The 72089-nt window shown below is 39.3% G+C and overlaps 2 protein-coding genes and 1 pseudogene across 2 annotated transcripts; 1 reads left to right on the forward strand and 2 right to left on the reverse strand.

Moving 5' to 3' along the window:
• Nucleotides 1–30085: 30085 nt before the first annotated feature.
• Nucleotides 30086–32728, reverse strand: LOC130736820 (uncharacterized). The gene has a single exon (XM_057588602.1). The coding sequence runs from the start codon at nucleotides 32726–32728 to the stop codon at nucleotides 30086–30088; it is 2643 nt and encodes an 880-aa protein (XP_057444585.1).
• Nucleotides 32440–33244, reverse strand: LOC130735544 (uncharacterized; annotated as a pseudogene).
• A 21203-nt stretch (nucleotides 33245–54447) lies between these two features.
• Nucleotides 54448–55586, forward strand: LOC130736821 (uncharacterized). Its single transcript, XM_057588603.1, has 4 exons — nucleotides 54448–54470; nucleotides 54582–54660; nucleotides 54741–54842; nucleotides 55063–55586. Exons 1-4 carry the CDS (start codon nucleotides 54448–54450, stop codon nucleotides 55264–55266), a joined length of 408 nt encoding a protein of 135 aa, XP_057444586.1. The 3' UTR covers nucleotides 55267–55586.
• The last annotated feature ends 16503 nt before the right edge of the window (nucleotides 55587–72089 follow it).

A 72089-nucleotide genomic window follows, 5' to 3' on the forward strand; every position in this document is an offset into this window, starting at 1 on the left:
ATTGGTGGAGTTGAAGTCTCAACTTGAGGATCTTCTGTCGAAAGGATTCATCCGACCAAGCGTTTCACCTTGGGGAGCACCCGTCTTATTGGTGAAGAAGAAGGATGGGAAATCTAGACTTTGTGTCGACTATCGACAACTGAACAAAGTAACCGTCAAGAATAGGTATCCGCTACCCAGAATTGATGATTTGATGGATCAACTACGAGGAGCTGCGATATTCTCAAAGATAGACCTGAAGTCGGGTTACCATCAAATTAGAGTAAAGACTGAGGATATCCAGAAGACGGCATTCCGGACTCGTTATGGACACTATGAGTATCTAGTGATGCCATTTGGGGTGACAAACGCACCTGCTATCTTCATGGATTACATGAACAGGACATTCCATCCGTTCTTGGATCGATTCGTCGTGGTGTTTATCGACGACATTCTGATCTACTCAAAGAACGCTGAAGATCATGAAGGGCACTTGCGTCAGGTTTTACAAGTGTTGAGAGAGACAAAGTTGTACGCCAACCCTTCTAAGTGTGAATTTTGGCTCGAAGAGGTAAAATTCTTGGGCCATGTGATCTCTAAAGAAGGTATAGCTGTGGATCCAGCAAAGGTAGAGACGGTGTTGTCATGGGAACGGCCAAAGACCGTGACTGAGATCAGGAGTTTTGTCGGTTTGGCGGGGTACTATCGTCGCTTCATTGAGAATTTCGCCAAGATCGTTGGACCCTTGACTCAACTTACGAGAAAGGATCAACCTTTTGCATGGACCGAAGCGTGCGAAACTAGCTTTCAGACAATGAAGGAACGTTTGACGACGTCACCTGTACTCGTCTTACCGCAACCAGAGGAACCGTATGAAGTGTACTGTGATGCTTCGCATCAAGGTTTGGGATGTGTGCTGATGCAGCATCGGAAAGTGGTGGCTTATGCTTCACGACAACTGAAGACTCATGAGAAGAACTATCCGACTCATGACTTGGAACTTGCTGCCATTGTGTTTTCGTTGAAGATCTGGAGACATCACTTATATGGATGCAATTTCACCATATTTAGCGATCACAAGAGCTTGAAGTACTTGTTTGACCAGAAGGAGTTGAACATGAGACAACGACGTTGGATGGAGTTTCTCAAGGATTACGATTTTACCTTACAGTACCATCCTGGAAAAGCTAATGTTGTTGCTGATGCATTGAGCAGGAAAATGCATATCTCGTCAATGATGGTGAAGGAGCTACAACTGCTGGAACAATTCCGAGATTTGAGTTTGGACGTAAGAGTATCCGAGGGAGAACTGAGGTTCGGGATGATCAGGATTACCAATGGATTGATGGAAGAAATCCGAGACCAACAGTTACAAGATGAATTTTTACTCGGAAAAAGGAATTTGGTAATTCAGGGTAAGGACCCGGAATTCAAGGTAGGAAGTGACAATATCCTACGATGTAAGGGTAGAGTTTGCGTACCCAACAACCCTGACCTAAGGAGGTTGATACTGGACGAAGGTCACAAAAGTAAGCTGAGTATTCACCCTGGAATGAAAAAGATGCACCAGGACTTGAAGGTGAATTTTTGGTGGCCAGGAATGAAAAGACAAGTGGCAGAATACGTAGCTGCATGTTTGACCTGTCAAAAGGCGAAGGTGGAACATCAGAAATCTGCGGGTATGCTACAAAGCTTGGATGTACCTCAATGGAAATGGGATAGCATATCGATGGATTTTGTCGTGGCATTACCAAGAACTCAAAGAGGATATGACTCGATTTGGGTAATCGTGGATCGACTGACTAAGTCGGCTCATTTCATACCTGTGAGAACTACGTACAACGTGGATAAGCTATCAGAGATTTATATATCTGAGATTGTGCGACTTCATGGAGTGCCAACAAGTATCGTTTCCGATAGAGACCCGAAGTTTACTTCACATCTGTGGGGAGCTCTTCATGAGGCTTTGGGAACGAGGCTGAGATTAAGCTCTGCTTATCATCCACAGACTGATGGGCAAACTGAGAGAACTATCCAAACATTGGAGGATTTGCTACGAGCTTGCGTGTTAGACAATAAGGGCAGTTGGGACACCCTATTGCCACTGATTGAATTCACATATAACAACAGTTTCCATACGACCATAGGTATGGCACCGTATGAGGCATTGTATGGCCGCAAGTGTAGAACACCTTTATGTTGGTATCAGGATGGAGAGAATTTGTTAGTAGGACCGGAACTTCTGCAACAGACAACTGAGAAGATTAAACAGATCAGGGAAAAGATGAAGGCTTCTCAGAGTAGACAGAAGAGCTATGCAGATCAAAGGCGCAGAACCCTGGAATTCGAAGAAGGAGATCATGTGTTCCTGCGAGTTACCCAGACTACAGGAGTTGGTCGAGCAATCAAGTCAAGAAAGCTGACGCCAAAGTTCATTGGACCTTATCAGATTACTCGTCGTGTAGGACCGGTAGCTTACCAGATCGCACTACCGCCTTTTCTATCAAACGTTCACGATGTATTCCATGTGTCACAACTGCGGAAGTATATTGCTGATCCGACGCACGTCATCGAGCTGGATGACATTGAGTTGAAGGATAACTTGTCTTTCGAGACACCGCCAATCAGCATTGGTGACACAAGGGTAAAGCAGTTGAGGGGTAAAGAGATCGAGTTAGTGAAGGTTATTTGGAACAAGGACACCGGCGATGCAACGTGGGAGCTGAAGGAAAAGATCAAGGAACAGTATCCAGAACTTTTTACTGACCCTTAAGTTTCGAGGTCGAAACTTTCTTTTTGGAGGGTAGTAATGTAAGGCCCAAGTTTTAACGTTTTGGATAAGTGAATAAAATAAATAAGTTATTTGATTAAGATAAATTTGGGAAGGAAAGAGGTTCAGGAAAAGTCCAAGAATGTATCGAAAAACCGAAAGAGTTATAGCACGACTAACATACGCTTAATCCTAGGTCAAAGGTATTAGTGAATAGTTAATTTACGTTTTAGGACACGATGGAAACTAATTCCAAAAATCCTCAGAGAAATGTTAGAACTTCTCTTTTCCGTCCTTAAACAACCATTTCGATGCGAAATCCTGGAAAGTACGAACGTCAAATTTCAATTCTCGGAAGTTTGCCGAAACGGAATCCCTGATAGTTCGAAAAACCTAAGATCGACAGACGATGAAGACTTTTTCTATCCGGAAACTCAAAAGAAGATTCCACCCGCGTTCTCCTACTTCTCTCATCATTCCTAATCTTTCTTCAGAAGGAAGTTTTCTCATCCGACGATCACTGCAAAAAGTAGTTTTTCGGGATAAACCGACTTACACCGACTTATGCCGATTTTGGATCTTTTGGTTTAATTCCAAGAATCCTATTTTGAGTTCTGGAATTCTATCGCCAGAACCTATCTTAGAATGCGCAGAGGAACGCGCAGGAAAAATCGGAATCGCAAAAAAATCATTTTTCCGTTTTTTCCAAAACCTATAAATAGTTGAAAAATTAGATTTTTTTTCACAAAACCCATTTTCCCCACCCCTCCAAAACCGCGAGTTCCTAGAGAGAGAGAGAGATCCGGATCTTCGTCGTTTCTTGCCCGTTTGCTCCACCGTTCGTCACTAATCGAAGACCTCGAGGTAGGTAATCTATACTCTCCTTCGAATCGTCGTTTCTGTCCATTTCTCCTGCGACTTTCTGAGTTCAAAATTTTGAGGTTTTTGAAAAACTGTTCAAATCAGCTGATTTCAGCGTCTAAACTTCTTCCCTGCATGCTCCTGAGCGTGTTCTGCGGATTAGATTTTGTCAAATGTCGACGAAATGCCGCCGGGATCAATTTCTACCCTAAATACCCATTTTTCGCCAAAGTCGCAACCTTTACGCTCTAATCTATCGACTTGGCTTAGTGCTAGTAGGATTTGTCGTCATAAACGTCGTTGTGGACGTCCCCATCCAATTTGTTTTTCAAAAATCCAATTTTGAAATTCTGAGCTAAAAATAATGACCAAACTACCCCTATATCAGTTTTCGATCCGAAAATTTTTCCGAGCCTAGAACCGTCTTAGTTACGGCTTATGTTAACCTAGGAACCAAGTTTGATCGAAGAAAAATCGACCCTCCCAATTAAGGAAAGTGGCCGAGAGCTATATCAAGGGGGGAGGAGAATCCGATTTTTCGAAAACTTGTCTTAACGCGTTAGATTGTCGTACCACGGAGGTAGTAGTGTACTGTGTAACCCTAGGACTTTTTGATTGCTGAGTTTCTGACTCTTGGTGTTGATTTCTGTGATTTTTGCTTAAGGTTCGTTTGAGGAGATTCCAAGAAACCAAGGAGAAGAGCTTGAAGAACATTTGGAGGAGGAAGCTGGAAGACCCACCGGTGAGGGCTACTCTCTGAATTACTAGATAATGCTTTAGGTGTCGATGAAATTCGACTTGATTTATGTGTTATGCACCTAATTGCTAAATGTCTGAAATGATTTCTGAGGCTTCGGCCGAACTTGTTGAGTACTTGATGCCATGATATTGTGTGCTAAATGATTCACATGCTATGTGCTACATGGTTAACTTAGGATGTGTTGGAATATGCTGTTTATGTCTTTTGGTTGAGCTGTTTCAATGATGCTATTACACTTGTACCTGAGATTCTGAAAAGTGAGGATTGCGGGCAGGTCATGCCGAATTTTTATGAGATTTTGAGAGAGTTTTAAAAAGGACGAACGGAGTTCGGACCTTGTCATGCTCCAATGGATCGAGACCTTCTCAGGGAATTACTTGGGTTTATGGGAACATTGAACTCATAGGGAATACGATAAGACTAAAAAGAGCTATTTTTATAAAGAAATTCATAAGATATTAAACAACCTCTAAACCTTTAAATAAAGATAACAATCTCGGATGCAAGCTTTGGATTGAAGTTTAGTTTTGGAAAGTGAGAAGTGTCGTCGGATCCAAGTGTTGGGAAGATTTCGAGTTTTGGGTATGTTGATACTCATTCGCTCTGGGAGCAGTTTGTTTAGCCATCCAAGGGATGAGCCGAGAAGCTTCACGGAGGTGTGAGACCTTGTGAATGCGTGATACTCCACTGAGGCGTGAGACCTTGTGGAAAGCATGGATCTTCACTGAGGCGTGAGACCTCGTGAACAGCATGATACTTCATTGAAGCGTGAGACTTCGTGCAAGTGTGTAAATTCACTGAGGCGTGAGACCTTGTGAAAGCATAAAACTTCACTGAAGCGTGAGACTTTGTGAATGTGTGAGACTCCACAGAAGCGTGAGACTTCGTGAGAGCATTGATGACTCGAAGAGTTGTCGTGAGTGGTTGCACTCTTTTGTTTATGATTAATTGTATTTTGTCGCAGAATCGACATTTACCTTAGGGTATTCTTTTAGAGACTTTAAGTTAATCTAGAACACGTGGCGACGTGTCGGGTGAGGTCGGAGACGTTGTTTGGCTAATCACTTGCATTCATGCACTCATTTTGAGGTTAATACACGGCGTGATACCGGACCTCGGTGGATTCCAAAATGGTCATAAGACCCGGATTTCCATATTTAGGACACTACGGTGGTCCTCAGTAGCAGACGGAATGGCAGACCTACGGGTTCACTGCTGATCTGACTACTTTTGTGTGGTGTAAGAGACACGCGAGCAGGAAGGTACCCACCGTGGCTGGTGTTAGGGCCGTCTCGTTGATGTCCATCCTTCTTCCGGAATGCATTTTGTTACCCAGCATTGCATTTCATGCAACATACATGCTAACTTAGTTGCTGAGTGTGATTGGTAACTGTTTATCCTATTTTTGAGGCATGCTACTTGTTTTTATGGCTCTTTATATTTATTGTGATACATGCAACCCTAGGAAGCTATCCCAAAACTTATAAGCCTGAGAGGCTAGTATTTATTATCCTATAATTATATCTGACTTTATTAATTATATAATTCTTTGGAGTTGACCCTCGCGTCTGCTGTGTGTGTTTGGGCGGACTACGCCATTTGTCAGATGAGTATGGGGGATTGGTTTACCATGGTCAGCCCGTCAGGGGGGACCAGGTACGAGATGCTTGACCAAGACGACCCAGGTGCATGGGTGGTCGATCCCGAGGGCCACCGTGCGACCTACACCGGTCGGATCATGGAGGACCGTGTCGATCGATTCGGACGCTTGACGGAGGGAGTGATGAGGAGGCACATAGTGAGCTTCAACCTGCCTCCAGGAGTACACTGTGGACCCGGCTTGGGAGTACCTCCACCGCCACCATCTCCTTCAGATGATGAGGACCCTTCTGAGGAGTTGCCAGTAGGTGGGGCTTCGACGGAGTCTAGTCCGTCTACTGCTGCTGCTGTCGTTGCGGATCTCGTTCCGGGCCCCGAGCCCGAGAGTCCAGTGCGGGAGCGCATTAGGGTGGACAGAGAGGGCAGTGTTGAGTACGTCGACCTAGTCGTCCTGGATGCAGATTCGGATGACGACCGCGCTAGCGTGTAGGATCGAGTGCTAGTGTGGGCTCCTCGGGTAGGGATAGTGTAGGAGTAGTGTCGATGCTCTGACCGTCATGTTTCCGTTTTTTTGGACAGGGTAGTTTTCCTACCGGTAGCTTTTGTGTGGTTTTCCCATGGAGATCACAGAGAGCTGGTTGGATTTAGGGGGTCTTTTCTTAGGCCGCTGGGCCAACTTGCTCTCAGTTTTTGTAGGTTAGTGTTGCGGACACAGTATCTTTACCTTGGACTGTACATATTGCCTTCGGGCGTTACTCTTTTCTGTCACCCGTCACTGGAGGTTACTCGTGACGTGGTAGTATCTAACGAGGCATGTATATATAGTTGTATAGTAGTTCCTTTTATCTTTTGTTGGGGAGTCTTATTGCTTTCTGTCTTTAGTTATATTGTCGAAAAAAAATAATTCACGTTTTTCCGCTTAAAGTATTTTCTTTTGGTTACTAAAGTGACGCCACCGAAATCGGGGTGTTACAGCAGCCACACCACCACCGTCATTGCTCTCCCCATGGTTGAGCACGCAAGCTGCCACCATGAAGCCACCTTGTTTCTCTGCTTCGTGAACCACCAACCATCACCACAAGCTTTCTTCTCCATGGCCACAAACGTGAACGCCACGACCACCACCTCATCACCATCACGCGAGCCACACCGCCACGCACCTCCTTCCACGCGAGTCACCACCTCCTCTGGTTCAAGGTCGCAAGCAACAGCCACCAACCGAGAGCACCATGGCGAGCTCCATGAACAAGAACAGAGGAAGCAGGACGTGAAAACAGAGCATAACGACGCGCCGACGTCGCAAACTTCGACCTTCGATTCCAGTGCCCTCAGACTCCCGTTCACAGCGAGGTTAGTACCGTTGGAACCCTTGCGACGTCCACAACAAAACCCATGTTCCGGATCGTTTCGTCGACCGCCGCCGCTGCCGCCTTCGGGAGCTTTTTCCGGTCAAATCCGGCGACCAATGTAAAAACAGAGTGCACCACGACGATCCTTGCCGCGAGGAGAACAATAGCCCTCAATCAATTTCAGTTTTGGACAACTTTTGTCGGTGAGCTCCGCCGACCTACAATTTGGCTTTCTGAGCAAACCGTCGACTTTTTTGGGAAACGGACAACGCCTTTGAGTTCCTGGCCTTGAAAGGATGAAGAAGCACTATCCCTTTGGTGTCTCTAGCGAAAGTTCCTCTGTCAACCACGCGAACCACAACTTTCTCCGGCGACTCTTCGCCGACAAGCTTTCAGAATTTGGATTTCGGTACGAATAACGGAAGCGCTTGGCGACGAAGCAAAAGGAAAAAAAGGCAGGCTCTAACCTGATGTTATGCATTTTTAATGACGAGGTTTGGGAAATGTTAGGCAGGCTCTAACCTGAGGTCTAAGCCATTGCCATTTTAGGATCGAGACCTTCTCGGGAATTATTTGGGTTTATTGAGATCTTTCGACTTATAGAGTTTTGAAACAAAAGGAACCAAAACTTGATTTGAAAATGTAATTCATAATACACTAATCAAAGATAGAACACTTTTAAATAATGATGATAATTTCTTGGAAAAGGCTTAGGATCTGAAACGAGTTTGGAAAACGGGAAGTGTCGGGGATCCTAGTGTTTTGACTAGGGTAGTCACTGAGTGTAGATGTCCCTCCTGATTTGTTAAGTGTTGGTTCGATCATCAAGAAGATGAGTCGTTGTGACGAGAAGTCACTGAATGCGAGCAACATTCTCTCTAATCGTTAAGCAGTTGTTTGGCCATCGAGATGGTGAGCCAGGGTAACTTGAAAGGTCACTCAGTGCGAGATGCATTCTTTTGCTCGTTGAGCAGTTTGGTTGGCCATCGAGACGGTGAGCCAGAGTGACTAGGAAAGTTACCAAGTGCGACTAACACTTCCTTGTTTACCTTAGGGTATTGTAGAGACAATGTACTCTAGCTAGACACGCGTACCTTGGTGAGGACGTTTCGTTGTTTGGCTAACCATATTGCATTCATGCATACATTTCTTGGAAAGTGTGCGGCTTTCCGAAGGACGATCTCAGATCGGACTTCATGGAAGCGAGATTCTTCACAGGAGCGAGATGCTTCATAAAAGCGAGATGCTTTAGCGGAGCGAGATGCTTGGCTCGTCCCATCCATCGAATGGTGACATTTTATCCGGATCATCTTTTGAGCATGACATTGCATTGGCACGCCATGCACCTAAATATATTTGTTGATGTGTCGAAGATCCAATTGTTATTTGTGATTTGATGTTGATAAACATCGTTATGTATCTTGATGATTGAGTTATTATTAGAGATGTGATAACATGTTATGTATATACCTTAGAGTATGCAACACAAAACTTATACGTATATATACAACATATACATATATACCCCTTATACTTCAAATATTGCTTGTAATATCTATTGTATTCTGTCAGTTGACCCTAGCGCCTTGACTTTGTTTGTATGTCTGTGTTTGGGCGGTCGGCCTGCTGCCAGACGTTCGACAGCTGGTTCGTGATGATTCGTCACTCGGGGAGGGCCAGGAGCGTAATGACCATTACTGAAGTTTCGACGTGGACCCGGACTGAATGCATGACTAGATGAGGGTCGATGATGGAAGTATAGGGTATGGGTGTTTAGAGCCTACTAAGGTTGGGTGTTAGTGTCATAGTTCTGATTGTCATTTCTCTTTTTGGGGCAGGGTAGGTCCCCGCCTATTAGCTTTTTGTGTGGTTCTCTTCCATGAGGATCACAGGGAGTTTGTCGGACGTAAGAGGTCTTTTGGAAGCCATTCTGGGCTAACTTACTTTCTTGGAGGACTGTATTTATAAAACTTGTGACTCTGGCTATCGGTCGCACTTGTTTGCCTGCGGGCACTACCTTCAGTTACTTGATGTTACTTTCCGTCACTTGAGGACACTCGTGACGATGTTTTTGGTTGCAGCAAGGGCTGTGCTTATATTGTATATTAGTCGTTATTAATCGCGTCTTGGGTGGTGTCTCTATCTTTAAAGTATCTTTATTTAAAAAAGGAAACAAACGAAAAAAAAAAAAAAAAAACTGTCTTTCCACTTTATTTTATTTTTGAGTTACTAAAGTGACACCCGGAAATCGGGGCGTTACATCAGTTCTCCTAACTGCATTGAAGTCCCTTGCAATACACCAGGGAAAATCAGCTCATCTCTGTTTCAGCTCTAGCAGCTCACCCCACAGGCTTCTTTTTTCAGCCAAGCCACATGGTGAGTACACATTAACAATGACACAATCCCTCCCTCTCCACGAACCTCGAAGTCCAATAAATCCTTCGCCAATAGAGTAATCCGCAAGGTTAAATACACTATTTTTCCAAATACAAAGTAAACCGCCAGCTCTATTCACAGCTGGCTCAGCCTTCCAACTTATATCAGTATCTCCCCAAATTGCTTCACAGATATACCTATTAGCAGTACCAAATTTAGTTTCCTGCAAAAGAAGCATTTCAGTGTCTTCCTCCTGGATCAATCTCCGTAAGGATCGCTTCTTTACCCTCCCCCCATGCCCCTGATATTGTCGCTTAGCATCTTCATTACTTACTTTTCGAGCACCCTTCCATATTTCTGATATTGATCTCAGAACAATTAGCCTCGTCTCTCCTTTCAAGGTCTTGTATTCTCCTTACTATGTCTTCATCTCTGCCAGGGAAATTTGCCCCCAGCTTCTTCCCTAGGGCCCAGAGTTTGGCAGCTTCAAACTCGTCATTTTTTAGCCAGAAAATTTTATTGCAGTTTCTAATTCCAGAATCAGTAACAGAATTGCAATAAGAGTGCGTAAGGTCACTAAAATCTTGCCTATAACTTACATTGCTAGAGCTGATAGTGTGCCTCTGACCCAAACTTTCAGAAACGTCCACCACCAGCAAATCCTTACTTCCTGCGTTGACCGGAAACCCACACTCTCCCCTTGAGTCTCCTAAGTCAGCGACTGCTTCACTCATCATGCCCCCTTCCGCGCTTTCTTCAACTGTCTCCATCAAGGAAGAAGGGGAGAAGTTCTGATTTTGGGTGCCTTTAGCATTTGACGCTGAAACAAGTTGATTTTCTCGAGGTAGAAGATGGGAAATAGGAGAAATGTCTTGTGTTTCTCCAACAGCAGCTGAGGTTTCTAAAAAGGGAATGGGGTTGAACTCAATTAGACCTATCTCTGGAAAAATTGGAAAAAAAGGCTTAATGAGGTCCACTTCGGAGCAATCCTTTTGGCCCAACTTAACTATGGGCCCAACTCCATTCACGGGTCCAGCAAGATTGAAATTCACCTCTCTTTGACACCCTTCCTTAACGTAGAGGGAGATAGTGAGCCGCTAGGGCTAGATGGCTTTCTCTTTCCTTGTGCATGTGCCTCTGAAATATCACGTTCCGCTATCTCACACTCGGCACGGCTAGCGAGGTCGTTTTGCTCCAAATTTTCCATCCTAGGTAATATTGGTCCTGTTTGGTCCCCTTGCGGGAGGAAAGTAAATGTATCAGAGACCCCTAAAGTTACTTCTGACAAGTTCTGCATACAACCCTTGTCTTCTTCTCTATTTATCCCACAGACACCGCCAATCTTCTGTAACCTTGGGTCAACTTCCTGAAAAGGGTTGAAACCCTTGGTCGTTGCACCCGCCAGAGCGTCTCCTGAGTGCGACTCGTCAGAGCTGGAAGAACCCATCTCTTCCCACTCCGACGACGAGGACAAGATCTCTTCCTCTGATCTATCAGAAAGGCAGTCGCAGCAAAGAGAGGGACTTTGAGGGGGCTCTTCCACAATTCTAATGGAGTAACCCTGACCATTCCAAGCCATCTTCCTGTGTTGGGCTATGAAGTCTGGGGAAGAGGTTTTTACCCTCAATCTAGCTACTGTTAAATTATTGAAGGAAGTGGTATCCTAATCCACATCCACCAGTTCTCCAATCCCCCCGATCATCTGTTGAAAGCAACTACTGGTCCATAGGTTGAGTGGGGCACCCTCACATCTCACCCACATCAATCTCGTCAAAGGAACAGTTTCGGATTCCAAGGGCTTACCTCTTCAAAGATTTCCTCCTTCCATGTCTTCATCTTCTGTATTGTGGTTGCCAGGTCAACGTCTTCCTCACCAGTTAGAAGCCCTAAGTTCCCTCCCATGTAGCGTACTTTTATAGTGTTAAAACCTTCCAGGAAAAAACTCTTTTCCATCACTTTAATCTTCTCCACTTCTTTCAGCCTTCCAACCAGGCTTCGGCGAAGCCACTCTTCTGTGATTCCTTCGAAGGAAAGATGCTCCACTCGTGAAGCTTTCATTACTCCCATTTTAGGTTTGAGCTTACCATGTGCAGTAAGTGAAGCTTTATCCCTGAAATTCTGCTTTGTTCCTTTGATCAGAACTTGCTTCAACGACAATTTAGCGGGGTTCCCCTCCACTCTACTCCCCGACGCTTCTTCCGCCCTAGGTAACACCTTTGCTTGTTTCTGCCCTGCACTCTCCTGAGGTACACTACTCCCCTGCTTCTCCTCCCCCCGTTTCTTGTCAACTTTAGGGTTTGAGACTAACTTTAGGGTTTTGGAATCGATTGTAGGTTTAGGAGCTGATTTTAGGTTTAACGTCAATTTTAGTGTCTGGAGGTCGATTGTTGTGTTTGAGGCCGATTTTAGTGTTTAGCGTCAATTTTAGAGTTTTAAACCAATTTTAGGTCGACATTGGTAGGGAAAGTGGGTGCCTTGTTAGTTTGGAATTAGGGTTTAGTAGAACTTGGATATTACTCCCTTCATACCTAATTATAAGACCTGTTGGGGATAATTGCACTTATTAAGAAAACATGTAATTAGTTTTGAAAAAAGTTTAATCCATTGGTTTTGAAAAAAATTATACAATCTTTCATATTTACCCTTATCTCTTTCATCATTGTATTGATTGTATCTCAGTATCTCTTCAATGATATCTCACTTTCTCTTAATGCAATGGATAAAAAAGAAAAAAGAAAATAATTTTTTCTTAAAATAGTAGGGACACAAAATATTTTAAGGGGTCTTAATTTGGAACGGAGCGAGTAATTTTTTGATTTTTTTTGTCAATTCCATTTTTCAATTTATTAATTTGGATGTATAGAGAATGTATTTTATGAGAAAGTAAGAATAAATTACGACGGCTAGATTTAATCATTAACAATTAAGATTAAAAAAATTTAGTAATCATTTAACCAGTTAAAAATTTCATGTGACTTTTTTAGGGGTTGTCTAAATAACCCATGATAAAAATTGGGTTAAATCACCCACTATCTAAGTGTACCAATCATATTATAACATGTGTTTTTATATTATCCACCTCACTTAATTAAACTCTTTTATTTTACATTTTCATAATATTTAATTTATTAAATAATTTAATTGTAAAATAAACCTATAATTTTTTATAATAGCTTAGGACTCCTTTTGAAAAAAACCCAACAAATCCCTAATTCCTAATTTCTTCCAAGCTCTTCTTCTTTGTACGTTTCTCTCGTGCAATAGATTAGAGGCGAGGTCCGTACTTTTTCTTCCCAGATCAGTTTATATTGATTCCTTGTTGGTATAGTTAGGGGACGAGATGGTAGAAGATTATGGAATGGTTTTTTTTGAAAGATGATTTTTCACCTCTCATTCTCAACAAAAAAAAAATGGGGATGATTGACACATAATTATAGCAACTACACAGAAAACTAATCAAAAGACAAACCAACACCAAGGAAAGAAATGCGATATGAACGAATCAAACATTGAAATGTGAGAATACTCAAGACATTATTGTAGGGTCAATTTTATGGAACATGCTATATACGCATAATTATATACAATAGCAAGGTTCTTGAACATCTGAAAGTAGTGTTATATGACTGCATTATTCGAACATAACTAATTAAGTTTATGGCACAATTTGGGGCTTTGTTATCTTAGTGATAAGCTGCAACGGGTAGAAAAGAGAGAAGTGTATAGAGAAGATGAGGTTGGAAGAAAATGGGAATTAGGGTTCTCTGCGTTTCTTTTTTCTTAGAAAATGAGTTATATACTTATATGCTATTATATAAAATGATAGGTTTATTTTGCAATTAAAATATTTAATAAATTAAATACAAGGAAAATAGTTTAATTATGTGAGGTGGATAATCCAATGACACATGTCATAATATAACTTGTACACTTAAGCAATGGGTGATTTAACCCTATTTTTCATATGGGTTATTTAGACAACCCCTTTTAAATATCACATAACTTCATGTTTTAAGTTATAACCGGGAAGAACGGCAAAAAAAAAGTTATTACCGGGACTTTTGACTCATTAATAGTAGTTTTATTTATACGATACGTTTTTTTTGAACTTTACGCGATACGTTAGACACAACGTTTAGTGAAAAACAACTGCACACTACTTTTTATTTGGCACTCAAATTATATGTCTATTCATACCTTTTTTCTCATTTTTTCTCATATATATATATATATACTCATTCAACATAATCTAAGTTGAAGCAGTGATATCCGCAGTATGACTCGGTTCTTGCATGATGCATCTATTCAATCCCAACCCAATTAAGTTAGACATTTTAAAAATACTTCAACGTGAGCCTCTTCATATACACACACGCTTGAGTTTTTCTTCTTCTTCTTCTCCTTCGGCCACTTTTTCCAAAATGATTAGCCGGATTGAAAAAACCTTGGAAGAAATTTACAGAATTCCACCATTTACAGTCTTTGTGGCAATTATTATTGCCCTCAATTCAGCATCCATAATAGTGGCCACAAATGACTATTTAACATTTTTCTTCAGACTCCGTATGATCACCTACCTAACGTACTGGTTGGCCACCAACAAACGCTTTCCACGACGCTCACGTCTCACGTGCTTGGCTGTCCTGTTGACCCTTTACACGAAAGGATATGTTTTCCAGCTATTTGATGGTCGAAGCTGGAGCTATAAGTTTTATGTCACCGGGGAATATATCTATTATTTGTATCCCGTTTTCGTGCTTATGGTTGCTTTAGTTTTCGTTTGTAAATGTGAGCCTTTGTTTTATGAAATAAGATCCTCTTCAATTGCTGCGCCTGCAGCATGAGAGGAAGAGTCAAGTGTAATACTATAAAACAATTATTTAATTTCTCTTTGAATTAATTAAAGCCTTAAATTTCAAAATTCGTGGACCAGATTGGCTGAAGGGGCTGGAGATAAATTGACCGGAGAGGATCCAAATCTGTGCTGGAATTAATATTGTAATATTGTCGTGGTAGTCTATGTACGTTATGCACCATATTAATTCTTATTGATCTTTATTGTTTATCATGCCAGCCAAAATGCACAACATCACTGATAGCTAATCTTTAAGTGTACAGATTTGTCCGAAGTTATATTAAAGATATCGTTCTCCACAGAAACTGCGTTCAATTATCAAGCAAATAGAATTTGTGAAAATAGCACCTAGGTTCATCTTCTTCCCCTGCCCTCAATTCTATCACCTTCCCCTCTTCCGCCTTCGCACCGCCCCCTCCGACCTCTCTCGAGTGATGCATCTTGACGTCCTTGCGCTGGTTGTTGCCAGAGGTGACTACTTGCGCGCAGCTTTTGCCGCTGCCAGAATAATTGCTCCTCCCTTCCCGAACTGGCCCCTCATTGGCTTGCCATATTCCCCTTATTTCGTGCCTTAGTCCCACCCAACCTCTTATAGCCCAAGGGCTTTGTTGTACTTAGGGAAGTTCACGTGCATTTTCATATCCCCTAATTAAGAAGGCATCATATTCCCCTTATTTTTAATTAATGTTGAATAAGCTTATGCAACGTAGCTTATAAGGTGATCACTAAGGTCTTGGTGAACAGATTTCAACCCCTTCTTTCAGAGTTGGTGGGTCCTCTACAGGGGAGCTTTATTCCAGGAAGGGGAACGCGAGATAACATAATTCTGGTGCAGGAGGTTATGCATACTATCCATACTCAGAAGAGAGGTGGCGAGTTAGTAGCAATAAAGATTGATTTAGAGAAGGTATATGATCGAGTCAGTTGGGATTTCCTTCGGGCCACCTTGCATGATTTTGGGTTTCCACCATCAATTGTAGCTCTTATTATGTGGGGTGTTCAATCCTCTAGCATTTCTGTGTTGTGGAATGGAGGCAAACTTGAGTCATTTGCTCCACAAAGTGGAGTCAGATAGGGTGACCCCCTGTCACCTTATTTGTTTGTGTTATGCATGGAGCGCCTTGCCATTCAGATCCAACGACTGGTTGAGGAGAAGAGATGGCATCCGGTTCGAGTCACGCGAGAGGGAATAGGTATTTCTCATCTATTCTTTGCAGATGATGTACTACTGTTCTGTCAAGCATCTAATGACCAGATGCAATTGGTCTCTGACACATTGAATAGTTTTTGTGAGGCTTTTGGGATGAAGGTTAACTTGGAAAAGTCACGGATGTTATGCTCATCTAATGTTGACCACCGGAGGAAGCAACAACTCTCTGATATATCTGGATTTAGCATGGCAGGCGACCTTGGGAAATACTTGGGTATTCCTCTACTCAAAGGGCGGGTTACCATAGAAGACTTCGCTCCCATCATAGACAAGATCAACTCGAGATTGGCATCTTGGAAAGGCAAGCTTCTCAACAAGACGGGGCGGCTATGTTTGGCCAAGTCGGTGTTGTCTTCTTTGCCGGTGTATACTATGCAATCGCTTTGGCTTCCGGAAGCGATTTGTGATCATGTAGATAAGATGGTGAGGAACTGCATCTGGTCTAAGGGGAATAGCAACAGAAACTGGAACTTAGTTGCATGAAAGGACATCACACAGCCAAAAGATAGAGGAGGTTTGGGCATCCGCAGTGCGAGGCTGAATAATGAAGCTCTCTTGGGGAAACTGGTTGAGAGTATGCTCCATGAGAAAGATAAATTGTGGGTGAGAGTGTTATCTGATAAATATTTAAAGAATGAGTCAGTTTTGAATGCAGAACACAAGTAGGGGGAGTCTTATGTATGGCGGGGTATAGTGAGGGCAAAAACAGCGGTGGCGAATGGCTATGGAGTGAGCTTGGGAGATGGCAGCTCGTCCCTATGGTATAGTGACTGGCTTGGCACAGGTCCTTTAGCCTCTCGTGTTCCATTTGTCCACATAACGGACACTGAATTACGGGTGGCAGATTTGTGGCGGGGGGGGGGGGGCGTTGGGATTTTCGGTTGTTGTACACGCAGCTCTCGCCAGAGATTCAGGAGGAGATTAGGAAGGTGGCGGTGCCAGCCCAACCTGAAGGTCCAGACCAGATTCTGTGGAAAGGTGCGGACGATGGACGTTATTCAACGGCAACAGCGTATGAATTGCTGGCGGGGAATGAGACATAGTCGTCCCGAGTTTGGAAATTGATTTGGAAATGTCGTGCTCTAGAAAAGGTTCGTTTCTTCTTATGGTTGGCGGCAAGGGAGTCGCTACCGTCAAACCAAAGAAGACAGCGTTGCAATCTAACACCGTCGGCGGCGTGTGGCCGGTGTGGAGCTCTAGTTGAGGACGTTGATCCCATACTTCGCTCCTGTCCTGTTGCCCAGCAGGTATGGAACCTGTATCGCGCATTGTTGCCTTCATCTCCTGCAGGGTTGGCATTTCGTCCCTGGCTAGTTTCTCAGCTGCAACACGCGGATCATGCGCTTGCTTGTGCAGTGTTGTGGAATTTGTGGACTTGGCGAAATAATGCTGTTTTCGAACCGAATCCTTGGACGCTTCCTGTGGTCTTACGGAAAATTCAGAATGCCGTGATCGAATTTCAGAGATGGGGGAGGATGAACGAAAACGTAGGGGATGCCCATACATCGTTTGCGCGTGAAGAAGCGGGTAGTGTGGAATTGTGTACGGACGGGAGCATAGTTCCGGGGTCGAATACTCTTGGTGGCGGTGGGGTGGTTCGCGATCGTGAGGGTCGTTGGATCTCTGGTTTCTCGGTGGCGTCCACGGGCGGTGACGCGTTTTTGTCAGAGGTTCGAGCCCTATATGATGGCTTGAACCATGTGTGGAATTTGGGCTTTCGTAAGGTGGTATGTTCCTCTGATTGTGCAGAATTGGTTGCAGTAGTATCGGGGGCGCATGATGTCAGTCAGTTTTGGCATAGAGATATGATTCAGAGGATCAGAGAGATTCTTCAGCGTAGTTGGCATGTGTCAGTGCGTTATATCCCTCGCGAGGAGAATGCGGTGGTGGATGCGTTAGCTAAGTATGCAGCTCGAGTTAATTGCAGCTGGCGAGTGTGGAGATTGCCTCCGACATTTGTAGTGTCCTTGCTTTGCCAGGACGTTCTTGCTTAGTTAGTTTGTTTAGTTGTTTCATTTCCATTTGTAACAAAAAAAAAAAAAAAAGCTCTAGTATCATTAATAAAATATTTATCCTTTACTTAATTTTATTTTCTCTTATCTTCTTCGAAAAACTGATACTATAGAGATTTAAAATTGAATAAAATTATAGCTCAATACATTAACATGAGTTACACATAGAAAGTGATACAGCAGAAACTATATGTCTACAGCAGTATAAAATCTTATCTTGTAACAAACTAAAACAAACTTAAAAGATATAGATAAGATACAACATTGTAACAAAAATTAATGGAATAAAAAAATAAACAACCACTTGATTTCTTATATATATATATATATATATATATATACACACTCGATCGATTTCATCCCAAGTCACACCACTTGAGTTCTTTCTTCTTCAGCCCCTTTCTTCTTCAGCCACCTTTTCCCCAAAATATGGCTAGCCCGATTGAAGGAGCTTTGGAGAAGATTTACAAGATTTTAACAGTGATTGCCATTGCAGGGTTCGTTCTTAATATTCCAGACCCAGCTGTCAATAAAGTGGCCGCAATGGTCGACTTTTTATTACTTTTATCCTCACTGCGCATGCTCACCTCCGTGTTGGGGTTGATTGCAATACAAGTCCCACATTGCTAATGAAGGAGAAAAAATATCAAGTTATGCATCCTGGAGAAGTCCCTCATCGCTTAGATTATTGAGGGGTGGAAGGGTCCAAGACTATATATAGGGATCTCAAGCTCCTTGTTTCAACACACCAAAACACCAAAGATGTAGCACCTGAAAACACTTTAAGTTTATATTTGTGTTTTCTTTTTTTCTCTTATGCTCTTATTTTAAAGCATTGTGAGATGTAGTTCAAATATTTACTTTGGAGAGTGTGGGTGTACTGGGGTCATGAGGTAATTGAGAGTGAAGTCCTAGAAGCTAAAAGGGTAAAAATTAGCATTTTTCTAAAAATAATCCAAATAAGCAATAATGTTCATAACATGGCTAAGTCATAAAAATTAAACATAAAAGGTGCTTGCTGTGGTGCCTCCTCCCAGTTGCAGGTATGGTGCCTCCACCTAGTTGGACCAGTAAAATAGAACCACATATTAATGAAGTGGCTTTTCTATTTTCGTAATAATGTTTTTCTAATATTTTTGTTTTCAAAAATAGAAGTTTTATTATTTGCTAAATGATCCCTTACTTTATTAGTTACCTTAGTAAAAGTGAGTTTTTATCCTAGTAATTTCTAATAACTGTTCAAGTGTTGTTCTTCTTCACCTGAGTTCCTCTTCTTCTTCTTGAGAGAGACCCATGGAGATGTCCGCCACCGCCGCTCATCCACCACCGTGAATATCGTTGTGGTTTGCTGCGTCGTGAAGAACGAGATCCGCTATTAGCCGACCACACAGTCTTTAGATCTACCCTTCCTTGTCTTTTTTAGATCTAAGTCATCTAACCATCTCGTTCTCTTTCTCGCATCCCATATTCTCTCTCTTCCGCCGCCAGATTCTGATGATGACAGAGTTGCGACCTCCTGCAAGTCCGGCGAAGAACCGCCTCATAGAGGATCTTGCGGTGGTGGTGGAGTTAGAAAAATAGAGCTCCTCGACGAGGAAAGAAGAGAGAGACCGGCGAGGCTTGTCGAAGGCGACAATGACGAGATCGAGCTCGCGGAGGTGGAAAGATAAAGTGGTTATTGGCCTCTGTTGTTCGCTGGATTGGGATTTGGGTCGAGGAAGACCTCGTTTTGGACGGAGATGAGGTGATTTCAGTGAACCCATTATTTGCAATTTTAATTTTCCTTGATACAGATATTTAGTTTCAGATAAAATTGTCATGTTTAGTAACAAATTTTGAAACAGATTTGTATATGAGGAACATGATTTTGCTTATACATGTGAGATGTTGTCTCATGCTTGATGCACGCAAGCTGTTTGGTGATATTCCTGAGAAAGGAGCAAATCTTGAAGGGGCTATATGAAAATCTTGAAGTTGTTTCATTTATGATTGAATTCATCATGTTCATGATTCTGGACTAGCCACTGATAACAGAGCAGTAATCTCTCTTTCATCTCTTTTTTTTACGCATATCCCTGAATCTTCTTTTGAATGAAATTCTTGAACATTTGTGGTGCAAAGTTGATTTAACATACCAGTACCATGTTATCAATTGTGTGATATTTTCTTACTTATAGTGCAGATGACTGTGGTGTCCTAAAGTTTCATCGATTTGCATCATGCAGATGACTATGACTATGGCTGAAGATAAAGAAATATGCTTATATACTTGTAGGTTGTAACTTGTAGATGTTCCCTTGCTTTTGGAATCTACAAAGTGGTAGTAGATAAGAATTTACAAGATTGAACAGGGATATCGATATCAAAGTCATGGTTTTAGCACTTTAATTCCTTGTAAAACGTAGTTGAGATGTACAAATTCAATTCATTCTTTCATTCATTAACAGTTTATAATACAAGGTCTTGCCATTTAAAATCATCTAAAAATGACTGCTCTATAGTTTTTGTTTTCAATAATTTCATCAGTTTGCAACTGTTACCATGATTTATATGTGATTGTTAGAAGTGGAAATTTAAGAGTTTGTGAAGTGGATCTTAAACCCACCTCGGAAGTATGCTTGTTGAATTTAGAAGGAGTGAAGAAGTATTTTTCTATCAGGAAGTAGTTTAGTGGCGGTTACTGACCTCCACAACTTTCCATTTAAATCATATTTGCAATTGTTGGCGGCTGTAATGCATGCAAAATGCGACCCATGACCATAACAACTAGAAAAAAACGCATTCATTCCCCTCCCCCCCCTCTAAAAAGCACATATTATATATATAATTCACTCATATGTTCCTTAGGTTAGAGACTCGTATTGGACCATCCTTCATTGTCGGTACATGTTAGTCCTGGTCATGTCTAAGGCTCTTATTGGGTCACCCCTTCCTTATCTTGCCCAGAAAAGGTAAAAGTGAGTATTGGTGATGGGGAAGTCAAAGAAAGATCATATTGGGCCTCATAATGAAGAGTGGCCCAACATGAGTCCTGGTGATGGGAAAATCGAAGAAAGACAAAATTGGACCTTATTGGGCCTCATAAGGAAGAGTGGTGGTCCAACATGAGCCCCGGTGATGAGAAAGTCGAATAAATACCTTATTGGACCTTATTGGGCCTCATAAGGAAGAGTGGTAGCCCAAAATGAGTCTCGGTGATGAGGAAGTCGAAGAAATACCTTATTGGGCCTCATTAGGGAGAGTGGTGGCCCAACATGAGTCCATGTGATGGGGAAGTCGAAGAAATACCATATTGGGCCTCATAAGGAAGAGTGGCCCAACATAAGTCCTGGTGATGGGAAAGTCAAAGAGAGACTTTATTGGGCCTCATAAGGAAGAGTGGTGGCCCAACATGAGTCCCGGTGATGGGAAAGTCGAAGGAAGACCATATTGGGCCTTATAAAGAAGAGTGGCCCAGCATGAGTCTCGGTGATGGGAAAGTCGGAGAAAGACCTTATTGAGCCTCATGTGGAAGTGTGGTGGCCCAACATGAGTCCCGGTGATGGGAAAGTCAAAGAAAGTCCTTGTTGGACCTTATTGGGCCTCATAAGGAAGAGTGGTGGCCCAAAATGAGTCCCAGTGATGAGTAAATCGAAAAAATACCTTATTGGACCTTATTGGGCCTCATTAGGGAGAGTGGTAGCCCAACACGAGTCCCGGTGATGGGGAAGCTTAAGATGACCATATTGGGCCTTATAAGGAAGAGTGACCCAACATGAGTCTCGGTGATGGGGAAGTCAAAGGAAGACCATATTGGGCCTTATAAGGAAGATTGGCCCAACATGAGTCTCGGTGATGGGAAAGTCGAAGGAAGACCATATTGGGCCTCATAAGGAAGAGTGGCCCAAGATAAGTCTCGGTGATGGGAAAGTCGAAGAAAGACCTTATTGGACCTTATTGGGCCTCATTAGGGAGAGTGGTGGCCCAACATGAGTCTCAGTGATAGGGAAGTTGAAGGAAGACCATATTGGGCCTTATAAGGAAGAGTAGCCCAACATGAGTCTCGGTGATGGGGAAGTCGAAGGAAGACCATATTGGGCCTTATAAGGAAGAGTGATCCAACAGGAGTCCTCGGTGATGGGGAAGCCGAAGGAAGACCATATTGGGCCTTATAAGGAAGAGTGGTCCAACATGAGTCTCAGTGATGGGAAAGTCGAAGAAATACCATATTGGACCTCATAAGGAAGAGTGACCCAAGATAAGTCTCGGTGATGGAAAAGTCGGAGAAATACCATATTGGGCCTCATAAGGAAGAGTGGCCCAAGATAAGTCCCGGTGATGGGAAAGTCGAAGAAAGACCTTATTGGGCCTCATAAGGAATAGGGTGGCCCAACATGAGTCATGGTGATGGGAAAGTCGAAGAAAGACCTTATTATGCCTCATAAGAAAGAGTTGTGGCCCAACATGAGTCCTAGCTAATCATGAACCCAATTAATACTATTTTTTGACAATTAATTATTAATATTTTCGTAGCTTAGTGGTTGTTAGAAATGTATTTGTCTTGGGTTCGGATCCTCTTCCGTGGATTTTTCTCAATTTTAATACAGTGGACAGTTTTGGCGGCTTTTAACTGCCACAAAATGTTGCCAACTGCCACAAAATGTTGATGCAAAAAATTGACAGAATATGTGGCGGTTTGATAACATTTTGTGGCGTCTGAAACCGTCACAAATGTCTACTGTAGAAAAATTGAGAGAAATCCACAGGAGAGGATCCCTTCCCATGTGTCTTAGAGGTCTCAGGTTCGATCCTTCCTGGCTAGCATTTTTAAAAGCTGTTACCCTTTAATTTTTAACACCATCTTGCACTTCTATTTAAATCATATTTTCAAATTTTGGCAGTTGTAACGCATGGAAGTGGAGGTTTAAAACCGCCAGTATTGTACAAATGATTTTCTACACAAAACAGATGCACTGTAATCAATTGAAATTGATGAAAAAAAAAACAAAGACTATCCAGTTTGAACAATGAACATATCCAAACTAACACTGCAATGGAAGTATTAAATTGCCAGACCATAAAAACATATTGCAAACCAAAATTATTGTAGAAGCCAACAATTATGCATATGCACGAAGACCAAAGACAACAACACATTTCAAAGTTAATGTACTCATCTTGGTGTTTATCCAATAACTCAGGAACCTAATTTAGGGGGGGGGGGGAATCTTCAAATGAAAAGTTCCACAGAAGTTACTACATTCAAAAGCTACACCAAGTTGAATAAGCTTCCCCTAATTAAAACCTATCACAAATGGAACCATAACACACATAGAAAATTACAGCAGTCCAAGTAACCAAAACCAAACATTTCATTGTTTTCATGCACGAAATTAGCACAAACATTTAAAGCATTAGCTCCCCCAAGGATGCCATCCTGTACCTGAACAATATACCATATTCATTCATCAACATAACGGATTAGCATGTAAACCTCACCTTAGGAATATTTATATTTTAACCAATCATTCATTCCACAAGACAAATATAAATAAGTCCTGACTAAGACTCAAACAGAGAAGACATCAGTTGCAGTCACAATTTTTTTTTTTTTTGGTTATCCATTGTATATACATTTACTAGCTAGGTATTTAGAATTGGAGCAATTCAAGTGGTTATAAGGCCCATATTGGTCGTTCCTCTTGCTTTTAGGTTTTGAAACCTTTACATATGTGCTTGTTTAGTTTTACAGTATAGTTTTTATCAGCTTGAAAGTCTTCTGCATCTGCATCTTAATACTAATACTTATGATCTAATTTCCTCTTATCTGATATGTTCACAATATAAATCCATCATATTCTTCCATTCCACTTTTTCCTTTGTCACTTCCAATGTATTCTCCAAATCAGTCAAATTCAAATGAAGATTAAAGAGCATATGAGCAGGCATATAGCACAAGAACTAAAAATCCCACAATGGAAGAGGAAAACCCCACAATAGTATTAGAATGTTTGGTTTTATTACCTTAATGGTGGCAGAACAATCACAGAGGGTACTTCGGATAATTTGAAGCTCTCAAATTCTTCCTCATGACATATTCTACAACAAGAAATCCCATAAACTAATTTCAAATCATGAATCAACAATACAACTTCTTCCATTTTCTACTCCTGGTGCTTGTCGCAATCTTGAAGCCGCCAACCCATCCAGAGTGCTTTCGAACCTTCAATCTCGTAATATCGGATTAAAACTTTAGGGTTTCGACTGTGGAGGTGTTGCAGCTCCGTCAGTGTCTAACCATCCACACGGACCCAACAATTGCTAGATGACGGCCACCAAGTTAGACCCCTTCAATCGCATTTGTTCAAAATAGCAGTCCAGAACAACCCCACGCCACAAACCCAGTAGTTAGACGACGACAACCTTGACATAGACACCGTCAATCGCCTTCGTTCAACCAACTCATTCCTAGAGCTGCAATCGAAGAAACCCTAACTTTCAAGAAGAATATGAATCGAAAAACCCAGAAGAAGAACCTCGATACAACGATTCGCATATGAAAACGAAGGCGAAATGAAAACGAAGAGAATGCAATAGACAGAACAAACACACCTTAAGTCCTTAATCTTTGATCCATACAGAACAAGCTCCTATTAGTTAGGGTTCAGGATGAAGATGAAGAGCAGGCAATTAGATGAACTCAGAATATGAATAAGCACTTTGATGGTAAAAATTCTCACTCATGGTTAAAAGATAAGATACAACTTTCAAACAATTGCTGAAAGACCCCTCTCTAATTAAAATATAATTCATTTATGATTTTCGAAAAAACAATTGAAATTTGAAGGGAAAAAGAAAATTTGGAAAAAATAATACACATGGCAGTTTATTATTTGCTATAAGGCTTGGAGGCACCACACCCTTAAAAATAGGGAGGCACCACAGAATTTGCCAACATAAAAACGCGGAAAATGAAAAGACCAGAAGTTAATGTATACAACTTACAACCGGAATATTTGGCCTACTACTAACAATAGCAGTTGTATTTACGCGCTACGTCAGGCACATCGTTTGACTTATTTGCGCACACCCGTTTGAGAGCTCATTTAACAAATAAAATATAAAAGTTCACAAGGTTTATGGGCTACGGTTTACCAGGTTCTTGACCCAGCCACCACTCTGCAATATTATAGTTAAGATGCATAGATTCTTTTGGCTTTCTTTACGGTTATATTGAATGTTTCATTTTCATTCAACTAACAATTTTAATATTATTTAAAAAATCATTTGATATATATATATATTTATATGATTTTTCATGTGCCTCGTCGTGTGTGTATATATATATATATATAGGATGTATGTATCTCATAATAAATGTCATTTTATGTAAGAAAATGAGAATAAATTTTGATTGTTAATATAATTATGAATGGTCCATATTTAAATAAATTAATAATTATGTGGTCACTTTAAAAAGTTATGTGACTTTTTTTCTTCAATCTAAACTGTTCATAATTAGATTTAAATTACATGGAATTGCAGTCACAAAGGGAGGAGAATGAGAATGGGTGGGCTTCGCTCAATAGAGAATAAAGACACGTGAGGTTTTTAAAGGCTTCTAATCTCAACAATTAATTTTAATCAAAAAGATAAAAATCATTCTTTTCACTCTATAAAAGAACCCCTCCCACCACTTGAGTTCTTCTTCTTATTCAGCCACCTTCTTCTTCTCACTACTAGAAAAACTAGTTTTCACATCGGGTATTTTTGAGTTTTAACATCGGTTTTTATCCGATGTAAACAATGTTGATGTGGTATCTCCTAACCTTTTCACATCGGGTTTACAACCTTTCACATCGGTTGAGGCAAGCAACCGATGTGAAATGTATACCTTTCACATCGGTTCAGCCAGCCAACCGATGTGAAAAGTATACATTTCACATCGGTTCTGTCAGCCAACCGATGTGAAAAGTATACATTTCACATCGGTTCCGTCAGCCAACCGATGTGAAATGTATACTTTTCACATCGGTTGGCTGACAGAACCGATGTGAAAAGTATACATTTCACATCGGTTCTGTCAGCCAACCGATGTGAAAAATATACATTTCACATCGGTTCCGTCAGCCAACCGATGTGAAATGTACACTTTTCACATCGGTTAGACAAAACAACCGATGTGAAATGTCTACTTTTCACATCGGTTAGACTTAAAACCGATGTGAATGCTCAACCATTTTTTATCTTTTTTGTTTTTTACACGAATTTGACCTGAATATACATATTTTTTTAATGAAAATTTATTAAATAAAAAGAGAACTTGAGAACACACTCTCTCAAGTGAGTTAAACATCCAAGGTCCCACAGGCCAAGTTAGTGAAATAGTACACAATGAATAATCTGTCTAAGCACAAACTAGCTCAAAAACAACCCAGAGCTATATAAAAACCCACCACCAACCCGCAAAATGACTACAAACATCACCCAAGACAAGGCCTCATTAAAACCTTGTTAGGAAAAACCCAGTGGGATAAAAACCTAACAAGGAAAAAGAGTACCACTATCTTGGGTTAGTCATTCTGCAAACGATCAAAAACAATACATTTGTTGCCCTCCTCCGGTCTAAGTTCCTTTACCTAAGAGCAAAACAATGAAAAACAGTAGCAGCAAACGCCTCAACGGCAGCACCAGCAACAACAAGACATAACCAGCACCAGCAATCCAGATCCGCGTAAAAAACAGCAAGAACGCAGCAGCATCAATCAGCAACAGCAAGAAACAACAGCAAAAACAACAGCATTTACAGAAACAGCAAACAGCACCAGCGGGATCAACAACAACAGTTCAGCAAATTAATGCACCAAGCAGGAAAGCCACCAGCACCATAAGCATAAATTAGGAGAGCAGCGGAGATGAGCAACTTTGAACCCTACAAACAGATGCAATAAATACAGAGATCAACAATCCAAGTTATAATGTAAAAAACAAGTTGCCCAAACTTTAATTCAGACTGTTTAGGCACAAACTTTAAATACATACCAAATAAGTTCTAAGGTTTATACAAGTCAAGAAAGCAAGTTGCCCAACTGTTTCGCAAATCATACAACTCTTGTTCTGTTAATGTCGTTGGATCATTGAATACCTATAATTTGTAGAATAGGTTAAAATACCTATTTTGTGACATTTTGATGAAAACTCAAACAATGAGACAAATAGGGAGACAAACATTTGTAATACCTCCATCCAAGACTTAGTAATACTAGCAGAGACAATGTCAACCATATTCTTCATCACATAATATCCACAATCATTCCCATTAGGCTGCAACCTTGCCTACAAATGAATAGATTTTTATACACTGAATATATATCAAAACAGTACATATTACAGCCAGTGTTAAGTAGTATAAACAGCAACATCAAGACGCAACCATAATCTACACTACACTTACTTTGGGCTGAAGCCATTGAGTCTTTTTTTTATTACCCTCAGCCAATTGATAAACCGACATAGCTCTATATAAAAAACAATCATCGAAGTAAGTTATACATTTTAGTGTAAGGACATAATAATATATAACAAAAGCGACATAAAATATACACTTACTTTGTAACAATATTCTTCATTTGTGAATGAAGATCATTGTGTAATGAACAAAGGAGAACTACAGTATTGTCTTTAGGACAAATGATTATTAATTGCCAATGTCCTCTGTACACGTGGAATAACAATTAGTGTGTTAAGTAAGATAGAGTTATGGATAAAAATAAATAAGAGAAAATATAAATTTACATATACTTACTTTTCAAGATATGGTGCTAAGTAACACACTTTGTCCAAATCACGCAACTTTTCTTGTATGTATGTTTGAACTTTATGTTTAGACTTTGTGGAATCTGGATAACTGAAGAATACTGGGTCCAGAATTCCAAACACATCTGATTTGTTACTTTCGTCACATAGACGATGGATATACCTGATTAAATTTGAAATTAATATAAATTAATATTGAATATTGCAATCATGAAAAATAATAGTAAAAATGAAAGTCTACTTACGTGCACCAAACTTGTAGAATAGAGATGTCAAGCCAAGCATCACCCACCAACAACTCTCTGATACACTTTGGTGAAATCCAAAAGTTTTTTACAGCAAGATCATGTTGTAATGGTAAACATATATGTTTTTGCTGTTTCAAAAACATGAATAACACTCTCTGAACATTGTCAGTGGTCGAGTCCTCCTTGTGATTTTCTTGTGCGGCGGTACAAGATTCTTTTGTGCTTCCATGCAGAAGAACATTTTGTTCTCCTTGTTGGTTTGTTGGGGAGATTTCAGATAAACCCATAGTCTTAAGCGTCTCCATAAATGATTGTTGCATCTTCTCACTCGCCATGATCAACTGTTGTTCAAACTCTTCTTTACATTCTGCTTTAATCTTTGCTGCAAGTTTTTGTTCAAGTTTCGCCTCAAGTTGTGCTTCAATCTCCTTAACATCTATGGACTGTGTTGGACGTGAAGACCTTCCGAAGTAGTTGCTTAGATTAGCAAATCGTCCAACACCACGAACACGACCACCATGCTCAGATGTTCCAATTGCCTTTGTCAAGATATCGTCACGTCCTTGTGAAACAAAGGTTCCTTGTTCAGTCTCTTCAGCCAATGAATCCTACATTTGCACATAAATTTAATATTTCATTAGTGGTAAAGAAGGATGTCGCATACAAGAAACACATACAACCATAATGAGAAAGTAATCATGGAAAAAGTATTTCACTTACAATTTTCTCAGCAACAACTCGGGTAGCCTCTGATGTGTATTCCCCTCCTCGCCTTTGTCTTGCTCTCTTCCATTTGTCATGACGTGACGGTGGAGATGGAATACGATCTAATTCTCCTGATGCGTCTAGTTCTTGTCTCTTTTCATTAATCATTTTCTTCTCAAGCAATTCATATCCTCCACGAGATAATGTATGTGGGTATAGATTCTTAGCCACATTATCCTTACCCTTTTGACTTTTTTCCTATTATAAATCAAGCTAAAGAAGTAAGCATAAAAATAAGCATAGATAAACGACCAAAGTTTGCTGGTTTGGCTGTGATATGCTAAAAGTTTTGAAAGCTTTGGCATTAGGATAACAGGAATGGTTCATGCAGCTTTGCAGAGGATAAAACGCAGTTCCTAAAATACAGCTTTATCACTCAACATTTAAGGATGATAATCAAAATGAATCACGATATATCCTAACTTCTCAGGTTAAAAATAAAACTGAAACTGCACTGTTCTTAAAATCAGTAAGGTAGTAATGTTTTCCTTTGGATAGTCAGACAGAGAGTGAAGTAAATTGAAACTTCACAAAGGCACATAATATTTGCAAGTAAACAAAATAAATTCTTATGACAGATGTATAATTTCCAGTCCATTCAATTTCTGTTTTAGGAGGGTAATAGTAGGGGGAAATTTTAGTTGTCAAAAGTTGAAATATAGATTACTTAAATAGTTCATAAAAGGCTAACTTCCAGCCACTCATCAAAAAGACCAATTTTAGAACATGAATATGACTAAAACAAGAATCAATGCAAGAAAAGAAAAATATTATTAATACTAACCTTAAATGTAGGGGTATTTCGATGCTCCAAAAACTTCTCCCATACATCTTCTTTAATATAAGGATACACTTCATACGGAGGAAGGCGATTGGGGTTGGGGTTAGTGATATAATCGGAAGTGAGTTGTGTCTTAAAAGCTCTCCATCGGTCCCCCAAATACTTCAACCATTTTTTCTTCAAATCACACTTATTTGAATCATCACTTTCTGTGATATCAAAATGAAGCTATACACATAAAAAAAGTTGGTGTTAGTACCAAAGAATGGGTAAACAATAGTGAATTAAGAATGCAACAATAATACCTTAAGATCATCCCAAATTGAATATTTTGAGTCTACATCTACCAACCGCCACTCATCTATTAAAATACTACAAGTACTTCGAGCAAGATATGCTGCATAACTCCTAAACTCATTTGAATTTTCACCAATACAATCCCCAGTGTGTGGATCAAACTCAATCTTCAATTTCACACCCGTTTTCCGAACTTTGGTAATTTTAAGCATCTTAGTGCAACCTCTAACCATTCTCTTTTTATCTGAACTAGACGAATGACTAGGTCCACTAGATGAAGGAGGGGTGTTGGTTGAATCATCCATTTATCTGTTTACAGAAAACAAAAAGATTTCAGATTCAAAGCACAAATAAATGCAAAAATATAAGCATCATAAGCATATAAACGAATGACATATAACTTATTTCAACACCCTAATAGAAACTCACTAGCTCTCCCATATCCCTTCTTCATGATCCAAACGAGTAACTTGCACATCGTCTACTTCATTTTCTTCGTTGGAGGTAAGCAAATTTGTTGCAGAAGACGGAATCTCAGAAATATGAAGGGATTCTTCACTACCATGTGTGGTTTTTGGTTGTAGAGCCACCGACCACCTTTTGTTAGAAGGATCTGTGACATAAAACACCTGTTTTGCTTGGGATGCCATAATGAAAGGTTCTTCCCTATAAGCTACCTTGGAAAGATCAACCAGTGTATATCCAAATTCATCAATTCTTACACCATTGGAAATATCAATCCACTTGCATTTAAATACAGGCACTGTAAATGTAACATAATCAACCTCCCAAATCTCTTCAATCACCCCAAAGTACGGTGTAGATGCCATTATAGGTCTTTTATCTTTGGAACTAGAGAAGTGCATGGACTCGGCCACAACCATAACCCCACTATTTTGCATAGTACTTCTATCATCTTTTGATTTTGTATAAAAGGTAGTTCTATTAATATCATAAGCACTCCAAGTCATAACATTACATTTAGGCTCAAATGAGAGTCGTTTTATTGTATCAGAAGCACTTTCATCATTAGAAATTGTTTCTTTAAACCATTCAGAGAAACTCTTATTGTGCTCTTTTAACAACCTTATTTCATTCATCTTGGGGTATTTTTCCTTTATAAAGCTTTTGTGGGCAGATAAGTAAGGTTGAACTTCATCAGTGTTATTCAATATATACAAATGCGCTGGATGACGTACCTTCCAAGTCATGGACTTGACATTTAAACCTTGTGTACCCTTACCTTCACATCTTCCATCATGACGAGACTTTGGAACCCCTATAGCATCCGCTTCTGACAAATAATTTGAACAGTACTCAATAGCTTCTTCTGCAATGTACCTTTCAACAATCGAAGCTTCCGGACGGTGTGGATTCATAGTATACCCTTTTAGTATCTTCATGTACCGTTCTACCGGATACATCCACCTTAAACAAACTGGACCGCACAATCTAATCTCCCTTACCAAATGAACAATCAAGTGTTCCATAATGTCAAAAAATGAAGGAGGAAAATGCATCTCCAACTGACACAAGATGACTGCAGCCTCATTTTCCAACTCGTCTAACTTCAATGGATCAATGACTTTACTACATATTGCATTGAAGAATAAGCACAGCCTAGTTATAGTTTTCCTAACTTTAATAGGCAATATTCCACGCATAGCCACTGGTAGTAATTGCTGCATCAGAACATGAAAGTCATGAGATTTTAAGCCAATTAACTTGAGATCTTTCATTGAAACAAGTCTCTTGATATTTGATGAGTAACCTTGCGGTACTTTGATACCTTGTAAACACTCACAAAAACTTGTCTTCTCTTTCTTAGACAAAGTGTGACATGCTGGAGGCAAATATGTCTTGTTACCTATCTGTTGTGGAGTTAACTGTTGTCGTATATCCATTTCAGCCAAATCTAAACGAGCACTTAACCCATCTTTTGTCTTGCCATTAATGTGAAGAAGTGTGCCAATTAGACTTTCACAAACATTTTTCTCTACATGCATCAAATCAATACAATGTCTTACATCAAGACTTGACCAATATGGAAGATCAAAGAACACCGACCTCTTTTTCCATACATTTTTTTCAGCAGGCTTCTTTTGTTTCTTTCCAAAGATAACCTTCACATGTTGTTGTCGTTGATAAACTTCCTCTCCAGTCAAGGGTTTTGGCGCAACACCATACTCTGATTTTCCGTTGAAAGCTTTCTTCAATTTACGATATGGATGATGACGGTCTAAAAATTTCCGATGCCCAAGATAAACGGTCTTCCTTCCATGATTAAGCTGATGGTAACTTGTATCTTTCTCACATATAGGACACGCTTTATGCCCTTTAACGCTGTAACCAGACAAATTACCGTATGCCGGAAAGTCATTGATGGTGCAAAACAACATGGCACGCTTATTGAAATGCTCACCAGAATACGCATCAAGAACATCAACTCCTTGCTCCCACAACAATCTTAAATCATCAATCAATGGACTTAGATAAACATCTATGTCGTTTCCTGGTTGTTTTGGGCCCGGAATCATCATAGATAACATCATATATTTACGCTTCATGCACAGCAAAGGAGATAGGTTGTAAATTATCAAGAGAACAGGCCATGAACTATGGTTACAACTTAGACTACCATACAGATTCATTCCATCGGTAGCAAGTCCAAGTCTAAGGTTTCTCGACTCTTTTCCAAAACTTTGAAACTTCAAATCAATTTTCTTCCATTGCAAAGAATCAGCTACATGGCGAATTTTTCCATCTTCATTTCTCTCTTCTGCATGCCATCTAAGGTTCTTTGCGTCATTTGCATTAGAGAACAATCTCTTGAACCTTGAAATTATTGGTAGGTACCATAACACTTTTGCAGGAGGACCCTTTGTGCTCACATCATCACTGGAATCACCATCTTTCTTTTTGTAGCGTGACGCCTTGCACTTCGGACAATGATCATAGTTTTCAAACTCTTTTCTGTATAAGATGCAATCATTAGGGCATGCATGTATTTTTTCATACTCCATGCCCATCGGACACAATACTTTCTTGGCTTCATAATGACGATTCGGCATTGTGTTACCTTCTGGAAGCATTTCTTTCAACAATCCAAGCAAATCAGTGAAACTTTTATCACTCCATCCATTTTTCGCCTACAAATTAAACAATCTTAACACAGCGGACAACCGTGTAAAGTTTGTGCATCCCGGGTACAAAGGTTCTTCCTTGTCTTTACATAAAGTATCATACACATGCGCTCTCTTAAATGATTCTTCTCCAATATCATGTATCATGTCTTCCAGCCGATCATCCATATCTACACATACTTTCTCTCTTTGTGATACACTTGGCATTACTACTTCACCATGCCATATCCATTGTGTATAATTTTGACAAATCCCTCTCCAAGCTAGATGGTCCCTTATTTCATCCTTAGTAAGTTTTGGGTCCCGGTTCCCACAAGAAACACAAGGACATGGAAAGAGTCCCTTATTGTTCGGAAGATTCTTTTCAGCAAATTCTAGAAATTCAACCACTCCATTATCAAACTCATCACTTAATCGATTAGCTCTCATCCAACTACGATCCATAACTACGTTCTGCAAATTATCACATACTAAATTAAAGAATTGTGACCCTTGAACCAAACTCATCAACATTTTTCAAATGATAAGCTAAAGACAACCTAAAAATTAATTGTAAAAAATCGAACATGAACAAGCATTCAAATTAAATAAGCCAAAAACGAATCACGAATTCAGAGAAAACAAACTTACAGCAAGATGGAAGAGTTCTGCAGTGGCTGGAAGAGTTCGTCGGAGCTGGAGTGGCTGGAAGAGTTCGCCGAAATCAAAAACTAGAAATCCTATCTAAAATATGAAAACAGTGTGCAATCAAAATTCCTGTAATCCCTGTCTCTGCTGGATCTGTGATCATCACGATGCCTGCAAATAACACAAATCGCGTGTAACTGAAACATCACTGCCCAACTTCTACTATCACAACGAAAAACAATTTGAAATTGGTGCTTTCAACTTCCAAAATTCTCAGAACAAAAATCAGCAGCCACTAAAACAGCACATGACATACCTTCTCCTGGGGCTGCGGCTCCTTGACCCCTGCTTTGCTCTTTCCTCTGATTCAATAATTCTTCCTTTGTGACTGCAATTGCAAGAAACTAGAGTGATTGAAGCATAACAGAATGCAAGTACCCAATAACTCTTTCCTTTGTGACTGCAAATGCAACATAACAGAATGCAAGTACCCAATAACTCTGAAAAAACAAAAAATCCTTATTAGATTGAAGGCTAAGGCCAATTAAACATCATCACGAGAAAAAGAAGAGGCCAAGTTATGGGTAAAAACCAAGGACTCTCTGCTGCCAATTTAACATAGAGCAACATCCAAACCCAAGCTAGTTAAAATAAGAGCTTAAACAAAACCGAGAGGAATAAAAATGAAGTTCTTTAACATCTTAATTTGTTATTAGTTGAAAGTTTTATACATCTTCAGTTCCACAGTTTAGTCTTTCATGCCATGAGGTGCAACCATGTCCTATAATTGGAAAAGCTGCACTTTTCAGGTTGGATTAAACCACTTTTTATTTCATGATAATCTCATTTTCTCATTTTTATGGAGAGGTGTTATTTTTGTAAGGAGTTTGTCTTATTTGCTGGGAGGGTAGAAATATGAGCCTCATCAAGGTTAACTAATAGAGGCCAATTAAAACTGTAACAAACTAAATGCAACCAGCAATTAAAGAACAAAATCAAATACTGAAATCTATTACCTCAGAGAAATTTTATCAGGAAATGCTGACTTCACCACCAGAACTTTAACGTTCTCATCAACTGAAAGTATATCGCTGACAGAAGTAATTTCAGCTCGACTGATATTTGAAATATGCAGCAACCCACTGAAAGGCACCGAATAGATTCATTTTAAATGTCAGGTCGATGTGTACGGACAGGTTTAATTCACCTCTAACAAGTTAAATTCATGATGTTGATATCTTGTGTATGATAAGGAATTAAGGATAAATGTGTGCATGGGAATATTAAAACAATGATAGGTAGGGACACAAAGAAGAACATTATGCAGGAACTAGTATTGACCCACTTCATTAATTTGTCAAATTCAGTTGCTAAAAGAATCAATGTTCAATGAACTGGCACCTATACCTGTTACAAATCATGTAATATAGATATTGTGAAAATTGAGCAAGTCAGACAATTGAGCAAATATTTACATCAGTCAGTGTCATCTTGAAATTTCAAGGAAAACACTTATTTACATCTCTCAGTGTCATTTTGTTCCAAAGTGTGAGTGAACCCTAAAACTCCTTACTAATTCCGAATATGGTGCTTCCTAATTATTATTTTTTGGGAAATTCAACTTTCTAATTTAAAGGTTATATTCTGTCAGTAATGATCTTATCAGATGAAACTTGTTTTCTTTTCCCTGTAAGATCAGGTTTTATTCTGCTTCTTTAATAATTTGTAAATAAGGTATAACTGAGGTCTGAGTCATAAGAGAAAAAGATTAAGCAGTAGTTACTTTGTTGTAGATGCTCCAAGTTCAAACATGAAAACAAAGTTTCTGATGTCATTAACGTCAAAGAAGCACACCTTCTCCTTAATTTTCAATGTCAGTTTATGTTTTTCTAACTTTAATGCAAACATGCTCTAAGAGATTCCTAATGCCAAACCAATTATAGAATATGCTCCATAAGGGATCATGGAGAAAACAAAATGATACTTGAGCCCATTACAAACTTAGAATTGGCTCTCATTTTTCTGGTTGGTTAATTGGAGTCCTATTGTTATTAGTTGCACTTCTCCAAAATGTTCTTTACAAGAGTGAAACGAGTTTACAATAGAGGATTATTAATCAGCTTGAAGGTGATAAAACTTCCTATATAAGTCTCATAACCTACAAAAATCTCAATACCAGCAAGTGGATTGAAAATCTCAGAAACTGGTGATAGAGAAATAATTTTGTAGCGAGAGGTATTTTCAAGCCAATGTACATGGTATGCAAGAAAAAATATATCACTCTAGCATAAGGGAATGGCTTAAACTTACAACTTGGCAGAGATCTTTTTCACAGTCCCATCTAGAAAGCTTTTCCTGCAACATCATTTTGCACAACAGGAATTTCAATGTAAAAAAAGAGAATGTAAGATTTGAAAACTTAAACTCATAAAATTTGAAGCAAGAAAGCAAGGAAGAATAGGAAAACGACAGATTTGAATACTAACCCAAGCTTTCTTCTCACTAAGCATTAAAGAATTAAAGAAGGTACCTGCGGCAGTGCTTCCAGCAGTGAACCGTGGTTCCTGCAAGTTTAACGACAGAGGGAGGGACCTGCGAACAGGAGAGAAAACCAGAAGGAGAATCTGAGTGAGTATTACGGATTCACGATTTAGGGATTCAATGGAGTGAAGGGAATATAGGGATTTAGTGGAGTGGGCGAACAACGGCGAAACAGGCCGGACCTGCACAACGCACGAGCGACGGCAAGCGACGGCGAGCGACGGCAAGCGACGGTGAAAGAGGAGCAAGAGCGTAGGGCGACTTAGGTTTTCAACGGTGAAAGAGGAAGAAAGCACTTTGAACGAATACTACTCTTTGTATCCTGTGTAAAAATTAAAAAAAGAATGATCTTTCACAACGGTTATAACAAAACCGATGTGAAAACTAAAAAACTGAGACTTTTCACATCGGTTATGTTACATCGGTCATAACATAACTGATGTTAAAACTAAAGAAAATATGGACTTTTTACATCGCTTATACTTCAACCGATGTAAAAAGTACTTCATTAAAATTTCAAAAATGCCACCGCATTTAGCTTTCACATCGCTTATTATAAAAACCGTTGTAAAAAGTATTTCCTAACTACTTTTCACATCAGACATATTCCCAACCGATGTGAAAACTATCATAAAAGTTCACTATAATTTCAATATTGCCACCGCGTCATCTTTTACATCAGGTTATTGATTAACCGATGTGAAAACCCTGATGTGAAAAGTCTTTTTTCTAGTAGTGTCTTCTTCAGCCACCTTTTCCAAAATGGCTAGCCCGCTTGAAGGAACTTTGGAGAAGATTTACAAGATTTTAACAGTGATTGCCATTGCAGGATTCGTTCAGCTTGAACTTAATATTCCAGACCCAGCTGTCAATAAAGTGGCCGCATTGGACTTTTTAGTACATTTATTCTCAATGCGCATGGTCACCTCCCTCACGGTTGAGGCTACGAACAACAACCATCCACGCCGCATGCGTCTCATCGGCTTGGCTGTCGTCTTCACCTATAATGCAGTATTTTTTTTTTTCATGCAAGGCCTTGTTAGGTCTATATCTGGTTACCACTACGGTATTGGTAGTTTTGTCAGCATCTCTTTATTATTTCCCTTTTTCATGATTATTCCTGCTTTAGTTTACGTTTGCAAATATGAGCATTAGTTTTATTAAGTGTTTGTTTTAGGAACCAACTTAATTTCATTCAGTTTTTTTTTTCTTCTTTCATTCAGTGCTGGAATTAATAATATTTACGCTGGTAGTGTACGTTTTGCACCATATTAATTAGTATCGATCACTACTATTTTCCCCTATTAGTTTTGTTCATGATATGTTATCTATATATTACTCTAGTGTGTCATGAGAAATTTATTAATGATGTGATGCTTCGCTCACTTCTCAAGCTAAGTGGGTGGAAACAGGGCCGGTCCCGACATTTTGGAGGCCCTGGACAAATAATAAAAATGGACCCCTAATAATTTTAACGTTCAAAATTTAATTAGTACCATTATGTTGGTTCGTTTGACAACTGACATCTTACAACAGGCTCAGGGGTCGCGTGTTCAAATTCAAGCAACGTGACCTTTTGCTTTAATTTTTGAATTCTTTCAATTTAAATTAATTAACAAATAACATGTCAAAAGCCAAAAGGTGGGATTCGTAATATACACAGTTACTAACCACTAGACCAGCTTAAGTCATTAATAATATCTTGAACATTAATTATTATAACTAAATTTTATTTTAGAGTAAAATTTAATGAGAATTTTTTTTTGGGCCTCTTCTTTTTGGAGGCCCTGGGCTGTGGGCCTGCTTGCACAGGCTCAGGACCGGCCCTGGGTGGAAACCATTTGCATCGATTGTGATCTACGTACTCTGTTTTACTAGAATGAATCTCTGGAGTGTATCTGAAATTATGTAAATTTGGCCTAGGTGCATGTGATTCGGATTTTATAACTGAAAACTCTCTTTTATTATACTTTAAATCCTAGTATAAGGATGCAAATTTACTCCTCGATTATCCTAGTATAAGGATGTAAAATTAATTCCTCGATTGTCCTACTCTTTTTATTTTAATAAGCCCTCAATTGTCCTACTTGATCCAAGTGAAATCACCATTGAGTTATTCTCCTCCGTGGCTTGACTAGAGATGGCAGGAAAACCTAAACCTGCGGGGCCCAACCCGAACCCGACCCAAAATTGTGGGCGAAACCCGATTTCTTTGGGTTTGGGTTTCACCCAGATTTTAAAACATGTTTGGGTTTGGGTGTGGGATTGATTAAACCCGCACCCGCACCCAAACCCAAACCCGAAGTCTTGTGCATGTAATTGCCAACCCTGATATATATATACTGTTAAAGCTACTAAGAGCATCTCCAATGCATGGTTGCTTGTTGGGTTGCTTAAGTGCTATTCTGGTAGGCCCAGACTACCACATAGGATTTAAGCAACTCATAAGTAACTCATGTAGAATTCTCTCCAGTGCATGGTTGCTTATTTTACTTTTAGTTGGACCTCACTGTACCTCATATGTTTATATTTTTATTTCCACCTAAGCATGATTTAAATATAAATATTTTTAACAATATAATATTTCAATTATATTATCTAATTTTTTAATTAACCTGATTTTATCAAATTATAACAGTATAACAAATTCAACTTTTTTTTGTTGTTGTTGTTCGAATATAACAAATTAACTCCTTAAAAAAAGAGTATAACAAAACAACTATCTATTTTTTGTTCAAAAAAACTATTTATTTCAATTTATTTGATTTTTTTTTAATTTGGGCCAAATCCATTGATCCATTCACCAAAACAATTCATTACCCGTTTCTTTCCCAAAAAAATTCATTCACTCAATCTCTCACACGTTATCACCCACCGCATTCACCATTCAGTTTATTTCTCACCCAACGCATTCACTTTTTCCATTCTCGAAGCTTCTTTCTCTCTCACACTCTCCAGATTCACCTTCTCTTCTCACAGATTGAGTGAAACCCAAATTCACCTTCACTCACCTCTTCCTCTACTCTGAGATCGAACCCAAATTCACCCTCTCGTTCAAACCCACATCTCTCAAACCCTCTCGTTCAAACCCTCTCCATCTTCTGTCTTTCAAACCCTCTTCATCGAAGCCTCCATCCGCGTTCTCTCTCACTCTCAATCGAAGCCTCTCCTATGTTCGGAGATTCCAGCCATCAGATCGGCGATCGGAGGTTCCAGCCATCAGATCGGCGACATGCAAGAGAGATCCTCTCCATTTTTGTGTAATTTTTTTTATTTGTTTTAAAAATTTGTATTTTAATTGTTAAATCTGTGTTATATATTTCTGTAATTGTTAATTTGTATCACAGATTCTCTCCCTTCCCCTCCTGTAATATATTTCTGAAATTTTGGATTGTTGTTGAAATTTTTAAAATTTAAATCTCTTTTCTGGTTTCCTTTTATTGTTGGATATGCTTGTTCATGGATCTGTTCTTCCCTCTTCTTTTAACGATTATTCTGTTGCTGAATGGAAAGAGAAAAAACAGTTTTTTAATTAAGGAGCGTTGCTTAAATAAGCAACGTTGCTTAGCTTTGAGCTGTTAGCAACGCCACCTCAGCAAGCTTCAATGGGGCAGAAAAATAAGCAACGCACCTTATTTTAAGGAACCAGGTTAAGCAACCCCCATTGGAGTTGCTCTAAGTAGAGTTTTTTTTAACTACTAAGTAGAGTTTTTTTTAAGCTAATATATGGGCTACTTTATTGGCATCCCTCTTGACATGTTGCAGTTGAAAACAGGGATATGAGCTGCAAGCATCCGGCAATCTTGTAGAATTGGTTCCAGAATTGGTTCCAGCGTTGATCGTCCCTTTCCATTATTGAACCAATTTACCACATTAAAGGCATCTAATATTGTGTCCAGCTCCAATGCCTGAATTCGTGTAAGTGCCCACCTTAAAGCTGTCGTTTCTGCCAGTGTTGGTTCCAAACGGTGCTCAAAGAGGGCTGTCTCTGCATACATACAGGTACCCGCATGATCCCGTATCACCATGGCCATGCCCAAGCCATCATTTCCTGTCCACCCCGCGTCAATATTAACCTTCAGCACGCCATTAACTGGTGTCTTCCATCCCTCAGTCGAGTTCATGGAGCTATCATCATGAGCATGTTTATGTTCTAAGCCACGTTGGGCCGCTTGCTGCCACTCACTCAATAGTACGAGGGAGGAATATTGCGAGTTTGGACTTATTTTTTGACCATAGAGAAAGTTGTGGTGATTGGAGAGTTATTTCTCCACTCAAAAGCTAAAATTATGCGTCATTATCCGCACGGAAGCAGAATTTGTCAACACGAGATATAATTAGTCCATGTCAAATCTAAATAGTCCATGCATTGGTATGGGCCTTACTTATATATCGTGACACCTGCCACAATCATGAGGGTAAATAAAATCTATTGTATCTCTTATTTACCACCTCCAATTCTCACCAATCACAACTATCACCTATCACTTAACCAATAACTATCATTTTCTTTTTAAAACTCAATTTTAAATATGGGTGTTTTAAACAAATTTTATACATTAATTAATAAGCTCTTAAATTGTGTTCATTTCCTTAAACAACAAACCATTTCAAAATAAAAGAAAGCAAATAGAATTTGTGAAAATAACACCTGGGTTCATTTTCTTCAAGGACAAACGGCTCTGCTGAGCGAATGACATTACAGACCGAGCTTTGGCATCATCATATATATGGCTCAAGTAGCTAGGGTGATGTATAAGAGTTTCTCCTGTCGAACCAAAACCGAGTAGGACAAATTTGGGGTGAAATGATCACTATTGGAAGTGGTAGGCAAAGGGCAAGGAGTTGCACCAAAAACATACTCTTCCAAATATCGTGCAATGAGGAGAGAATTAGTGGAATTTACCTTGATTGAGAGCTACATATAGGAGTGTTGAACTCTGTTGAGACTTTGTCCTAGAAGCCGTTTGAATTTCAATTTTCCTTGTCACTTGTCAGTTTTAGTTTTATAATTTATTGTTGAATAAGTCTGATATGATCGATATTTGAAGTTTATTAGGATCGGATGTTAGTAGATAAGAAATTTTTTGTTTATTAAAAGTATTGTTAGTCAATTTTTAAACTCATGGAGCTTTATCATTTATAATTTTCAAGTGTATTTAAACTCTAGAAAGGAGGCTTGTTGGTGGATGAGCCCGTAGCGATAGCTTGATCTTCTGCCATGGATCTTTACTCTACACCTGTTAAGATGTTAGTTCTAGAGCCTAAGCTCTGATGCCAATTGATATGTAAATAAGTAACACAAGAAAGGGGGGGTTTGAATTGTGTTCTTAAAAATTACTTGTTAAAACTTTAGTTTATGAAAAGAAGATAAGTTCTTAAGAAAATTGTTCTGGTGACTTTTCAAAAACCGTTTAGTGCAGCGGAAGTAAGTAAATAAAGCAGAACGATCAGCACACAGGAATTTATACTGGTTCACCCTAAACGATTGGGCTACGTCCAGTACTTGGCCACCACCAAGATTTTCACTAGCAAGTATCAAGGACTTCTCCAATACAAGTATTAGACAGGACTTCTCCAAGTATTATCACGGACTTCTCCAAGTATTGTACAGGACTCCTCCTAGTATTATCACGGACTTCTCCAAGTATTGTACAGGACTCCTCCTACAATCAACAAGATTGTTTGGCTCTACAAGAAATCTCTTCTCAAAAGAGTTGGTGTAGACAATTTATGGCACTGGAACTCTCAAGTGTTTTGGGTTCTGAAAGGACGTTGGACCACACAAGAGTTCAGAATCTAAGAGAGAAGTAAGAGAAGAGGTTTGACTCTTTTAAGGTTTGGTATTCTCTCTTGATTTAGCAGAGGTATGAGATCGGATTTGACTCTTAGGAAATCTGCTGTGAGCTTTTAATGCTTTGAAGAATGTTTTGATTAACTGCTCTGAGTTCTTTCTTTTCTTGCAATAAATTTTTCTCTTCTTTTTTTTTTCAATCTTCAGATATGTCCTTTATATATGATCTTGCTAGTTGTGTAGCCGTTGAGACACAAAATCTGGCCGTTGTTTGTAGCCGTTGTGAGTGTCATCTAACCATTGATTCAAATCTCCGGTTGGTAGCTTCATTAAATGCATGCTGCTGTTCAAAACTATCCTTTAGCCAAAAAGGTGTACTTTGTCAGCTAGTAGGTGGTGATAGCTTTGGGCTACTTTGCAGAAGAGAGACATTTTGGAAAAGTGATGTTGACGTGTTGTCCTTTTTCCTCTTCATTGGTCATCGAGACTTCTCTCTTCAAAGATAAATCAGTTTGCACGTGACCAGATTAGTTTCCTTCTGACTAAAGCATGGGGCAAATAGTTGAGATACAATTTTGACTTTCCCGCTCAAAGACTTCTTCTGAAATTCTGAGGTATGACGTGGCATAAAACGATACAGAATAAGTGTCTTCCTTGTTTACTGGACGATGCGATCATATCTTGCGTAAACTTCTTTTTCCTTATAAGGCTTAGGCATATTCGTTGAAGCATGCGACCTTATAATATATATTTCCTGAAAAATGTCATTAACATCTGGAATTAGATTTTAGTATAGAAAGGTATTTATAAAAATTGTTAGGATCAAAATAAGATTGAAACACGTTGTAACACGTTTGAACTTAACAATCTCCCCCTTTTTGATAATGACAATTTTTATTGAAAAGGATAATGATCAAGAGTAAAAAGAATTTATGCTCCCCCTAAATTGGGTAATATAAAAGTTTTTAAAAAAAAACTTATTCAAATCATATTACTCCCCCTGAGTTGTATAAAACTTTGGTGTTAACTTGATCTTAAACTTTTCTATAATTCCTAATTCCTATTTTCTCCCCCTTTGGCATTATTAAAAAGAAAGGGAAAAGAATTTAGTAGAAAGGTATAATATGCATAGTAAACATGGCAAACGTTAGTTATAAAACGATAAGCATGATGGAACGATAAAATATGCATAATCAGTGAACAATTGTCTGAAAACATAAAAGTAAAAGCGAATTGTTCAGGATAGAGAGTTGGCCATTAGCCAAAGCGTGTCAGCAGCTGATCGATTTTCTGAGCAAGAGTCATGAACTGCTGGTTGATGTGGTCACGGTGGTCTTCAAAGTCTTCTCTGGTGACAAATTGAGTCGCCAAGACTTGAGCACTTGAGCTTCCACCTTCAGTCTTGAAATCAGCTTGAAGTCCCTCAGATTCATCTTCTTCTTTTCCATCAGCAGAACTGTTCAGTTGTGACTCTGTATCATCTGCCTCTTCAAGCATCTTCCCCTTTCCTTTGTCAGTGTTGGCTTTCTCAGAATGAGAAACAACTTCAGGAATGTGAGTGGGTAGGAGTACAAACACCCAAGTTCCAAATTTCAGTGAGAGCGCGGAGGTCCGATTCATGAGAGAATATGGCAGAGTACCAACATATCCCTCAGAGACACTCAATTTCCAGAACTCTGGATCAGGAACTTTGCAAGCGTGAAGTTGGAACAAGTAGTTGTCACCCTCTTGTCGTTTCCATCTGGCGGTGAGCTGATTGCTTGAAGACTTGTCAATCTTTCTTGCCAGAAGGTTCAGGTAGCTTTTGAACGATCCCTTGGTAGTCCTCAAGGTGCGTCTGCGTTGGATAGCAGAGGACACTAGCGTCTGAAGGCGCCTCTTTCTTGCTAGAGAAAAATAGAGAACAGTACCGGATCTGCTTGCCTTCTTAGTGCTTGCTTCCGTGAACGGTTTGAGAGTAGAAGTCATATGCTCATCGGCAATCAATGACTTAGGCAAAGATTGAACAAGTTGGAATGCAGAGGCATTCTCTTGTGCAACGACAGTTTGTTCAGTGATGAAAGCAGTGTTCATGGTAGAGTTTGGTTGAGATGTGAGTGGTTCATTTGTTGTTTCAGTCAAGGGTTCATTGAGGTTTGTGTTTGGTGGGATTTTTGGCAATGGTTCAGTGTGGTGTTGTGAATGTGTTGGAGAGGAGTGTGGTGTTTGAGTATTGTCAACAAACAGTGAATCCAGAAATTCTTTGTTGGACATTTCAGAAGGAATTTCTTGATAAGGTAAGAGAGAGTTTGCTAACCTTGTGTGAAGGACAAAGTCCTCATCAAGGAAGGGCTCCTCAGGTTCAGCAGAGAGAATCTTCCTTTTCTGATATGCAGGTTGTGGTTCAACAGTAACATGAGATTCTTCAAATTGCTTCCTCAATCTCTTTAGCTTTTTGGGTTCAGCATTCTTGACAGTCGGAGAACCTTTTCCTGATCTGGTTCTTGAAGCGATGGGGTTGGATTGAGACTGCAATGGTTCACCACTCTTCACAATCTTGATTCGAACAGACTGTTCTTCCTCGTCCTCAGGGAACGGTGCGATGCGGAGAGATGCAGGAACAGTTCTCTTGGACGGTTCCTTCTTTGACACATCGGACAGTTCTGTCAGATTTTTCTTCCTTGTCTGGACAGTCTGTTCATCAGATACCTTTTCTTTTCCTCTGGTGTTTTTCCTCGTTCTGGGCAAGTATTCTTCAGGAACTTCAGAGGCATCAAAGGGAATGTGCATTTTGCTCACATCTCCCAGTCTGATCGGTGAAGGAAAGATCACATCTTCATTCAAGCGATCCTCTGATTCCAGAAACTCTTTGATAACACCTTTCTTTTCGAAAATAACGGTCAGCAGCGAGCCAAAAGGAAGGTATCCTTGGCTTTTATCCAGATAGTTGATCAAGTAGTTCCACATCAAGTGTGCAGGGTTAATTTTCACTCTTTTCAAGATCTTGTACAATGCATACCTTGCGTGCGCATTTACATAATTTCTTGCACCATCCTTTGGTAAGACAACCTTGCTAATCACAGCATTGTTGAACTTTACATCATCAATGAGATTGCCCACTTCCACAGTCAGTGGTTCCTCTTGGTTCTTCCAAATGCACTTCCAGTCATCAACTTTCGCAAACCAATTTGGGGAATATTTTTCACCAACTTCCAACTTCACATTCAGTGCTTCAGCCATGTCGTTGAGAGTCACTAAGATGATCTTGTCATTTACTTTGGACTTAATGACTTGTCTGTGATTTATCACAACGGCACAGTCATAAAATTCCTTTACCAAAGGCACATACACTTCGCGCTGAGCCATGGTGTACACGGTCTCCCAGTCCTGATGAAGTAAGTCTGCAAGCCCAGCCATCTTCACGAAGGCAAACACCTTCAGATCAAAGTACCTTGGGGACACAAGAGAGTTGTCACCCAGTTTCTCAGTTTTCACGGCTCCAACCTCCTTGAGTTGAACAGAGCGTTGGCGGTTGATCCTCTCTGATCTCCTCTGGATGATCTCCATTTCTTCAGCAGAGTAAGGTGTTTTACCACCTTTCTTGGATTGGGCCTTAGATTTGGAAGGGGCTTTGGAAGAGGTAGCAAGAACTCCGGCCATTTGGGAATGAGAGGAAGTTTCAGAGAAGGCTTAGGGTTTCTTTACTTGGAAGAGAGAGAGAGTAAGTGTCAAATGAAGTGAGGTGAAAGAGAGAGAAGGAAATCTTTTGGATATATTTGATTTGGAATAAGGAATGGCAGTTTTGGATGATGTGCAGATGGCGGTTTTCTTTTCATGAGAGAGAAACTATTAAACAATTGAGCAGTTGAGACCACGCGCGTTAAAAGTAAGAGAGATAACTGCTTCGCATTTAATGTGATGGGACCTTTCAAAGTTCACTGTTGTAGCACGTGCAAGAGTAATGATGCATTGAACTAAACAATGTGTTTGCCAGCTGTTAACCAAACGATATAGATTTCCTGAGAGCAACTTCATTGAACAGAGAATTGTTGAACGATTTGATCTACTGGTTGAACAGTGAGGAGACAGAACAGTGCGGATGTTCTTCGAAGAACGAAACCTGCAAAATAGAAACCTTTGTTTCCATACCTTTTATTGATCAGAGAGCATACTTATCCTTGTTCTTAGATCTGAGAATCTGCCTTCTAAAAGAGGTTTCGTGAGTATGTTAGCAAGTTGATCTTCTGTGTGTATATGAGATATATCAATGTTTCCCTTTGCCACAAGGTCTCTAATGAAATGATGTTTGATCTCAATGTGCTTTGTTCTTGAATGCTGAACTGGATTCTTGGCAATATTGATGGCACTTGTGTTATCACATAAAAGAGGTATCTTGTTTTCATGAATGTTGTAATCCTCAAGTTGATGCTTTATCCATAGGAGTTGTGTACAACAAGAACTTGCTGCCACATATTCAGCTTCAGCAGTGGATAAGGAAATAGTGCTTTGACGTTTACTTGTCCAGGATACTAAACAGTTTCCCAGAAAGTGACATCCTCCACTAGTGCTTTTCCGTTCAACTCGATCACCAGCATAATCCGCATCACAAAATCCTTTCAACCTGAAATCTTCACCTTTCTCATATAATAGACCAAGATTAGCAGTACCAATTAAATATCTAAAGATTCGCTTAACAACACTAAGATGAGATTGCTGTGGGTTTACCTGAAACCTTGCACATAGACAAACACTAAACATTATGTCTGGTCTGCTGGACGTTAAATAAAGAAGTGAACCAATCATCCCTCTGTACGATGTTGGATCAACTGGTGAGCTTTCATCACTTTTGTCCAGAACAGTGTTGGGATACATAGGAGTACTCATCTCATTTGACTTGTGCATGTTGTATTTCTTGAGCATATCCTTTATGTACTTGGACTGATGTATGAAGATCTTGTCTTTCTCTTGCTTGATTTGAAGTCCCAGAAAGAATTTCAGTTCTCCCATCATACTCATTTCAAATTCACTTTGCATGAGAGTAGAAAATTCTTTACACAGTTTATCGCTAGTTGCACCGAAGATGATATCATCAACATACAATTGTACAAGGATGTAGTCGTCCTTCAATTGCTTCCTGAAGAGGGTGTTGTCAATCTTTCCTCTTGAAAAACCATTCTTCATGAGAAAGTTGCTTAGACGATCATACCAAGCCCTTGGGGCTTGTTTTAAACCGTACAGAGCTTTCTTCAACCTGTACACGTAGTCTGGAGTGGATGGTTCTTCAAAGCCTGGAGGTTGCTTCACATAGACTTCCTCTTCAATTACTCCGTTCAGAAAGGCGCTTTTGACATCCATTTGATATAGCTTGATGGAATGTTGACATGCAAAAGCTAGGAGTATCCTTATTGCTTCAATTCTTGCAACTGGTGCGAACGTTTCAGTGTAGTCAATTCCTTCTTGTTGGTTGTAACCTTGTGCTACTAGTCTCGCTTTGTTTCTAGTGACTTTCCCATTTTCATCCATCTTGTTTCTGAAGACCCATTTAGTACCAATGATAGATTTTCCAGTTGGTCTTGGAACTAGGGTCCATACTTGACTTCTTTCAAATTGATTTAGTTCTTCTTGCATAGCCAGAATCCATCCTTCATCTTGTAGAGCCTCTTCAACGTTCTTTGGTTCAATCTCTGAGATGAATGCACTGTTTGATTCTTCTCTGAATGCTGATCTGGTCTTTACTCTTTCTGATACACTTCCAATGATTTGCTCTGGTGGATGATCACTTCTGTACTTCCACTCCTTTGGAAGTGAGATTCCGCTTGAAGTCATGACTTGGTCAGACTGTTCAGGAATAGTACCAGGAGGTGACGGAGATTGATCTTCATGAACTGATTCTGATGGTTGAGCTCTCGTTGTATCGTCATCTGCTTCATCATGATCTGATAGGTCTAGATTGAGAAAATCTCTTTCTAAACGATCAACGGCCTTGATTGAACTATCATCGAACTTGACATTGATAGATTCTTCAACAACTTTTGTTCTTGAGTTGTAAACTCTATAGGCTTTGGAGTGAGAAGAATATCCAAGGAGAATTCCTTGATCAGACTTATTGTCAAATTTTCCGATGTTGTCCTTGGTGTTGAGAATGTAACACTTGCATCCAAATGGATGAAAGTACGATACAGTTGGCTTTCTATCTTTCCATAGTTCATATGGAGTCTTTTTCAACATGGGTCGCATAGATATTCTATTCTGAATGTAGCATGCAGTTTCAATAGCTTCAGCCCAGAAATACTTTGGTAGGGAAGTTTCACTGAGCATTGTCCTTGCCATTTCTTGAAGTGATCTGTTCTTCCGTTCAGCTACACTGTTTTGCTGTGGTGTCCTTGGAGCTGAGAACTGATGGCTGATACCTTCTTGTGCACAGAATTTTTCAAAATCTTCATTCACAAACTCTCCTCCTCTGTCACTGCGAATGGCTGTGATGCAGTAGCCCTTTTCATTTTGAACTCTTTTGCTGAAGATCTTGAATGCTTGGAATGTTTCATCCTTGCTTCTTAGGAAGTAGACCCAACAGAATCTTGTGTAGTCATCGATAATGACAAAACAAAATCTTTTTCCAGAAACACTAGCTACCCTAGTGGGACCAAACAAATCCATATGTAAAAGGTCCAGAGGTTTGCTAGTACTGACAAAGTTTTTAGCACGACAGGAGGTACGATGCTGTTTGCTTTGAGTACATGCAGAACATGTAGCATCAGATTTAATAGATAGTTTTGGCAAACCACGTACTAAGTCATTACTTATGATTTTAGTAATGGTCCTTAAGGATGCATGCCCTAGCTTCCTATGCCAAAGCCATGTATTATCCTCTGATGATACTAGACAAGTTACATTTTGATTTGCTAGGTTTTCCAAGTTCGTCTTATATAGATTCCCTTGTCTCTGAGCTTCAAAGATGATTTTGTCATTGGAATCAGTAACACTACACTTCACTTTATTAAAGGAAACAGTGAATCCACTATCACATAATTGACTTATGCTAAGTAGATTATGTTTTAACCCTTCAACTAATAAGACATTATTAATTACTGGAAGAGGTTCCTTACCAACAGTACCTTCTCCAACAATGAATCCTTTTTGATTTCCACCAAAGGTTACAAATCCACCATCAGATCTAACTTGAATCTTGGGGAACATAGACTTTTCTCCCGTCATATGACGCGAGCATCCACTGTCCAGGTACCATTGTTGGCGTTTCCTTCGTTCTGTTAAGTAAATCTGCAACAGGAATTATTGATTTCTTAGGTACCCAGATTTTCTTGGGTCCTATAGGGTTAGTTGCACGCTTGGGAGGAATCTTCTTCTCATAGAAGATTTTCTTTCCTTCCCTTTCTATTGAACAGTTCAAAACAAATTTAGATTCACTATCAATAGAAGAAGTAAACGATATATCAGACATAGTTTCATTAGACGGTTCACTGCTGTCAAAACCCAGACCACTTTTATCATATAAGTCTCTACTGTTTCCACATAGTTTAACTAAGTTGTCATGCCCTATTGTGAAAGTAGATAAATCATCAATCAAAACTTTGATTCTTTTCTTTAAAGCAGATACTTCCATTGTGGAGTCTTGTTTCTTTAAAAACTCATTTTCATGAATAATGGAATCTTTTTCTTTTAAAACTTTCTCATGTTCTTTTTGCAACTTGGAAAACTGTTTCTTCAGGTTCTTGTATTTTTCAGATAAAGTGTAAGAATGTTCAAGCAGTTCATTAAACTCTTCTTCAAGATTTTCAGATCTTACCTCATCATCTGATCCATCTACTGAAGCCATGAGAGCGAATAGAGATTCTTCATCTTCTTCTTCCTCGTCATCTTCAGAGTTGTTTTCAGAATCATCCCAGCCAGTTACTAGAGCTTTCTTCTTCTTGTAGAATGGTTTCCTGACAGGCTTTTTAGCTAGTCTAGGACAGTCTGGTTTGATGTGACCTGGCTTTTTGCATTCGAAACATGTAATGTTGCTTTTGTCTGCAGTTGAGGTGCTTTCACCTTTGTGTGGAAAGGATTTCTTTTTCTGACTTGATTCTCTTTTGTTGTCCTTCTTCAGGCCTTTTCCTCTTTGTTGTTTGATCCACATCTTTTTGAACTTTCTGTTGAACAGTGCTTGCTCATCATCGGACAGTTCTTCTGAGGAATCTTCTTCATCAGACATTTCTGTCGTCTGACTGTTTTTGGAGATGTTAGCTTTGAAGGCGATGCTTTTCTGCTTCTTTAGGCTTTCATCTTGAGAAAGTTCAATCTCATGAACCTTCAGAGATCCCAGGAGATCTTCAAGTTTTAGTGTGCTAAGATCTCTTGCTTCTTGGATAGCAGTAACTTTGGGTCTCCATCTTTTAGGAAGGCACCTCAGTATTTTTGTGATTTGATCAATGTGTGCGTATGTGCGATCGAGATTTCGAAGACCATTGATAATGGTTTGAAATCTTGCGAACATTTCATCAATGGTTTCATTTTCCTTCATTTTGAAGGTTTCATATTCAGCCACTAGTAAACTTACTTTGGCTTGACGTACATTTGCTGTACCTTCATAGGCAAGCCCTAGAGCTTCCCATACTTCTTTGGCAGTTGCGAGTCCATCAACTTTGTCCAACTGAGCTTTGCTTAATGCACATAAGAGAAATAGTTTTGCCTTTGAATTGAGTTGATAGTCTTTGCGTTGAGCTTCTGTCAGCTGATCTTTCTTGATGGGTTCACCAGCGTCATCTTTATAGACGATGTTGCCATTTTCAATGATATCCCACAACTTGTAGTTTGAGGATTCTATGAAAAGTTGCATGTGCGTCTTCCAGTAGGGATATTCGGTTCCATCAAAGAAAGGAGGCTTGTTGGTGGATGAGCCCGTAGCGATAGCTTGATCTTCTGCCATGGATCTTTACTCTACACCTGTTAAGATGTTAGTTCTAGAGCCTAAGCTCTGATGCCAATTGATATGTAAATAAGTAACACAAGAAAGGGGGGGTTTGAATTGTGTTCTTAAAAATTACTTGTTAAAACTTTAGTTTATGAAAAGAAGATAAGTTCTTAAGAAAATTGTTCTGGTGACTTTTCAAAAACCGTTTAGTGCAGCGGAAGTAAGTAAATAAAGCAGAACGATCAGCACACATGAATTTATACTGGTTCACCCTAAACGATTGGGCTACGTCCAGTACTTGGCCACCACCAAGATTTTCACTAGCAAGTATCAAGGACTTCTCCAATACAAGTATTAGACAGGACTTCTCCAAGTATTATCACGAACTTCTCCAAGTATTGTACAGGACTCCTCCTAGTATTATCACGGACTTCTCCAAGTATTGTACAGGACTCCTCCTACAATCAACAAGATTGTTTGGCTCTACAAGAAATCTCTTCTCAAAAGAGTTGGTGTAGACAATTTATGGCACTGGAACTCTCAAGTGTTTTGGGTTCTGAAAGGACGTTGGACCACACAAGAGTTCAGAATCTAAGAGAGAAGTAAGAGAAGAGGTTTGACTCTTTTAAGGTTTGGTATTCTCTCTTGATTTAGCAGAGGTATGAGATCGGATTTGACTCTTAGGAAATCTGCTGTGAGCTTTTAATGCTTTGAAGAATGTTTTGATTAACTGCTCTGAGTTCTTTCTTTTCTTGCAATAAATTTTTCTCTTCTTTTTTTTTTCAATCTTCAGATATGTCCTTTATATATGATCTTGCTAGTTGTGTAGCCGTTGAGACACAAAATCTGGCCGTTGTTTGTAGCCGTTGTGAGTGTCATCTAACCATTGATTCAAATCTCCGGTTGGTAGCTTCATTAAATGCATGCTGCTGTTCAAAACTATCCTTTAGCCAAAAAGGTGTACTTTGTCAGCTAGTAGGTGGTGATAGCTTTGGGCTACTTTGCAGAAGAGAGACATTTTGGAAAAGTGATGTTGACGTGTTGTCCTTTTTCCTCTTCATTGGTCATCGAGACTTCTCTCTTCAAAGATAAATCAGTTTGCACGTGACCAGATTAGTTTCCTTCTGACTAAAGCATGGGGCAAATAGTTGAGATACAATTTTGACTTTCCCGCTCAAAGACTTCTTCTGAAATTCTGAGGTATGACGTGGCATAAAACGATACAGAATAAGTGTCTTCCTTGTTTACTGGACGATGCGATCATATCTTGCGTAAACTTCTTTTTCCTTATAAGGCTTAGGCATATTCGTTGAAGCATGCGACCTTATAATATATATTTCCTGAAAAATGTCATTAACATCTGGAATTAGATTTTAGTATAGAAAGGTATTTATAAAAATTGTTAGGATCAAAATAAGATTGAAACACGTTGTAACACGTTTGAACTTAACAGGAATAAGATGGAAAGGAGATAGGACCAGAAATTCGCTGTTTAGCGACGGATTTAGCGACCGAAATATTTTAGTCACAAATAGCGACCGAGTTTGCGACGGAATCCATGATATTTTGGTCATACTTCAAGTTTGACTTATTAGCGACCGATTTAGCGACGGAAAATTTAGCGACAGACATTTATGTCGCTAAATTTGTAGAATAAAAATAATAAAGAGATGTAGCGACCGAACTAGCGACAGATTGTGTTAGCGACCGAACAGTCCGTCGCTATTAGCGACGGTTATATTAGCGACCGACATTTCCGTCGCTAAAAAGTATAGCAAAAGTAATAAACAAAGTATCGACTGTATTAGCAACGGATGATTTAGCGACCGATATATCCGTCGTTAAAAAGTATAATAAATATAATAAACAAAGTATCCTTTTTTTTTGGACAAAGATTGAGTTATCATTGATTAATGGGTCTAGGCCCAAAAAAACACGGAAAGACAAGATCTAATAAAGATTGCATCTGCACATGGAAATTCAGGGCCAACAAAGTATCCTTTTTAAAAAATGTCATGACACGGATTCGAACCCAGGATCCACAACAATAATAGCAAAAACATGCCAATTGAGCTATTTAGCTTCCTGAGTTGTGTTTTCGTTTATTATATATATTAATTAATAAAACGTAACCCTAATTTTATCAAAACTCAGAGTCAATCTACCAAATCAGAACCTCTGCTACTCGAGACTTTCTCGCTCACTCTCTTCTCTACGCTGCACGAACCTCCATCGTTAGGGTTCCTCTTCATCTTGGTATGACTTTATTTTCTGGCTCTCTTTACTCTCGCATCCTGCCTCTCGCTCACTCTCTTCTCTTACAGGTCACGAATAAAAAGAGGAAAAGGTAGAGGAGGATGAGGAATCCGATGATGTAAGTAAATCCTATTTATTGCCTTTGGTTTTTTTGTTTGTTTGGTAAAATCATTCTGGTTTGGCTGATTGGAATTTCTTCAAGTGGCTAGGAGCACGTGAAACCATATTTGTTTGGCTGGTTTGCTATCTTGATTTTTTCCCAAGGTGTCATGGCTCTTGTCTGCGACTTGTTCTGCTGACAGGTCCCTATATTGCTCCAAGTTGAATCTGTGGAATTTGGTTGTGGTTGGTAATTGGGGCATGTGTTGGAATATTTGATTGAGGTTCTGTTGATCTAATCGTGTTAGGTTGTCATGTTGTGTGGGTAATTTTTTGGGTCCATTTGTCTGTTGCAACAATAGAAGTTTAGGCTCTTTTTACTTGTTCTCTATTCTACTGGTTTGAATACTGTGTATAGGGTTGGATCCCTCATTTTATATCATCTTTGCTTATCAAATAAAACTTGCAGTTTGTTGGAGACTTGGATTGAACATTCATGTTGTTTCATTTTCTTGCTGTTTTTAAGTTTGTAATATCTCAGATCCTTTTTGGTTCGATTGTTGATTTGTTTTGTGGTGCAGGATATGGGATTCATTCTCTTTGATTTGATGGTAGGCTGTTTCAACATTTCTCCAGAATACATTCTCAATCTAGAGTTACTTAGTCTTTGTTAAGTGCGTATCGACGGTTTTTAACTTGTCTGTCATAAGTTATTTTTTTTAGTGAAATTCTACTCATCCATTACATGAATAGAAGGGATTAACTGCCAAAATCAAAAGAGAGAAAAACATGGCTATGAAAATAGAATGTTCCAGCAAACATTAATAATAAAGCTTATCAGTTGAAGTTACGTTTTTTTTTTGAAATTTCAGTTTGTGCTTTGTGGACAATATTTTCATGGTGTTGTAGTGTTTTATTGACATTATTAGATCAATTGTAGTTTAGTTTCCTTTCTTGTACTCTTTTCCATGTTAACAACACAATAAATGATGAACATTCTGGACATTTGCCAGTTCTCAATGTTTTGGATAGAATATAGCAAGATAGTGCTGTTTGTTTATATTTTAAAAAAAAATCTCTGTTACATATCAGATGTGAACTAAACAAAACAAAGCACTAGGTGAACCAGCTATAGGCATATAACACCACAACTGTATCAGCATTTCCATAAAATATGTGTTCAGCTAATACTGCAAAGAAAGAATTGAAACATAGCTCAGCAACATACGACACTAGCGCAATGTCACTAGCTCAGCATTCTTTGTTTCTTGTTTCTGCCCCATTTTTTGTAAGTTTGGTACTATCTCAGATCCTCATTGGTTCTAATACATAAAGTAAATATTTTAATAAGCACTAACTTAGTGAGTTTGGTTAAAAGGAAAAATAGGGAACCATGCATATAGTCTTCAATGTTGAGATAAGTTCTCTTTCCTCTAAACTATGCTTGTGTTTACAGGTTTTTGGTGGATGAGAGTATGAATAAGCACTAGCAGCATACTTGACTAGTGGAGAGATTAGATGTCCTTGCACTAGATGTAGAAATCTCAAGTACTTAGATCCCAAAGAGGTTGAAGTTCATCTGATCGTGAAGGATTTGGAGGGACCCTTCACATTGGTGGCTCTATCACAACATCTCAACATAGAGACAATTTGGTTAAGATTTTTCTCTTGTAGTGTATTCTCTTAATTTAGATATAAATGATATTGTCCTAATTTTTTGGTACTTGTTTTAGGTGAAGAAAAATGGATTCAACCCTTCTCCACTAGACTTGTTTCGCTCTACACATCAACGCAAGGATGGCACATTTGTGGATAAGAAATCAGAGCATGTAGATGTATGATATGCTAAACTCTTCTTTAATTTAGTATACATGAATTGCATTGAACTAATCTATGAGACAAATATTTATGGATTGGTTGAGCTTTTGTGACATTTTTAGTGTTTTTGTCTTTGTTGCTCATACAAGGGTGTGCTTGAAATTATGGTAAATGTAAGTTAGGTATTGTAAAAGAGAATTTATGGTTGATTTTATTGTAACTAATTCTTGCTAACAGGGTACATATGTGCGTGAAATGGAAGATAGGACGCAAAGAGCATATGAGCAAAATCTTCCTCCGCCAAATGAGCTAGATGTGTGGCGGGAAGTGGCTGGCATGAAAAAGGGTAGAATATATGGGTTGGGATTGGAGTCCATTGTTATCAATAAGCAATATCATGGCTCATGTTCTTCATCATCTGAATGGGTAAGAAGATCATAATTTGATCAATTGAGAAACACTATTATGGAGGAGACTCAAAGAATGGTAAAACAAATGATGGAAGAAAGGATGCAACGACCACCAATACCAACCCCAAATCAAGAGGAGTTAGAAACTGAGGAGTCAGAGAATGAGGAGGATCTTGGTGTTTTTCCATGAAAACTTTGTCAAGCTTTGTTTCTATATTTAATGTAATAGACTATGTTTAATGTAATAGTAATCTACTTGACTAGTTTAAGTAGTTCATGGTATACTTTTTGTGATGATTCAGTGATGAATTTAGGTGGATATGTTAAGATTGTGTGTTTTGTGATGATTCAGTGATGATTATGGTTATATTCATATTTTTAACACTAAAAAAAATTGTCACAAAACTGATTATTTTTGTTAATTTTATATCTATTTCCGTCACTGAACTCCTCACTAACTTTCTAAATCTGTCGCTAATTCCGTCCCTAAATCGGTCGCTAAATCAGTCGCTAATTCGGTTGCTAAATTCCGTCACTATATCAGTCGCTAAATTTCGTCGCTAACTCGGTCTCTAAATACCGTCGCTTAATCGGTCGCTAAATTTCGTCGCTAACTCGGTCGCTACAATTCGGTCGCTATATCAGTCGCTATATCGGTGGCTAAATCGGTCGCAACATTTAGCGACGAGTGAAATAGCAACCAGCAACGATCGGTCGCAAAATCGGTCGCTAACTGTTTTAGCGACCGATTTAGGCCATTTAGCGACCGATTTGGTCCGTCGCTAAATGACTGTTTTCTGGTAGTATACCATCTAATCACATTAAATTCCATAACTTTGGTTCCCTCCCAATTTAGGAGTAGGTGATGGAATCAGAATTATATAGTCTCTTAAAACAATTTTGAGGAGTAGGAACAGCTTTTGTACGTGTTCTTCATCTGCTAGTGTGTTTGTCTTTTGTAGGCTTTTTTTTCCTATATATGAGAGGGTTGTTCTCATGTTTTTAATGAATTTCAATAAATCTCTTTTACTTTAAAAAAATATCATTTTACAAATATACCCTTTTTTATTCATCAAATATGTACACCTTCTCCCACTTGTTCCTACATCTACATTCACTTGTATCTTGCTACCTTGCGGCATTTTTTTACAATTGTTTTTTAATGCTTCTTACACTTTCCTTGTTGCGTTTTATTTTTCAATTGTTTTTTCATGCGTATCATGGCTTATTCCTTGCTGCATTTTATTTTTATTTTCAACTGCAGCAAAAGCAACTAACAAGAGCATCAAAACAAATGAGATAAACAATATGAGAAAGGAAGGAGTATATGATTTGAGAAACAAAACAATAACTATAGATAAAAGGATCGTAATAGTCTATTATTTTAAAGGGGTAATATAGGAATAAAAGAAGTTATAACTTATTTTGTTTTATCTATCATCTAAATAACTAGTTGAATATCCGTGCATCGCACATGTGATTTCAATTTAAAATCATAATAATAAAGAAATAACATCAAGGGATTAAAATGATAAACTTATTTTTATACTTTTTGTAAGTTTTTCAATAGTTTTCAGATTAATTTTATTAAATTTTATTTAGATATAATAAATGTTTAAGAGTTTAAATATGCATTTTATATGCCTCGTAAAACCTTTCATATTTCTTTATAATGCACATGATTTTTAAAAGGGTAAAGTAAAACTTTCTTAATCCGAAAGCGATAATAGATTATTTGTAACATTAGAAAATAAACTCGGAGGATCCTCTTCAACCCATGCATTTACATGAGCGAACAACTTCACATGAACCAAACTACAAAGGCAAAAACTTGACTAAGGTCCCTATAATCCTCCACAATTACTGCAAGTGGGAGTTTGATGCCTTTGGTGATTTTCATCTTTCATGTAACAAAAGAATATGTATTTTAGAAACCAGAGATGTAAACTCCATTGGATGACAAATCTGGATATCCAATCTTACGAACAAGCTCTCGGCTAGCACATAATCTAGCATAATTAAGGCCAAATGGAGAGCATGTTGAAGTCATGATCTGACTTTAATCATCCCTTACAGTTAGGTCAAAACCAATGAAATTCATGATAGATTTTGTTCAATATTAACTAAATTGCCTATATTAGTTGTAGAACTGAATTAAGTAATATCATAATTTATCATTTATGAAATTATTGATATTATACTTAAATTATTTCATATAATTCTTCTTGACATGTAGTATATTTTTTTGGTACATCGGAAATATAAATTGTACCCACCCAGGATTGATCCCTGGACTTCCCCCACCCAACTCATATGTCTCCTAACTCTTACTACTTGAGCTATCATTCGGGGACTAACAAATGAATTAATGATTATGATGTTGGTATGAGACATAGATCACATAAATAAAGTAAATCCTGAATTATATATTATATCTCATTTTAAATTTAATTTTTTAGTTTTTAGTGCTTATATATATATATATATATATTAAATTATTAATAATTGATCAACTATTTAAATAACAATAATATTATTGAACCGATTCATTGAATAGAGCAACTTTAAAATTTTAGTTTCAAAAAATATTTATATAAAAAAAATCATTTATCAAAATTAGAAATTAAATTAATTTCTCTAAACAAATTATATTTAAATTTTTTATTTAAATACTTTTTTGTTACAATTAGGGGGCTATAGTTGGATAAAATTAGTGTATATTAAAACTTATTATGGAATCTTGTTTAATTGATCTTATGATTACATATTTGGATTTATATATTACAAAATCACTATGGAGAAATCCCGAGACAAATATTTAAACTTTAGAAGATAAAACACATTATCTCATGGGTAAGAGAAGAGAAGAAAATTGAAATTTACGAGATGATGAGGATTGAGTGTTATCATTATTAGAAGATGAATAAGAAGTAGAGAAAAAATATGTGTGTAGGAGAAAAAGATTTCACAGTCTCTACCTTATCAACTTATTTATCGCCATTATGGCATAAATAATACTCGAATCACTAACATAGCATGAGAAATGGGATGAAGGAGTCATGACTGATGGCTCACCACATGTGAGATGACTCACCAGATCGGGACTCGCTCAACAGCTAACGGATCACACACTAGGTAGTGGTCGCTCACCTGATAGTGCCAGAGTCACCCAAGAGTGATCAAATCGTCAACTGGGCAGACTCTGTGAGCATAACAGGTTCACCCGGTCCAAAACATTTATTGTATATTATTGTCTAATGAAATTCACATATATTTATTTATAAACTGTTTTTATATTGATTATTTTGAAATATTTCAAAATCTTAAAAATTATTGAAGAGATTTTAAATATTAATTTTGAATTTCAAGTTAATTTTTTATCATATTTAATATTATATTATTATCGTTTAAAAATAATATTTAATCTCAAACCCTAAATCTAACTCAAATGTATGATTCATAATTTAAACAATCATAATTAACAAAAAAAAATGTAAATATGAGTGTTCATGGTTCATGTTTGATACATTTGTTGGCATTATGTTATGATTCTTGATTGAAGGGAGAGGCATATTGCGTGCCACCTACTTAACACCTCTCTTGACCGGTTTCTTTTTGAACTACTCATTTAGATCGAAATTCTCACACTTGAATATTTCCATATCTCTATGTTTCTTGTGTAAGATGTAACTTGAAATCCTCTATCTGAAATTTATTTATTCATTTATTAGAAAATCCAAATTTATTAAAGAAAGAGCTAGAGAACCAGTGCATCAGATGGTGGCATAAAGCACACCTAGCAGAGTAGAAAAACAGAAACTAACAAGGCAAAACGATAAAGCAAAACAGTAGCAAACTAACTACTTACTGTAAGAAATAAAGCAGAAAAATTACAAGGCAGATAACTAGCCAAAGCACACCAGACTTTGCCAAGAAGTCTGCTTCACCTTCTGTCTTGAGCAGGTCTACCGTCTATGCGGTTCAAATCATTCAACAAAGCCCAGGGCCTATTCTTCTTGGATTGGATCCAACCTACTGCCAGAGTGGAGTCACAATCTATCTGAACTCTTTTAAAATTGAACTCTTTGCAAAACAATAAAGTTTGGAGGATAGCATTTACTTCCGCATGGTGTGCCCAAGAAGACCCAATAGGCAATAGGTTTTGAGAAGAAGCCCAGAATGTCATAATGATTAGCATTTCTGAGTGCCCCTCCTATTCTACTCAATCCTGGCGATCCCCTTGCTGCCCCGTCTGTATTGAATTTAATAATACAGACTAACAATAGTTTGTTAGGCAGTTAGATTAGTTACTAGTTTGTTAGAGGTAGTTCAGTTAGTTATTAGTTTGTTAGCAGTAGTTTTAACACTAATAGAGTGTGTATTTAAAGCAAGATTGCAATTGATGTAAATTACCAATTTCATTTTTCACTTTACTGAATAACAATTCATCAATTCTCTCAATTCTCAATATGGTATCAGAGCTCTCTTAGAGAGAGCTCTGTTGTGCACTCTGTTGTAAATGATGACTATCTTTAATAATATATATTCGCCAAACATTACTATCTTTAATAATATATTTGCGCTCAAATTACTATCTTTGATAATATATTTGCGCTCCTTTCTTCATTTGAGCACATATAAGAAAAATGAAAGTAAGAAGGAGTGGAGGTGTAAATAAAAGTAGTATTAATAATTACGATCTTTAAAAATATATTCGGGCTCCTTTCTTCATTTGGTAGTGGCTAAGACCGTTCATGGTGGTTTTGCTTCTTCTTTGTTGTGCGTTTTCGGATCGTTGCAATGTGTCTTGCTTGGTGTTTTTGGGTGTGGTCGGGGTCTCCTCCAGGCCATTCCACAGGTTTGCGGCGGTTGATTCATAACCTAGGTGAGGCATGATAGTTTCGTGGAGTAATACGTCACGTTAGGGCTGGAAGGGCTGATGCCCTCCCAAGGTTCAATAAGTATATATATATATATATATATATATATATATAACGCTCCAATAATTAACACATGAGATGTGTTAGCCCAGCGGTTGAGATACTTGTCTACTTAATTACATGCTTGTAGAGGGTTCAATCCACTCTCAACTATTTTTTAGTGATATTCAAAAAGGTTTCATTTTTTACAAAATGATTATGTATTAAACAATGTTTGGTGTGTTCTCTCTCCTCAAGCTTAAAGGATATTTTTTGAGATATACTTTCATGTAGTTATTTTCTCTACTATTTTTTTAAAACTTGTTTGAGCCTTAATGCCCATTATTTTACTTATTACTTAGTAACTTTTATACTATAATTAGTGTTGTAGCAAAAAAAAATACTATAATTAGTGCAAGAATTAAAACAACCATGTCTTTTATCTTTGCATAGAAACATGAGTGTTAGAAATCTAATAGTCCTAAACAATTTTTTTTTTATAAGAGGAATGCTAATAGTCTTAAAGCATAAAATTAATATATAATTTTTTATCCAAAAACTAATAATAAAGAGTAAAAAAATAATTCATTTTTTCCAATAGAAACAATTTTGAGAATGATAAATACAAAAATAACTAATGTAAAAAATAACGCGAGATTAAAAAATGAAAAAAAATTAACATTATTAATATAACTTATAATACATTTTCAATGAGTATATAAATTATTTTAATTTTTTGTATATATCGGTGTTTATTGCTAATTAAAAACTAATTTATTTTTAAATTTTGTTTTAGCCCTCTCATACTATTTTTTCTAGTTCCCCCAGTGTTCGCTGGGTTTGAGAAATTTGGTGTTGTGGGTTATGATAGGTTTTGATGGCGCTCTTTTATGCTCCTCTTGCTTCTGTTTATGTGAGACATGGTAGATTGTGACCTTGTTAACTCTGATTTGCGGGTTTTTCATTCCTGGGTTGTTGTCTCTGGCTCAGCGTGCTTCTTGTTGGTCCTTATTTGTTGCCACCCACCTCTGCCTCTTTTGCTTCTGCGCTAGTTACACTTTGGTTTGATGTTTTTCTCTTGGATTTTTTAGCTTTGAAGATGTTTGTCAGATGCCGATTTGATCGATTTTGTCACTCTTAAGGATTGTTTTGGACTGTTTTGTTAGGTGTTAAAGCATGTATTAATGCTTGTGGGGTTTTCTTTGGAGGTGTTTTCGGGTCTTATGTTTGGTTGAGTTTATGCTGGTTTGATTTATTGTATTGGTTATATTAGAACATCAACACGAATACAGATCAAGAGTAGAGAGAAACACACGAAAGTTTTGTTCACACAGTTCGGCCAAATTGTCTACGTCTGCGACTATAGAGCAGTTATAGTTCAGTTTATTGATTCGTTTTGAATACAATAATTAGGATTTCAGTGTTACAAACATATATAGGAATACTAATGATCCAGATTACAAGCATAGGCCGCTACACAGACCCCGCCCCTTTGCCTCTATGACAATGCGTATGAGCCATACTCAACAGGTTTATTATATCCATGCTGAGATGAGATATTTCACAACACTATCTATCAATATATTTTGCTTTAAAAAAACATATATTACCCCGGTAACCAAAATACACATGCAACATTGCGTTACAACAACTTTGGATTAGAAACTTATGTGAGTAATGAGCATGAGGTTTGTATATTTTTTTAGCAAACCCAAAAAAAGATATCTATTAATTTTTTTTTGTTACAGGAGGAAATGTAGATGAGTTTAATTTCTATGCACTTACGGTGCAAAGTTTTTTTACACCGTCAAACAAACAGATTTCAAGGATGTGAGAAAATCTCTCATTTTATTTAATTTCATTAATTGACATGTCATATCCTTGAAATCAGATTGGTTGACGGTGTAAAAAAAACTTACACCGTCAATGCATCAAACTTTTTCTCAATGTAGATATCTATTAATTTGGTTCCTCATAAAGCAAATAATGTTCCAAAAATTGGATGATTACTCCATAGCCAAAGACAACCTTAATTTCAATTTTCATTCGATAGCTAATCAATTTTCCCTCCCTTGGTTGTTGCTATCTATGTTTTAAATAAACACAAAAGTTTCCGCTCTATGCTATCCAACCGGATCAAGATCGTACCCGTCGTTTTGCTTTCAACCCACTTTATAGATTCCTCCTCAAATAGCTTTAGTATTACTAGTCGACTGCGAGACTGTTTGGTTTTTTCTTGATCATTCACATTAATGATAACCTTCACGTACTCAAATGATGGAATGCCAGAAAGAGTTGGATGACGAAACTTGAGCAGACGTTTAGCTTCCTTTGCACCATGGTCATCCAAGTCAAGCACCATTTCATGGTCCTCTTCTGTGCTGGTGAAATTAATCAAGGAAATCACAGACGTGGAAGTTTCATCCAAAATGAAACGAGTCCCACGTATCAAGGAAATCATCATTAATACTTGGCTTATCAGAATAAGTAAATAAGTCCACGTATCAACCTTGAGCGAGAGATAAGAAAATCCGAGAGGGAAGCTGATGGTGTTAAGGTGGAGGTGGCCTTTGCGGTGTGGAACTGTGTGATGGCTATTGGCTCCGGTGAGGTTGTTGTTGGAGGAACGAAGGTGGTGCTCCGATCTGGTTGGAGGGTGGTTCAACGGAGGTGATATGGCCGTCCCAACGAAGACCTCCATGGCAGTGGTGGATTTGAAAGGTCTTAATGGGAAGAAATTTGGGGTTGTAGAGGAGGTTGAGGGAGATGGTGAAGAAAGCCAACTTCTCTGTCAAAAGGGGAGAAATGTTTTTTTGGAGAAAGGTGATTTTGTTCCTAAATGAGCTATAAGCATGAGGTTTATACTTATATATAGAGTTACTGTTCTAGTTTCTTACGCTATAAACATGAGGCTTACATTTCCACCACCATTTACGCTAGATCTTGACCCAATTTACGCTAGATCTTGACCAGGCAACCCTCTTACATACCCGTCCGTGCATTAAATATATACATCCTATAATTAACCTCATCTCATTGAGTTCTTCTTCTTCCCAAAATGGCTAGCCCCCTTAAGGGAATTATGGAGAAAATTTGTAATATTGTAACAGGGATGGTGTTGGCCCAATATTTTGGCCCAAGAAAGAAAAACGCATTCAGCCCAAAACTCTCGAGGAAGTCGAATTCTGACTAAAGAAAGGAAGAGGAAGTTGCACCAAGTTAATGGGGCGGCAAAACTCGACAACAACAATTACTGCTAAACACAGGCACATGTAACACGTGCCACATTGACCAAGTCAAATTCCCCCCACGATGGTCGAAAACATGGCCAGGAAACGGTTGGAGCAGTTGAAGCACACGATCTCCACCACCATGCGCAGAACTTCCGGAGCAAGCATCAGATCGTGGGAGAAACCAGACCCACTAACCTATCCACTGAAAAAAAAACCGTCAAGGACACGCAGAGCACGAAACTCTATAAATAGGAGAATCCAATTCAGAAAGAAGGTTCCCAACTCAAACTCTGAAAAATTCACCAGAAAGCTCTAATGTCCGCATCAATGAGACTCAAGGAGCAAAACGTGATGATGGAGGAGTATGTTGCAGAACCAACGCTTTAATTTCCCTGCATTTCAGTTTGTTGATTTCCAGTTCTTGTGTGTAGCTTGTTTTGTCGAAATTTGCTTTCATGTTATTTTAGTTTGCTTGACTGTTTTGTAATCGACTCATATTCAATAAAGTCCAGTTTCGTTTGAGTTGTCTATTGTTGTCGAGAATACATTCGTTCACACAAAATACTTTGGCAAAGCGTTTTCTCAAAAGGACCTCGAATCTAAACTTCCTTTGGTCGAACTAAGAGGATATTTGTTTACCAAAAATCCGTGTAAACAAATTGGCACACCCAGTGGGACCATTTTTGTGAAAACTAAGTTTTACAAAAGCGTTTTGTGTGTTTTGTTTGCTGCATGCTATTTGGTATTTGCTACTTGCCTTGATTGTGATTTATATGCACCTTAGAAGCGGTAAGACTATAAGTATGGCAAGCAATCGAGGGAGGACTTCCCCCCAAGGGTCTAACGTGGGCAATCAGGGTAGTCCCGGGGGAAATAGTGGTAATAATAATGAAGAAGTGTCTACTGGAATGGGGCATGACACCACTATGCCAACCCAGAATGTAGCAATTTCTGCGGTTGCAGAAATGCCTGTATCTACATCAGTACAGGCACAAATTGTTCCAACAGTTACGAGGGAAAACATGCCTTATGGTATGCCTACGTCTATGATGCAAGGCATACAAGGCACGTATTCGACGTTCCCTGAAAATGTTCCTCCATTCGGCATACCCCCTTTTGGGGCAAATGGAACAATGCTAAATTTGGGGAGTCGAGTTAGCCCTTCTATTCCTGGATCTAGTTCACAAATTTATTTATCTACAGGTATGAACACTGGTTCACTTCAAGCCATTAGGCAGCAAGTAGATGATAGTAACCATGAAATGGTTAACATGTTATCTCGACAGATAGGTGAGCTAATCAACCCTGTGCTCCAAAATAATAATGCCAATAATCAGCATTTGGCACGACAGATGGATCGTTTGGCGACAGCCCTGGGGGCACCAGTCGAGATCCAATCGGCGCCAGGGATTAACCAAATCCCGTTGCCTAACCATGTCTCTGCCCCTGTGCGCTATCAGGTGCCGCAACACCAAGAGATGAGGGCAAACCCTTTGTACGAGGCAGTGCAGCCGCCATTGCAAAATGTATATATGGTAAACAGGGAAGAACACGCTGATGGTGTGCTAGAAAGAATTCGACACCAGAACGCTGGGGGGCAACAAAATGTTGCTGCTGTGGTGGAGCAACTGTTTAACCAACATGGTTTCAACGTGGGTTTCGCGAATAGACCCCATTTTGTGTCAGCCTTTACAGAGGAGGTTCTCGAATCAGAACTTCCTCGAGGCTGGAAGGTCCCCAAATTCACTAAGTTCTCGGGGGATTCAGGAGAGTCCACTGTAGAACACATAGCCAGGTACCAAATCGAAGCAGGAGACCTAGCCATCAATGAAAATTTAAAAATGAAGTACTTCCCGAGTTCTTTAACCAAGAATGCATTTACCTGGTTCACCACCCTCGCTCCTAGGTCAGTCCATACATGGGCTCAGTTGGAAAGAATTTTCCATGAACAGTTCTTTAGGGGAGAGTGCAAAGTAAGTTTGAAGGATCTGGCTAGTGTTAAAAGAAAGCCAGCAGAGTCTATTGATGATTACCTAAACAGGTTTAGGATGCTTAAATCTCGATGTTTCACCCATGTCCCTGAACACGAGCTAGTTGTCTTAGTCGCTGGTGGTCTAGAGTATTCCATTAGAAAGAAAATCGACACTCAGTATATTCGAGATATGTCTTTACTCGCAGATAGAGTGAGGCACATCGAATTACTAAAGGCCGAAAAGTCCGAGGAAAGGGCCAAGACTACTAAGTGGCCAAAGAAGGATAAGGTAGCGTACATAGACGCGGATTCAGTATGTCAAAATCCATGTGTCTATCGAGAAGTCCCTGCAGACGTCGATTTAAATGATGTCAATCTGGCTGAACTTCAGCCAGGGGATCCTTATGTTTGTAAAGCATTGAAACCACGTGAAAACAAACTTGGGGAGGAAAACCCCAAGAACACGATTCCTGCTGTGAAAACTTATACTTTTGATGTGACCAAATGTGATGCAATCTATGATATACTTGTGTCTGATGGTTTGCTTGTGGTCCCTAAAGACCAAAAACTTCCTTCTCCTGAACAAAGGAAGGGGAAGAAATATTGCAAATATCACAACTTTTTTTGTCATTGGACCTCGCAATGTGTTCGTTTCAGGGATCTTGTGCAGGGAGCATTGGACTCGGGAAGGCTCAAGTATGACGAAAAAGCCAAAAGCCAAATGAAGATTGACTCCGACCCACTGCAGGTAGCTGAAGCCAACTACGTGGAACCTTTCTACATTGGCATGGTTGACATTTCTGAGAAGCTGAATCTGGGCCTGACACTCGAGGAGGCAAAGGAGGAAAACACGGCTGTCGAAGAACCAGACGCCGTGAAAGAGGTGAGCCTAGAGGAGGTTTACCCCAAGGCAGGGGAAACTCTTGTCGAGTTTTTGTCACGAAGCAAAGATAGCGAGAAAGAGGTCATGCTTTGTCCTCGATGTAGTGCCGTTTTCGACAAGTCAGCAGCTAAAGCCTATCAAGATTCTGAGATGAAGAGGCATTACCAGAGCAAAATGCCTGTGTCTAGAAGGTTGAAGTATCCCCACGAGGAGTGGGTTGAGAGGGATCAAGAACTCGATGGCCACAAAGGCCAGAGGTCAAGAATCAAGGACAAGACTTATGTCCCTGATGCTGGTTTGCCAAAGAATCAATGGTTTAGGCCAGCACCCCCAAGACCAAAACCATACCCCAAGTGGCAGAAAATCGACTTAGGCCAGGGGTCATCTTACATCAACAATTCCCATGTGTCGCGGAACTATTCCTATGGCTCTGGGAATTATTATGCTCTTGAGCAAATGACTAGAACTCAATTCAGACGTTTCCTGAGGAAAAGAAAAGCTGAGAGAGAAAAAGGTGGCAAGTTCCGTTCATTATGGGACATAAAGCCAGAAGACAACCCTCACAAGGAACCTAGTGTGGCGTCAATCATCAACCAGCTCGACCATGCTATAAAACAGGGAACAGTTGTGCCCCCAAACCCGGCCAAAGAAAAAGGGAAAGATGTGGCTGAGGACGAGGATGAAGACATGCTCGACGATTTCGATGATAGCGATGGGGAAGATCTCAACATCATCTGCATAGTGTCTATTTTACCCGCTGAATTCGACAGGATCTCGGAGGTCACCGAGAATGAAGAAGACTACTACGACAAGGAGGAGCCAGATGACAACCCCTTGTGCTACTACGTGATGCAAAAAGGATCCGTCGAAGACGAAAGAGCTATTTTCCAGAGGCCAACGGAGCAGATGAAAAGCCACTTGAAGCCGTTATTCGTTTGGGCCAAAGTCGACGAAAAAGGAGTCAATAAAGTTCTTGTCGACGGAGGGGCCACGATCAATTTAATGCCTAAGTTTATGCTCAAGAAGCTGGGCAAAACTGAAGCAAACTTAATCCCTCACGACATGGTCCTTTCCGACTATGAAGGGAAGACAGGTTCTTCTTTAGGAGCAATTATGATGAACATAACCGTAGGAACGGTGGCCCGTTCCACATTGTTCATCGTGGTGCCCTCAAAAGCCAACTACAACCTGCTATTGGGGAGAGAATGGATCCACGGCGTGGGGGCAATGCCCTCAACTCTGCACCAACGTATTTCCATTTGGAAAGCAGATGGAGTCGTCGAGAACGTGCAAGCAGATCAGAGCTACTACTTAGCGGAGACAGGTTACGTCAGCAAGAAAAATTTCGAAAAGAGTTTAGCCACAATTGCTCCTCTAGACACAGTGGCCTCTCAATATTTCAACCCGTATTCGGAGTACTCGGTGACGTTGGATCCCATCAGGGGTTTAAACCTTAATGAAGCATACAAACCTGATGCCATGAGTGGATGGCACAGCGATGAAGAAAAGGATGCCACAACTGAGTGGTAAAATGAGGTTAAAGATGATTAATTCGAGCCTAACTCGAATTTCGGCTTACGCAGCCGAAAACAGAATAAGGACGGCCTTAGAGGCCGCAAGAATAGCCAAAGAAATGGCTACTGACGAAGCCAATGCCTAAATTCTTCCTGTCGAAATGACATCTCAGGAGGAGGCAAAAGCACAGAAGGATAACACGTGCATAAGGAAAAACGAGCAGAGTGTCGATGAATGCGAATTCGAGGACCTTTGCAATTTGAGGCTAGATTGCATCTACGATGACGGCCCATTAGGCTTCGAAAAGCCAGTGGTCGACATGTCCAAGAAAATGGAAGCACAAGACCCTTTGGAAGAAGTGGACCTGGGTGATGGCTCAGAAAAGAGGCCAACATACATCAGTGCTCTTATTGACCCAGAATTAAAGGATAAGATGGTGAAATTACTCAAGGAATTCAAAGACTGTTTCGCTTGGGATTACGATGAAATGTCTGGCCTCAGTCGAGAATTGGTGGAATTGAAGTTACCCATCAAAGAAGACAAGAAACCAGTCAAGCAATTACCCAGGAGGTTCCATCCAGATGTGTTGGTAAAAATCAAGGAAGAAATTGAAAGGCTCCTTAGGTGTAAGTTTATCAGAACGGCTCGATATGTGGACTGGTTAGCCAACGTGGCTCCAGTGATCAAAAAGAACGGCAAGATGAGAGTTTGCATTGATTTTCGAGATCTTAACGCTGCCACTCCAAAAGACGAGTATCACATGCCTATTGCTGAAATGATGGTGGATTCAGCTGCTGGTCATGAATACTTAAGCTTGTTGGATGGTTACTCAGGCTACAATCAAATCTTTATAGCAGAAGAGGATGTGTCGAAAACAGCTTTTCGATGTCCTGGTGCCTTAGGGACATACGAGTGGGTGGTCATGCCATTCTGATGTAGCGCGGCTGGCTGCGCGCTTCGACGATGATGTCGCTCGTCGAATGAGCCCGATCGGATTTTAGCCCATCTAATCAGTCTCGGGCCCGCAAAACAAAATCTAAGTATTTTATTAGGATTTTATTTATTAGGATCTTTAATTTTCAATTAAGATCTTTTAGGATATTATTTATTTTTTGTTAGAAACTTATTTATTTCAATTAGGATCTTTTATTTTCAATTAGGATCTTTCAAGATCTTATTTCTTTTTGGTTAGGATTTTCTTTCTTTTCCTATTTAAGCAATTGTAAGGCATAGCCTATTCAGTTTTTTTTGATAATAAAATTTAAGAGTTTTCTCTTCTTCTCTGGTGGATTCCAGTGTATTTTCTAGGGTTTTAGCGCTTGCTAATTTCCTTTCTGGTGGATTCCAGAAACCTTTTCCTTAGGATTTGCGCTTGCAATCCTAGTACGACTTCCGCTGCATCAAGTGGCATCAGAGCAGGCTTTCTCCTGTCTCCTTTCTTTGCTTGATCAACCATGGAAGATCAACCATTGACCAAAGCAGACCTGAAGGATGTTACCGCGGCTCTTACCGCGGCCCTAACTGCTATGACACAACAGATGACAGAACAGATGACACAACAGATGGCGACGTTAATGACGCCTTTAACTGACAGCATCAACAACATGAACCAGCGAAGAGACGGGGGAAGAGTACCGCGTAGGGTTCCGCACGGTGGCAACAACGGTCATGCCATTATTACGGAAAATTCAAGTTCTGAAGGAGATGAAGCTGATGAAGAAGAAATAGTTGACCAAGGGAATCAGAATCATAACCGGGACTACCGAGTGAAAGCTGATATTCCATTGTTCTACGGAACTATGGGAGTGGAGGAGTTTCTAGACTGGCAGATTGATGTTGACAGATTTTTCGACGTCATGGGCGTCCCCGAGAATAAGCAAGTCAAGATGGTGGCAATCAGGCTGAAGAGTACTGCTGCTGTGTGGTGGGATAAGCTTGTTATCCAGAGGCAGAGACAGAGAAAAGGGCCAGTCAGAACTTGGCGAAGAATGAAACAATTGATGATGGAGCGATTTCTACCAGAAGATTACGAGCAGATTCTTTATAAGATGTATATCGATTGTGAGCAAGGAAAGAAGTCTGTGACGGAGTATACAACTGAGTTCTTACGTCTTTCTGAGCGTAACGAACTGGGAGAATCTGAAAATCAGAAGGTGGCTCGATACATCAGTGGCTTAAAGGGTTCTTTGCAGGAGAAGATGGGTTTGCAAACTGTGTGGACTGTGGCTGAAGCATCCAGTCTAGCTTTGAAGGCTGAATTGATAGAGAAGTCCCTTCGAAATTTCCCATCTTTCCGAAGATACTCTCCCCAAAACAACATCGAGTCAGCATGCGATAAGGAAAAGAGCCCAACAACCAAGGATCCCAATTCAGGAAACAAAGGAGCCAACAGTTCTAGCGGTGTGCAACAGAGCAAGACACCCAACCAGAAACCAACTAATCCTTATGCGAGACCGGCAATTGATAAGTGTTTTCGTTGTGGGGGGCAAGGTCATCGATCCAATGTTTGTCCTTCTAGGAGAACCGCCGCCATTCTGAATGAGGAGACTGAGGAGGAAGAGGAGAACAATGACTATGAAGGGGTTGAGTTTGTTGAAGAGGAGTCTGAGGAAAGAGTAAACTTTGTGCTCTTGAGGATCCTGCTATCATCCAAAGAAGAAAGTCAAAGGAAGAATTTGTTTCGATCACACTGTTCTGTTAAGAACAAGGTGTGTAACTTGATCGTGGACAACGGCAGCACTGAGAATTTGGTTTCCCAAAAGCTGGTAGAGTACTTGAAGCTGACAACAGAGCCTCATGAGAAACCGTACACCTTGGGGTGGGTGAGTAAAGGGCCACATGTGAAAGTTTCACAGACTTGCAAGGTACCTATTTCCATTGGGAAGCACTACAGAGAGGAGGTATTGTGTGACGTTTTGAGTATGGATGTTTGTCATATTTTACTTGGGCGGCCTTGGATGTATGATACTGATACTACATACAAAGGAAGGGATAATGTGATGTTGTTTACATGGGGAACACACAAAATTGCTATGGCTCCTGTTTTGCACTTTGACAAGGGTCCAGTAGAAAAGAAGTCCAGTTTCTTGGTGATGACACAGAATGAAAAGGAGCTTGATGAGGATGTAAAAGAAACTAAATGCTTCTGTCCAGTGGTAATTAAAGGATTGATGAGCGTTGTCAAAGAGGAACCGATAATTCCAGAAGAGGTCCTAGAGATTCTAGAGGACTTTAAAGAGCTGACTGCAGATGAGCTACCCAACGAGTTGCCTCCGATGCGAGATATTCAGCACCACATTGATCTGATTCCGGGGTCTAGCTTGCCAAATCTTCCTCACTACAGGATGAGCCCGAAAGAGAATGAAATCTTAAGGGAGCAGATTGAAGACTTGCTGAAGAAAGGATTCATTCGTGAGAGCATGAGCCCATGTGCTGTACCAGTCCTCCTTGTCCCTAAGAAAGGAGGTCAGTGGCGAATGTGTGTTGATAGTAGAGCCATCAATAAGATAACTATCAAGTATCGATTCCCAATTCCCCGTTTGGAAGATATGCTTGATGAATTAGCTGGTTCTAAGGTGTTTTCAAAGATAGACTTGCGTAGTGGCTATCACCAGATCAGAATCAGGCCTGGAGATGAGTGGAAGACAACTTTCAAGAGCAAGGATGGATTGTATGAGTGGTTGGTGATGCCTTTCGGGTTATCAAATGCCCCCAGCACCTTCATGAGGTTGATGAATCAGGTTCTGCGTCCATTTATTGGTTCTTTTGTGGTTGTTTACTTTGATGATATTCTGATTTATAGTAAGAACAAGAAAGAACACCTGGAGCATGTGAAGCAGGTGTTGCAAGTTTTACAGGAGAACCAGTTATACATTAATATGAAAAAGTGTACATTTAGCACCAACAAATTACTCTTCCTAGGTTTTATTGTTGGAGAAGAAGGGATTCATGTTGACGAAGAGAAGGTGAGTGCAATCCGGGATTGGCCCACACCAAAGTCAGTAACTGAAGTACGCAGTTTTCATGGTTTGGCTACTTTTTATAGGAGGTTTATCAGAGATTTCAGCACTATCACTGCACCTATCACTGAATGTCTAAAGAAAGGAAAGTTCAAATGGGGATTTGAACAGGAGCAAAGTTTTGGCCTGATTAAGGAGAAATTATGCTCTGCACCGGTGCTAGCACTCCCTGATTTTGATAAAGTGTTCCAAGTTGAATGTGATGCTAGTGGAGTTGGCATAGGAGCGGTGTTGTCTCAAGAGAAGAGACCGGTGGCCTTTTTCAGCGAGAAGTTGAGTGATGCTCGCCAGAAGTGGAGCACTTATGACCAGG

This window comes from Lotus japonicus, chromosome 2 (genome assembly GCF_012489685.1).
Source record: "Lotus japonicus ecotype B-129 chromosome 2, LjGifu_v1.2".
NCBI classification, from domain to species: Eukaryota; Viridiplantae; Streptophyta; class Magnoliopsida; order Fabales; family Fabaceae; genus Lotus; species Lotus japonicus.

Bases quoted from the DNA above. Each gene is read 5' to 3' on its own strand.
- LOC130736820 (XM_057588602.1), bottom strand. From the start codon at position 32,728: ATGCCGAATCGTCATTATGAAGCCAAGAAAGTATTGTGTCCGATGGGC.
- LOC130736821 (XM_057588603.1), top strand. From the start codon at position 54,448: ATGCTTGTGTTTACAGGTTTTTG. The intron at 54,471-54,581 runs GTGGATGAGAGT...AAGAGGTTGAAG, and splicing joins CTTGTGTTTACAGGTTTTTG to TTCATCTGATCGTGAAGGAT. The intron at 54,661-54,740 runs GTTAAGATTTTT...TACTTGTTTTAG, and splicing joins CTCAACATAGAGACAATTTG to GTGAAGAAAAATGGATTCAA.